Source organism: Solanum dulcamara, chromosome 7 (assembly GCF_947179165.1).
Source record: "Solanum dulcamara chromosome 7, daSolDulc1.2, whole genome shotgun sequence".
Taxonomy (NCBI): Eukaryota; Viridiplantae; Streptophyta; class Magnoliopsida; order Solanales; family Solanaceae; genus Solanum; species Solanum dulcamara.
Genome location: NC_077243.1, coordinates 37,919,423 through 37,991,511, shown reverse-complemented (window position 1 = coordinate 37,991,511; position 72,089 = coordinate 37,919,423). Strand labels below are relative to the sequence as shown.

At 34.6% G+C, this 72,089-nt stretch overlaps 2 protein-coding genes across 5 annotated transcripts; one reads left to right on the top strand and one right to left on the bottom strand.

Moving 5' to 3' along the window:
- The first annotated feature begins 41,838 nt into the window (after positions 1-41,838).
- Positions 41,839-43,801, top strand: LOC129895438 (ras-related protein RABH1e-like). Its single transcript, XM_055971159.1, has 6 exons — positions 41,839-42,115; positions 42,191-42,261; positions 42,469-42,557; positions 42,655-42,766; positions 43,065-43,155; positions 43,313-43,801. Exons 1-6 carry the CDS (start codon positions 41,999-42,001, stop codon positions 43,454-43,456), a joined length of 624 nt encoding a protein of 207 aa, XP_055827134.1. The 5' UTR covers positions 41,839-41,998; the 3' UTR covers positions 43,457-43,801.
- A 2,192-nt stretch (positions 43,802-45,993) lies between these two features.
- LOC129894113 (probable LRR receptor-like serine/threonine-protein kinase At5g10290) lies at positions 45,994-53,006 on the bottom strand. 4 transcript variants are annotated; one of them, XM_055969639.1, is made up of 12 exons: positions 52,917-53,006; positions 52,250-52,397; positions 51,934-52,066; positions 51,717-51,788; positions 50,757-50,900; positions 50,592-50,663; positions 50,361-50,426; positions 50,186-50,250; positions 48,831-48,974; positions 48,260-48,601; positions 46,910-47,304; positions 45,994-46,473 (listed from the first exon to the last, which is right to left on the bottom strand). In XM_055969639.1, the coding sequence occupies exons 2-12, from the start codon at positions 52,314-52,316 to the stop codon at positions 46,159-46,161; spliced, it is 1,815 nt and encodes a 604-aa protein (XP_055825614.1). In that variant the 5' UTR covers positions 52,317-52,397; positions 52,917-53,006; the 3' UTR covers positions 45,994-46,158. The 4 variants fall into 4 exon arrangements, with proteins under 4 accessions (XP_055825614.1, XP_055825616.1, XP_055825615.1 ...); XM_055969641.1 differs by having other exon boundaries at positions 52,985-53,000; XM_055969640.1 differs by lacking the exon at positions 52,917-53,006 and adding an exon at positions 52,729-52,865.
- Between the last annotated feature and the right edge of the window lie 19,083 nt (positions 53,007-72,089).

Sequence of the window (72,089 nt, the reverse complement as noted above, 5' to 3'; positions counted from 1 at the left end):
GTATATCATGGGACGACCCCACATGCTATGGTAGCCTCATCGGCTTATGTGCTATATTGCCTAAATAACAGGTGTGATAAGTAATGACCCCTCGGGGGACAGGTTGTGCCAATACATAACCATGCGATAGGGGTATACGTGAGTGTCCATCTTGGACACCCGTCGCAACCCACGGAGTTGGGCCGTGACAATATACCTGAATCACAATGCCTCATCATCCTTTTCACCTCCTCATGGTGAATGGATTACAATATCAATATCTCACATTCCTTGGCTCCTCCTCATGGTCAAGGGTTTTGTAAAAGTATTTCATTTTCTTTATCAAAAAGAATTTCCATATTTTCAACTTACCATGTTTTCATGATATAATAAATGAGGATGAATGCATCAAAACATGTATGTTATGGAGGAAATATTCAACTCAACATATAATATAAGGTTACAATTTGTCAAAACTTAACCTAAGCATAATTTACACCCTCGATAGATATGCCTGGAAGGAAATGTATTTTAAATAAATATTCACCCCTTTTTGAATCATTTCGGTACTTAAATTATGCTCAAAACCCCTAACTCAACTCCTTAGGCGGGCATCACAAGTCAAATAATATCCTCAAGCCTCTCTCACAGGAAACTCATGAATCACATACTCTCAAATCAAATAAGATAGCAAATACAGCCCCCACACGAGCTACACAACACAAATAAGCCCCCCCACGACATCAAAAGTAATTAAACTGTCCCAATCTACACAACAACCTCATCCGAAAGTCTAAAATATTAGATTAACTAATTACCCCAACGCAATCTCAAGAAGAATAGCCAAACCTACCTCAATGTGACACCCTAGAATATTTTTCGGGAAGATTCGAACATTTCTTCACGTGGGGGTAGACTCGGACTGGAGGACTTGTAATTCTACACATGAGTTAGGATTAATTCCTAAGTAATTGAAGTGGGTTAGATGTGTTTAGGGGTCATAAGGGATCTCTAACACCAAGTCGAGTCCAAAGAACTCCAATCGATTAAGTTTTCGGACGAGTTAGTATAAGGGTCAACTTCAAATGACCATATCTCATAGTATATAAAGAACTGGATGGCCCACGACATACCAAATTAAAGGGTCGTCGAGTCTTCTTTTCAACGCCACTAAGAATGTAATTTTTGGAGTTCAGAGTCAAAAGATATGATAGTCCTAAGATGAACTAGCACAGTAGAGATTTTCAGGCCTGGGTTGCAATTGCTGGAAAACTGGGCTTGGCGCCGCAGTGGCGTGATGCGCCACTATCGTTCTAGAAGCATGCCTCAATAGTTTGGGCTCTGGTGCAGCACGCCACTAAAAAGTGTGTAGGGTTTTTCAAGCCAATTTCCAGAACCCAGAAAATATTGGCCTTGGCGCTGTAAGGGCGCGACGCACCACTATCGCGCCAGAAACATGCCTCAGTAGTTTGGTGTCTAGCGTGGTGCGCCACTGCAAGGTGTGCAGGTTTTAGGCGTAATCAGCCTGGCGCTACAATGGCGCGATGCGCCACTATCGCGCCAGATGCATTTTTGCCTATTTTTCAGAACTTTTGAGAAGGGCAATTTGGGAACTTACCCAACTTATATATGTATCACCCTAGACTATTTTAAGATCATATTTTCATCCCCCACTCTCTCTCTAAAAAGCCCTAAAACTTTCCCTCTCTTCTTCTTCTTCTTCTTCTTCTTCTCCAAATCCTTCTCCAACAAAGATTGCCTTCAAGAGCTTCAAGAATTCAAGCCTTCCATTGAAGACCTAACATCAAGGTTTCTTCAAAGTCTTCAAACAAGGTATGTAAGGCTAACCTAAAATATGGATTGAGTTCTTCCATATGCCCATAGATGTGTTGGTTATGAGTTGTGAAAGAGTTGCACCTTCTAGAAAGGTTTTCTTGAAAGTTTTCCCTAAAACTATGGAATGTTTTTAGATACTAATGGTTGATTGATGATTTTAATGACTTGAATTACTAAATAGTTATTCTTCATATTATTAACTACAAATGTATCTTTGTATATAGATTTATAGGTATTGACGATATTCTTGAGTTGAGTTTTGTTGAGAGTATGGGTTCATGTTTCATTCACATGAACCCAAGATGAGATTTCTTGTCATAAATGTCTTGAGGTTGAGATGGATAGTTATGTGTATATATGTATTGATTGGAATGAAAATAATGAATTGGTTAGTCAAGAATGTCCGTTTGCTTCTATAAAATGAACATAGGACAAAAATAAGGATTTTGGAGTAGATGTTTAATGATTGATGTGATGATGATACTTAACAATAATGTAATGATAATGTTTGATGATGATATAAATGATAATATATGATGATGATGAGATGATGATCTTTTGATGACGATGTGAGTGATGACGTGAATGGTGCTTATTTAATATATGTAGAATGATTGATGAAGAGGTGTATTGATGAGGATGTTATGTGATGGAGCGGATTGGAGTCTAATGTGATTATGTGATATGTGGTTTGCATAATCTGACTTGATTGGAGTCTTATGAGTATTTTGAAAATAAAAGATCTTTTGAGAAGGAGTTTTAAATAAATGGTTTGTGAGCATTTTTGCATAAACTATTTATACACTATTTTTGAGTTTAAGAAATGATTATTTTTATCTATGATTTAAAAAGAGTTTAAGCATGAGTTGAGTTTGAGAAGTCTTTTAATTATTTTGAATACGAGTATTTTGATTATAAATGAGTTGAGCATTTTTACTTGTTAATATGTCTTATTGATCTCTTTAACCATGTGATTATGTTGCATAAGTCAATTTTCTTGAATGTGTTACTCCACTTGAGTTGTTGGGCTAAAAGCTATAGAGTTGTGATGAGTCTTGAGGAGATGTCATAAATGCTTATCTAAATGAGGCTTGATTGAGTTGATTTGAGGATTGAGGGCAGGTTTCAGGCAGAATTTCCCTAAATTCATGAGATGTTGTATAAGTTGGGTCTTCAGTACTTCTTTGAGGACCAAGTTGAGTATAATCTGACTCTTATACGTGAATTTTATTCAAATTAGAATACTAAGTAGTCTAGTAGCAATAAGATGGAAGTTAGGGGTAAGACTATATGTTTTACCACTCGAGATTTGAATGAATTTTTAGGGACTCCCTATTGTAACTATTCTGAGTATTTGGATATGAAAGAACAACCCTCGTATAGAGACATTCATCATACCTTGTGTGGTGTTAACTCTGCTACATATTGGGATAGGGCAATGGATAACAGAAGGCACTCTACGTTGTAATATGCATATCTCAATAGTGAGGCTCGGGTGTGGTTGAAAATAGTTTGTACAGTATTCTAGCCTAGTAAGCATATTTTTGATGTGATGCGGGATAGGGTTATTTTAGTATATCGCTTGATGAAGGGTTTGTAGGTGAATGTTTGGTTTGTGCTACGCTACAACATGATGAAGTTTTGAAATAACAAAAGGTGGTATTTTTACTATGGTAGTGTAATCACCCGACTATTGCGGTCAGAAGGGGTTAAGGAGGAGGTTCATGATTTGTGAACACCAAAGGTTTAATACTTGGTGTGTAATTTGATTAACGTGACCAAAACAAAGGCCTAATATACAGCTCACGGGCTAGTATTATCGACTGCTAACCAATAAGCGTGTGATGATAGTTGGATAGGATGTATGTTTGGTATGGTGGATTCGCAGTTGTAAATTGGTGGTCGTCCGGTAAAGGATGATAAGATGTAGGAATTAGTGGATCGTTATCCTCTCACGGATAGTGCTATGTACATGTGTCGAATGGGCCCAGCTTTTCAGGAGCCTTTGGATGATGATGAGCCCATGATTGATGAGATGGGCGGTGATTGTAAAGATAAAGAGCTAGATGATGCTGCTACCACTGCTCTTATGGTGGTGGATGACATTGCCACCAATAATGACGGAGATGATGACTGAGCAGTTCATGGAGTTCCTTCTTTCACTCTTGCAATATGAATTGAAATTTGCATTAGGGACAGTGCTTTGTTTAAGTGTGGGGTGGGAGTTGGAATTCTTATTGTATTTTTGTATAGATTTTGTTTTAGTCCAATTTTTTATTTTGGGTTCCTTGGTAGTTGTTTTCAGTTCTTTATCCAAGGATAGTCCCTTTTGAACCGTACAAAAAAATGTCAAAGGTCTAAGTTACTCTTAGTTGAGTGAAGTTTCTGTATGATAGATGGATGACAAACGTCTTAAGGGTATTCGTCATCACTGTGTCTGTTCATATAAAATGTTGACTAGGTTGCGCAACAAAATGAAAAGCAAGTTGCATGATGAAAAGCATGTAATGAAATGAAATGACTAGTTTAAGAAACCTAAGCTCTTGTATTCGACTCAAGTAATGCATGCTTAATAGTAAATTCATATGATTGTTTAGTTAGTAATCCTTAGTTAACATTCTTCAGTTGCACATGTGCCATGTGTGTGAGGATTTGTTGAATTCAGTGCGTACATATTGATAGCTAGAACTTGCCGTAGAGTTTAGGAAATAACGTAGGCATTTCTTTGATAACCTTATTTTTGTTTTCCCTTGTTTTGTGCCAAACCTGAATGCTTAATCCCTAATTAGCCCCTTTGAGCCTTGAAATTTTCTTTGGAAGCCTTATTATGTTGTAGCCTATCCCTATTTTTTTTTCTCTTTCTGGAGCCTATTAATTTGATCCAAAATCCTAAGCGCTTTGAAAAAGGAGAAATGTAGAACAAACGGATAAGAGAGTATGAAGTTGTATGAAGTGGGGTATTAGTTCTTGAAATAGACTTACATCCTATTTAAAAGAAAATTAAAAAATATAATTCAAAAAAATAAATATATATAATCGTAAATAAGAAAAGGAAGTTGATAAACAAAGGAAGAAAGAAGAAAAGAGAGGCCCTATCATAAAAATGGGTAAGTAGCCTAAAGTTAAGGGGTAACCAAGAAGAAGAGGTGAATCTAAATTGTTGTTTGAAGTTGAGATAAATGAGAAATGTAATGGATTAAAGCACTTGGAAAAGTTAGTCATTAGTTATAATCAAATAATAGCTTCTACCCGTCCTTCAGCCTACATTACAATCTACGAAGCCCTAGTGATCCTAAACTATCGCATTCTTGTATTAGTGGAGCAAAAACACTAAAGGCAAGCCTATTGCGAATCTTTTGTGGCATATGAAATCATTTGAGAGTGAGTGACTTTGTTTTTATACAACCACTAATATTAAAAATATTACTTAAGTGCTTGTGGATGATTCATTTGTGGTAAGAGGCACACGCTAAATTGAAAGGATGCATATGAGTCTGCGGTGTTATAGAGTCAGTCCTTGAGGTTAAGAGGTATTGAACTAGTCATGTAGGGGTATGAGATGTGAACATGCTTTGAATAGTGAGATTCTCATTGTGTAGCCAATTCAGATTACCTTATATACATGTTGTGTCAGTGTCTATGCATAATTTAGATCTTTATTAGAGGACGAACAAAAATATAAATCTGGGGTGGTGACCTTGACACATTTATGTACCCATGTGCCTTGTTTTGCCCATATTTAATAGTTTTTTTGAGAATAAATTAGAAACACAATTACATGTTTTAGACAGAATGAAGAATAAGTGTGCACTAAGGTGTTACACCCCGTACTTTGGTACATTGGAACTCTTCTTAAGCTTCTTAAGTTTTTGGGAAGGCTCTTAAGTTTTTTATAAGTCGTCATGTGAGTCGTATAATCTATAACTCTATCAAACAACTCTAAGGAGGGGAGAATGAGATACCCCAATAATAGGGAAGATTGGAAATAGGGTTATAAGAATCCGGAAGGAGTTGGAGACCAAGTAATGGGTCATAGGACTCGACTTACTTGCGTAAGCTACCAACTTGGATGTATTACATACTTGAGCTACTTGAGTACGCGTCGAGCTTAAGTAGCAAGGAATACATAGGCTCTTAAAATAAAATAAGATTGCGAACCCACGGAAGAGACGGAAAGAGGTGTAGCACCAACTAGAAAGCAAGCAGGTGATGCACCTACCTGGACTAAGTAGGTGATGCACCTACTCAGACCAAGTAGGTGACACACCTACTTAAAGTGGGCCCCATATTGCCATGTGGTAGCTTTGGATTGGATGAATGATTGAGGTGGTGCCCTAGGGGGATGCCACGTGTCACCCCTAGGGAGATGCCATGTGTCACCTTTAAAGAGGTGTATATATGTACTACATGTTGTACATATCTTATTTCAGCACTTAGAACAAAAGAAACAAAAAGAGAAACCCTAAGAGGTTAAGGGAGAGGGGCGACGGCTTTGGCCAAAGTGAAAGTTAAGCCCCGATTTCGTTCCATCAATTAATTATCTAAGATATTCCTCAACTAAGTGGAGGTTTTAATGACGTAAATTAACTATTTGGGGAAGCAAGATAGGGATGCAAACAGCCACCAAAGCTCAGCTGCGTAAAGGAGTTTCCGAAGTTAATTTTCAACAAGTTTAGGAAGCCATTTGTTAAGGTATGGCTTGGTTATATTCTCACACATTTTTAAGGGGTTTTACATGTTATGAGGGTTTTAATAATTTAAATTTAAGGTTTGTATCAGCACCGAGCGAACAACAAACAGCCACAACGTTTCAGCCGTGCTAGAAGAACTTCCGAGGGAAGTTTTGGCAAGCTTTGGCCAATTTTTGATAAGGTAAGGTTTTTCCTTTCAATTTAGAGTTTATGGTGTGGTTATGGAGTTTATTAAACATCTTATTTGTTTCTGGAAGTATAAAAATTATACATGGATGCTTGACGTTGGAAACAAACTAACTTAAGGTCGTTATAGTTAAACCGAAGTCGAGTAGTATATTGTGGTTGTTGTGCTGTGCTTGAAGGTGGTTTGATTGTTTGTTGAAGGGATGGAAAGTGTTCTAAAAGGGGTCTCGGTTCTTCTTGTTTCAGCCACACAACCCTCCGTTTTGTAGGGTTAAAGGTTTTACGAGATAGAGACTAAACACCCTATTTTGGTTCCTATTGGTAATTAGTGGTAGAATTACAAGCAGTAAAGTCGAAGGTCACTAACCTTAGAATTACTTTCATGTTAAATAGATTCAAGAGACGACGAGGCAAACATGTTAAGAGTAATCCCTAAGAGGTATGTAAAGTTAATGTTTCCTTTTTTTGGCATATTTTTGGCATAAGTATGTAAGGCTTATACTTCTTTTGGCATGTCTTCGGCATAAGTGTATTAAGCTTATTCTATTTCTTGGCATGTTTTGGGTGCAAGTATGTAAAACTAGTCTTTCATTTTGGCATGGTTTTTATGAAACAAGTATGTGACTTTTATATGATTCCAAGAAAGTTCCTATCCGTAAAGCCGCTAGGATGGCCAACTTCTTGATTTTTCAAAAGATATTTTGTTATGCCTTGATATGTGTATATGATTCCCAAAAGTTTTATTTTTATATAACCCATAGTAACTTTTAAAAGGTACTTGATATGACTCTTATCTTGATTTTTGAATGATAACTCATTTTAAGTACCCCATTGAGTCTCAAATATGATTTAAATTGCATCTAGTTTCTCACGACTCCACTTGTGGATGCCTCAATGCTTCTTTCACTGAGCCCGGGCTAGGATTTGTTATCATGCGTACTTCTCTGTATTGTTTGTTATGCCCCAACGTGAGGGGACAGGTACGACCTGTACATGGAATTTGTGGAGTTATGATGTGCTATCCACTAACCTCTCAAAGATTGGCTTTGTGTTCAAGTCAGCCTTTCCGAAAGGTCGATAGCACCAGAGATTATGGTTTGCTAGTGGCAAGATTTTGACAGATATTATGTAGCTGATGCGTCGAGGACCTTCGCAAGAAAGATATGATATGATCTGATATGACCATCTAATATGACATGATCTGTTATGGAGATATTCCCTACTATGGAGTTATGATGTGCTGTGGCGCCAGTGACGGGGCGGCAACCACGATTTGTTCACCGAGTCTCATAATGGGGCCGGATATGGCATATATTTTCTGCATATATTATCTGTGGTTATGAAAAGCATTTTGGTATTCTGGATACTTTGCTCATTTTTGCATATTTTTCTCTAGTAATGACTTTACTTATTATAGTCCATGCTTTACATATTTAGTACATTTTCAGTGACCCCCTTTCTTCGGAGGGCTGCGTTATATGCCCACAGGTACAAACGCTCGGTTTGTTGATTCGCTCGCCTAGGACATCCACCCTGTTGGTTGGCTGTGCTCTTTTGTCTGGAGCCCTATTTGGCACTAACTTTTCTGTTGTATATTTATACGTAATGGTTAAGGGTACGATGGGGACCTATCCCAGCATATGATTATACTATCATTTTGTAGAGGTCTGTAGACTTGTGTTGTGGGTTCTACATAGGTGTTTTGGGCTTGTGTTTAGTGACAGCCTTAATGGCCTTCGTGTGCTACATCTATTTTCGTGCGCTTCTAGCGATCTCTTTTGATTTTTACGTTTGTTTATTCTGCTAACATGCTCGATGGGGCTAAGGGTATGTATGGGTGCCCAAATCGGGCACCAGTCATGCCCTACAGAGTTGGGTCGTGATAGAAGTGGTATCAGAGCAGTTCGTCCTCAGAATGTCTACACACCGTGTCTAGTAGAATCTTGTTTATTATTGTGTTGTGTACCACATCTATAAATAGGAGGCTATAGGACATTTAGGATATTACCTTTCTTTCATATCTAAGATCGTGCGATAGAGCCGAGTCATAGGGAATGAAATTCCTCATACTAACCTATGGTTTCAGCAGAAGGACAACGTCGATAGAAAAAGGTGACTGACGATATTAGAAGTTACAAAGCACGCAGGTAAGCAAAGGCATGAAAGATATATGTTAGGTGAGGTATTGAAGTATGATTGACATGTAAAGTTAAAAATGAAAAGGAAAAGTAGACAGGGCAGGGTAATAGATGCAGTTTGAGTTGGGCAGATGAGGTAAGTCCATCATTTGTTTTTACTGTTATTGATATTGGGTGCCCTGTATGGATGCGGTATGATACGATATGAATATATATGTTGGCCCTGTGAGGCATTGTTGGCATTTTCTCATGCAGGTGTTGAGATAGTAAGAAATACAGAGGAAACTCTGCCCAAAAATTTCCTAGAAATAAAAGGAGATACAAGGTTGTAGTATGCCTTGTCCATAATAAGAATGAGATTTGACTAAACTATGAGTAAGGCTGGCCTTGAGAAATAAGTTAATGACTAAAGTGATGGTAATAGTAACGAGGAGGTCAATATGGGTATGGAAAATCTGGAAAAGACTGGTGAGACTAAGGGATGATTTAGAGATGACACCTAGATCTGGATAAAACAACATATTAAGGCACCGATTGAGTTGATACATCGGGATAAATGGTGATGAGCTAATTACTAATTGGGATGAATGGAATGTGGCTTTAAATGCACTGCTATATTAAGGATATTACTTGAGTACCAGTGTTCAAAACTGGAGTTAGTACTGTATATTGAGGATTCTAAGCACCTCATGATTGTATTAAGGTTTCGTACATGGGTAACCCAAAGTATAGGTGATGTAAAGGAAGATATGGAAATAGCGCAGTATACTAAATAGGTTGGAAAGGACTTATATGCATTTGGAAAGTTAGAAATAAACAAAAAATAACATGGATACACCCTAAAGGGGGGAAGTGGACAAGAGAAGTACAAGCATAAGAGAAAATCAACTGATGCTATCATATGTAAATGGGAACGCTTAAACTTCAAACGAGATCCCATAAGGGGTGGATGCGATCATATCAGCACTAACGCACCGAATCTCATCAGAACTCCAAAGTTAAGCATTCTTGGACGAGAGTAGTACTAGGATGGGTGACCCCTTGGGAAGTGAAAGAAGAAATGAAACACAAGTATCCATACCTATTCCCTGCATCCACAAGTAATCCTAACCTTTGAAACTTTGATATTGATTGCTCGATGAAAGTATATGTTATGGCAATAGGATAGAGGAACTCTCCATATAGTCGATATAAGATCCGGAGGAAGGTTTTGGTCCATATTCGAGGATGAATGTTCTAAAGAGGGGAAGGATGTTACACCCCATACTTTGGTACCTTGGAATGCTTTTTAAGCTTCTTAAGTTTCTGGGAAGGCTCTTAAGTTTCTTAGAAGTCGTCATGTAAGTCGAATAATCTATAACGCTATCAAACAACTCTAAAGAGGGGATAATGAGATACCCCAATAATAGGGAAGATTGGAAATAGGGTTATAAGAATCTGAAAGGAGTTGGAGGCCAAATAATGGGTCATAGGACTCGACTTACTTGCATAAGATACCAACTTGGATGTATTACATACTTGAGCTACTTGAGTATGCATCGAGCTTAAGTAGCAAGGAATACATAGGCTCTTAAAATGAGACGAGATTGCAAACCCACAGAAGAGACGGAAGAAGGTGTAGCGCCTACTCGGAAGCAAGAAGGTGATGCACCTACTTGGACTAAGTAGGTGATGCACCTACTTGTACTAAGTAGGTGACACACCTACTTAAGGTGGGCCCCACGCTGCCATGTGGAAGCTTTGGATTTGATGTATGATTGAGGTGGCGCCCTAGGGGGATGCCACGTTTCACCTCTTAAGGAGGTGTATATATGTACTACATGCTGTAAATATCTTATTTCAGCAATTAGAACAAAAGAAACAAAAGGAGAAACCCTAAGAGGTTAAGAGAGAGGGGCGACTGCTTAGGCCAAAGTGAAAGGTAAGCCCCGATTTCATTCCATCAATTCATTATCTAAGATATTCCTCGACTAAGTGGAGGTGTTAATAACGTAAATTAACTATTTGGGGCAGCAACATAGGGCTGCAAACAGCTACCAAAGCTCAGCCGCATAAAGGAGTTTCCGAAGTTAATTTTCAGTAAGTTTGGGAAGCCGTTTGTTAAGGTATGGCTTGGTTTTCTTCTCCCAAGTTTTGGTAAGGGTTTGGAAATGTTATGAGGGTTTTAATAATGTAAATTTAAGGTTTTTATCAGCACCAAGAGGACAACAACCATCCACAATATTTCAGCCGCGCTAGAAGAACTTCCGAGGGAAGTTTTGGCAAGCTTTGGCCAATTTTGGGTAAGGTAAGGGTTTTCCTTTCAATTTGGAGTTTATGGTGTGGTTACGGAGTGTATTAAACATCTTATAATGTGGCTGTAAGTATAAAAATTGCACAAGGATGCTTGACGTTTGAAACAAACTAAACTAAGGTAGTTATAGTTAAACCGAAGTCGAGTAGTGTGTTGTGGTTGTTGTTCTGTGTTTGCTGGTGGTTTGATTGTGTGTTTCAGGGATGGAAAGTTTTCAAAAATGGGTTTAGGTTCTGATGTTTGCATCCACACGACCCTCCATTTTGTAGGGTTAAAGGTTTTACGAGATAGATCCTAAACACCCTATTTTGGTATTGTAGTTTTAAGCGAGTTGTTTTGAGTTTGTGTTGTGTAATGTTGAAGTGGTTTACTTTTATATATGCTTCTGATTGTTTTTTTTAGTTGGATGCTAAGGTTTGGAGGTTAAAATAGAAGTTTGGATAGGGCAAGTTATAGGAGATATGCTGCCCGATTTCCGCTAACTTCGGAACTAGTAATGAACTAGTCTAAGGAAATGGATAAGGGATTGGATCCTATGGGTAATTGGTGGTAGAATTACAAGCTGGAAAGTCAAAGGTCACTAACCTTAGAATTACTTTCATGTTAAACAGGTTCAAGAGATGATGAGGCGAACGTGTTAAGAGTAATCCGTAAGAGGTATGTAAAGCTAACATTTCCTTCTTTTGGCATAAGTATGTAAGGCTTATACTTTCTTTTGGCATGTCTTCGGCATAATTGTATTAAGCTTATTCTATCTCTTGGCATGTTTTGGGCTCAAGTATGTAAAACTAATCTTCCTTTTTGGCATGGTTTTTATGAAACAAGTATATGACTTTTATATGATTCCAAGAAAGTTCCTATTTGTAAAGCCGCTAGGATGGCCAACTTCTTGATTTTTCAAAAGATATTTTGTTATGTCTTGATATGTGTATATGATTTCCAAAAGTTCTATTTTTATATAACCCATAGTAACTTTTAAAAGGTACTTGATATGACTCTTATCTTGATTTTTGAATGATAACTCATTTTAAGTACCCCATTGAGTCTCAAATATGATTTAAATTGCATCTAGTTTCTCATGACTCCACTTGTGGATGCCTCAATGCTTCTTTCACTGAGCTCGGTGTAGGATTTGCTATCATGCGTACTTTTCTACATTGTTTGTCGTGCCCCAATGTGAGGGGCAATAACGACCTGTACATGGGATTTGTAGAGTTATGATGTTCCATGTACACGTATGATATGATATGATCTGATATAACCATCTAATATGATATGATCTATTACGGAAATATTCCCTACTCTGGAGTTATGATGTGCTGTGGCGCTAGTGATGGGGACCACAATTTGTTCACCGAGTCCCATAATGGGGCCGGATATGGCATATGTTTTCTGTATACATTATCTGTGGTTATGAAAAGCATTTTGGTATTCTGGATACTTTGCTCATTTTTGCATATTCTACTCTGGTAATGACTTTACTTCTTATAGTCCATGCTTTACATATTTAGTACATTTTCTGTACTGACCCTCTTTCTTCTGGGGGCTGCGTTACATGACTGCAGGTACAGACACTCAGTTTGTTGATCCGCTCGCCTAGGACATCTACACTATTAATTGGCAGTGCTCTTTTGTCCGGAGCCCTATTTTGGCACTAACTTTTCTGTTGTATATTTATATGTAATGGTTAAGGGTACGACGGGGCCCTATCCCATCATATGATTATGCTATCATTTTGTAGAGGTCTATAGACTTGTGATGTAGGTTCTGTATATGTGTTTTGGTCTTGTGTTCAGTGACGGTCTTAACGGCCTTCGTGTGCTACATCTGTTTTTGTGCGCTCTCTTGCAATCTCTTTTGATTTTTACATTTGTTTATTCTGCTAACATACTCGGTGGATCTAAGGGTATGTATGGGTTTCCAAATCGGGAACCAGTCACAGCATACTGAGTTGGGTCATGATATATGGTGTGTGATAAGTGAATGTAGAACTTTTGAGAAAATCCAGTGCTCAGGAGAAAATAATGAAAAGGAGTACAAGCTGAATGGAAGGAGAAGATAGCACAAATTGGAAAATCTTTCCTAGCATGATGTACCAGGACATAAACTATAGAGGAGAATTTCTGACGCACTGCTGGAGTGACGCGCCAGAGGGTACACAATTGAATATCATTCCTGGCACACTATTGGAGCATCGCGCCTGGGGTGAAACTACTTAATCCAACTGATGGTGCAACCTTGGCACGCCACACCATGGAAGCCTCAAAATTTCAGAATTTTTATTTTAAATCTGATTCCAACTAGGAAAAGAGGGTTATTTTAAAAACCCTATAAATAAAATCCTAGGGCTTTTTAGAAGGACACACACCATTTTTAAAAAACAGCGAGACGATAAAACACGCATTATTTAAGGTTTCCTTTTTCTTCTCTTTTCTTTAGAAGATTAAAGTGTGTGAATCTAAATACTTTGTGTTTCCATTGAACATGAGTAGCTAAAAGCCCTTAATATGGGGTTGTAGATATGAAGTTATGACGTAATATAATTTGTTGTTTGGTCAATGATGGGTTGTTAATTCTAATTATTCCTGCATTTTTGTTTTGAATATTTTAATATTTGGTCAGCATTCGAATACATGGGTTGTCTATCTTTAATTCGTATGATAACAAGAGGATAGAACAAATAATGTAGGGAACATGTTAATTCTAGGAAAATAGCTTAATGCATTTTTATTGATTCATGCCTATCTCCGCTCAACGATGTGGTTAGGCTGTCAATAAGGATAGGCAATTAGAGGTCAGAAGATGATGATTGCATTAGCAACCCTATAAATCAGTAGTTAATTAACCCATCGGAGACCAAAAACAGAGAATATTATGCTTGACTTCATATTATGCTACAGCCCTGGGCTTTTTCGTAATCTGATTTTCCTACTTAACCAGTGCATCATTTTTAATAGTAGTAAATTTTGTTCTTATAGATAAAATTAGTGGTAAAATTGTCTTAATTTCATACAACACGCACAAGTGGTATGGATCATTAAAAAGTAACAAGTAGCCTTCATAAAGTCCTTGTGGGTTTGATATCCGGCTTGAAAGAGCCATTGTATTACTTGGAGGACCACGTACACTTGTGTGTTCATTTGGATGCAACACCAGTAGGCATCATAGGCCGATCGAGCTCGAAAAGAATAAATATATATATATATATATATATATATATATATAAGCACGATGATACTAATAACAATATAAAGTGAACCATAAACTACAACTATAGGTGCATTGGGATATGGGGAGAATATACAAGACCAAATAACCCAACAACAACAGATAATCACCATAATTTCCTCAACTCACAGAATACTGGAAGAGCATGCATATCTAACAAAGCAAAGATGTAACAATAATCCCAAATATATTATGGAGTGCACGGAATAACCCTTGAGCTCATTAATACCAAGGTAATAACCTAGAATATATATATCAATAGGCCACTCGAAATTCACACCTCGAGTTTATCAACGGTGAATATAGCCTTCTAGCCTAGAGTCAATAAAAGGCTCGCCCGGAATTATACCTCGAGCTCATCAAAAATAATAAGTGCCACAAACAATGGGATTACCAGAATTTTTCCAAATTCTTATATTTATTCATTTACCAAAATCCCGGTCCCTTCATTTATTCATCCATTTATATGATTTTAATCATCGGTGAAGAAACCAAGGCAAGTAGAATAACAATAATCATGTATCACTCAAAATTGGGGAAAACTCCTGCCAAGGATACCAATCTACTAACCTGGAATTCCAGCGTACCAAAAGCACGGCATAGGGCCTAACATTTCAATAACACAAGCAAACAAAACACAAATATAGCCCAAAATCATACCAAAAAGGGAAATTGAAACCAAACAAGTGGCATCTTAAGTTCAATTCCTCTAGAAGCAAGTTCTAAGGATGCTAAGAGATGCAAACAAATCAAGAAAGCACCTAAACTAAGGCTTTAACGGCTAAGGATCCAAAGTAGCACCAACGATGGCCATCGAATCCTAATTTACTCAAAAAGGCTACCAACACCTTGAACCAACCTAATCATGCAATACTACTCATAATATACCAAGTCTAAAGAGAAGAAACCATAGCCTACCTCAAGGCCGAAACCACACATGAACCACTAAACCAGAGTCTTTCCCTTCTAGGATGCCTCTGAATAATGCCACTCTATCAAATTATTTAAGAACACATCAAAACAAAGTCAACGATACCCATATTACCACAATTAAAAATAGAATCAAAATTGGGTCAAAATTCGACAATGGGACCTACGCACAAAATGAAAAACTAATTCCACCACAAGATCCAAAATATCTCAAGGAACTTGTGCCCCAAAAATGAGTACATTCCGAGCACAGAAAGGGCTTAAATTAGTCCCACCAAAATCAAGCCCTAACATGGTCAAAAATTGAAGAATTTAATGAAATTACACAAGACATACAAGGTTTCTAGGATGAGAAAAGGTTATGAAACATCTCCGCAAGAGTTTCCAACATAATGCAACAAGATTTACCAAAAATGGTCAAGAATTGTTCTCAAAGTTTGACTATCTATATAATGGAAATGAAGGAAAAATAGTTGAAAATGGGTCTTAAAGATCACTGGAACTCGGAAAATTACTCTTCGTGATCGCGAGACCCAAATCTGTGATCGCGACACTGGCCCAAAATACACTTTGTGATCACATAATTCACCCTACAATCATGATGACCAAATGAACCACCCCTTCACAATGGCGTCCCCTGGCTCGCGAACGTGAAGAGTAAAATAGATTGCACCAGAAGTTCAACAATGAATTGAATTTCCTCCGATGGGGGTCCAGAATATTTTCAAAACCTTGTCAATGTAAACAGACTATGCTACCCAACTGGAAATGGCGTTCCAAAATCAAAAAAATCAATGAAATGACCAACGGATGTCGTCTCATCAAAATATTGACCAAAGTCAACACTTTTAAAGAAAAACACAAAAGGCACCCAAACAGCCAAAAGCTCATTCTGAGCATATCAATCACTAAACAAAAGGTTTTTCTAGAAAAAACTCAGCATTCCAAATCTAACCATATTGACAGAATTTTCATCAGAGTGCGTTTACTAAAAATATTTACCGAAGTCAAACTTGGCCAAAATTGTAAATTTAAAATGAAAAATTGCACTAACTCAAAATGGAGACTCCAAAATTGAAACCAACCTTCGTTCTAGGCCAAAATGAATCTTTTGAAGCTAATGGAACCATCGAAATTCCCATACGACGACCGAATCTCCGAATGTCGACCAAAATTAACTCTTTTCACTTTAAACCTCTAAAAAGGGAAACACTCACATCAAGCTCACTCAACCACTTCGAGGAGCATGTCAACCATCCCAACATCACACAAGTACTATAAAAAATCTACAAGAAGGGGTAAAATAGTAAAAGTATGCAAAAGCATGAAAATGACCTTGGAAGTCATTACAAGATATTTAGAGTTTCTTGGATCTAGTTGATTATTATAGACAGTTTGTGGAAGGTTTTTCATCCATTGCTTCGTCTTTGACTACCTTGACTATAAAATAATGAAATTTCATTGGTCTGAGGCATGTGAAAAGTGTTTCTAAGAGTTGAAATACTGACTTACTTCACCCCTAATTTTAACTTTACCGAAAGGATTTGATAGGTTTGTTGTGTATTTTGATGCTTCAAGAATTGTTCTTGGTTGTGTGTTGATACAAAATGGTAAAGTGGTAGCCTATGCTTCCAGGCAACTTAAGGTACACGAGAAGAACTATCTGACTCATGACTTAGAGTTAGTGGTTATTTTGTTTGCTTTGAATATATGGAGACACTATCTCTATGGTGTCCATGTTAATTTATTTTTTGACCACAAGAGTTTTCAATATCTGTTCAAGCAAAAGGATCTGAATCTTCAACAAAGAAGGTGTCTTGAATTGTTGAAAGATTATGATATAAATATGTTATACCATCCGGAGAAAGGAAATGTGGTTGTTAGTAGGTTGTCCATGAATAATGTTGTCCACATTAAGGATGAAAAGAAGGAATTAGTTCATGATGTTCATAAACTAGCTCATTTGAGTTCGTATGATTGATTTCAAGGAAAGTGATGTGGTTTTTTAAAATGGTTTAGAATTGTCCCTTGTGTCGGATGTGAAGGCAAAGCAAGATAATGATTCAGTTTTGATTGAAATAAAGAAAGCGGTTGCCGAAAAAGCCATTAAGGCTCTCTCCTAAGAGGGAGATGGTGTAATTCGATATCAAGGTTGGTTATGTATTCTAAATATTGATGGTTATAATATTATCTGAAGCTCATAGTTATCGATATTTTATTTATTCGGGATCCACAAGATGTATCGTGATTTGAGGGAAGTGAATTAGTAGAATGACATGAAAAAAGATATTGTAAAATTTGTGGCTAAGTATCCTAATTGCCAACAGGTGAAGGTTAACCATCAAAAACTGGGAGGTTTAGCTCAAGACATCGAGATTTCTACCTAAAAGTAAAATGACTTAAATATGGACTTCATTACGGGTTTGCCTTGCACTCGTAGGCAACATGATTCTATTTGGATTATTGTGAACCGAATGAATAAGTTGGAACATTTTCTACCCGTTAAGACTTCAGATTCCATCGAGGATTATGCTAGAATTTACATTTGAGAATTGGTTAAACATCATGGGGTTCCGTTGTCTATTATTTTAGATCGAGGTACTCAGCTTATATCTTAGTTTTTGAGGTCTTTTCAAAAGGGTCTTGGTACTCAAGTTAAGCTTAGTACAACTTTTCACCCTCAGACTGATGGTCAAGCTGAGAGGACTATTCAGATGTTGAAGGATATGTTGAGGGCCTATGTAATTGACTTCAAAGGAAATGTTATAACTGTTGTGGATGATGGAATAGAAATCATTATTCAAGATATCCATGCTTGAGCTGTCAAGTATGCTAAAGTTGCAAAATGGCTGGATAATTTCAATTCCTACCTTTTACAAAAAGTATGCAGTGATATCTACTCATAATATTCATAGCATAATCATAGAGATATTTAGAGAACTTAGAGATATTTAGGGATTTTTTCTGATTTTGTTTCCTTAGATAGATTTACTTATACACCTACAAATAGCTTTTATTCTTGTAATAATACAACAAGGAAATTGATTTATTGGATCAGTATTTCACATGGTATTAGAGCGGGTTATCCTGCTTTGTACCTGAAGTTTAGCTTCTACCCCCAACCTAGGGAGTGAAGCTGTCGGAGACATTGCAGATCTTGAAGTGAGTGGATCTATCTTGGTTTGGTTTTTTCTATTACATCATCGGCTTGACATTTATAGATGACTTGTGGTGGTCCTCTATCATCTGACCATATTTTAGAGAAGAGAATCATTGAAATAGAATCTGTGAACTCTCTTTGGTTAGGTTTGATACTTTTCTATTTATTGCTATTTACTTTCATTCTAGTATACAGTAAGTTGAATGATTTCTAAACAATTTGTGAACTTGGTATAGTTTTGGAGGCTATCATTGGCTTTCTATTTAGGAAATTATTTTAGAGTGCAACTTTGAGTTTGATTGTCAACCTAATAATTTTGTCTACCCGTTAGCTACAGTTTGTCTTTCTTTTTGGGTATAGTATGACATTCAAATATAGCTTACTTAGGATGTTCTATTGGTTTCAACATCAATTTGTTCTAATACACTGAGCATTTTAGTTGGAAAAAATGACTGATAAGGGTGAGGTGTTGTTGCTTCTAGTTCATTTTCTAACAAAATGGTTTTGATTTCGGTTGAGGAGCTTGCTAAATTCTCTCAATATAAGAAATTATTGAAGGAATCCACTTTAGTCAATGCCTTTTCTAAGTCAGATAAAGCATGTCTTATCACCTTTTCAAATAAAGGGGTGATTGATTCAGGTGTCACCAATCATATGACAGGTAATCCTAATATCTTTTCTAGTTTTCCAAATACCCTCTCCAGTTAGAGTAGTTGACAATTCAACATGTAACAGTGTTAGATCTGGAATCATTAAACCTACCTCTTCTATTACCTTGTCATCTTTATTAGGTCTATCAAAATTGACCTTTGATCTGATTTCTCTTAGTAAAGTTACTAGAGACCTTCATTGTTATATCTTATTCTTTTCTAATCATTGTTTGTTTTGTAATCTTATGACAAATCAGGTTATTGGTAAAGGACATGTATCTGATGATCTCTATATCCTTGATGAATGAGAATCTCAATTTGTTGCCCGCTCAAGTTTCGTGTCTCCTTTTGAAGCATATTGTCTATTAGGACATCTTTCTCTACCTCTGTTGAAAAAGCTTTATCCTCAGTTTCAAAATATTTTCTCGCTAGAATATGAGTCATGTAAATTTGGAAAACACCATCGTATCTCAGTAGGTCCAAGATTTAATAAGCTAGTTGAATCTGCTTTTGAGTTAGTACACTCATATGTTTGGGGACCATGTCCTATTGTTTCTAAATCTGGGCATAAATATTTTGTCACTTTTATGGATGAGTTTTCTCAAATGACTTGGATTTACTTTATGAAGAATCAATCTGAAGTGTTTACTCACTTTACTGCCTTCTGCGCTGAAGTCAAAACTCAATTAATGCCTCAGTACAGATTCTAAAAAGTAATAATGCTAAAGAATATATGTTAGAATTATTTTAGTCTTACATGAGAAACCATAGTATTCTTCATCAGTCTTCATGTGTTGATACACCTTCTCAAAATGGTGTTGCTGAGAGAAACAATAGGCCTCTAGTTGACACATCTCAGGCACTTTTGTTCCAATTGAAAGTCCCTAAACAATTTTGGGCTAATGCAGTCTCTACAGCTTGTTTTCTGAGCAATCGCATGTCGTCAACTGTGTTGGCATATAATATGCCTTATAGTATTCCTTTTCCAAGCAAATCACTATTTTTGATGGAACCTAAGGTATTTTGAAGCACATGTTGTGTCCGATATGTTCGACCATCTGTTACCAAATTGGATCCAAAGGCCTTAAAATATATTTTCTTGGGCTATTCTAGACTTCATTAGGGTGTCGATGTTACTCTATTGAACTTGGAAAATACCTAGTGTCAACTAATTTGGTATTTCCAGAGGCTACACTACTATGCACCTCCCATTTTTATAAGTTAGGTAGAAGAAGATGAGTGGTTAGTCTATCAGGTTACTCATGATGTAACAGAACAATTAGATGATGTTGTTCTTCCATCTTCTAGTTCATTTATTGAAAATCAATCAACTATTATGGCTCCAGAATGTTCTTCATCAATTCCATCAACACCCCTAATTGTTCAAGTTTACTCGAGGAGGCAAAGTAATGATGATACTTGCCCTACATCAACTCCTTCATCTTCAGTTCCTTCTCTACTTGATTCTTCAGAAAATCTTGACCTTCCTATTGCTCTTTGGAAAGGTATATGTCCTTGTAAATCCACATTCTATTTCTAACCTTTTTTCTTATGACCACTTATCTCCTGCATCTAGTTGTTTGATAAGTTCTCTAGCTTCTATCTCTATTCCCAAAATAGTGAAAGAAGCCTTGACTAATCCTGGATGGCATGATGCAATTCTTGAAGAGATACATTATTTAAATTAAAATCATGTTTGGGATTTGGTGGATTTACCCAAGGGAAAGAAAGCAGTAGGATGCAAATGGGTCTACACAGTCAAAGTCAATCCTGATGGTTTTGTCGTAAGATTTAAGGCTAGACTTTTGGCTAAAGGTTATGCTCAAATTTATGGGGTAGATTATGCAGAAACTTTATCCCCCATAGATAAGCTCGCCTCTGTTCATTTGTTTATTTCCTTGCTACTTCTAAACATTGTCCTTTATATCAGTTGAATATTTAAAATGCTTTCATTCATAGCTATCTCCATAAAGAGGTGTATATGGAGAAACTGCCTGGGTTTATTGCTCGGGGGGGGTATGAAAAATTTATTCATTTGGAAAAATCTCTATATGGTATAAAGTAGAGTCCTCTCTCTTGGTTTAAAAAATTTAGAGATGTAGTTTAGGAATTTGGGTCAAAGAAAATTAATTGTGATCACTCAGCCTTTTATAGACAGTTTGTGACTGGTATTATTCTTCTAGTTGTCTATGTTGACGATATTGTTATTATAGGAGATAATTGTACTGGAATTTCTTCTCTCAAGCAGTTTTTACATGTTAGGTTTCATACCAAAGACCTGAACATTTGAAATACTTATTAGGTGTAGAAGTAGCTGGAAGTAAGAATGAGATTTTCTTATCTTAAAGAAAGTATGTACTTGACCTACTTGCACAAACTAGAAAGTTGGGAGCGAAACAGTGTGGTACACTTATGGTTCCTAATGTACATCTTACTAAGGATGATGCTAACCCTTTTGATGCGAAAAATACAGAAGGTTAGTTAGGAAATTGGACTACCTTACTGTGACTTATCCTAATATTGCCTATGCAACCAGTATTGTCAGTCAATTGATGTTTGTACCAACAGTTAAACATTGGACTGCCTTGGAACAAATTCTAAGTTATTTGAAAGGACCTCCTGGCCTTGGAATATTGCATAGAGATCACAAATATACTCGTGTTGAATGTTTTACAGATGCATATTAGGCTGGATTAAGAATTGATAGAAGATCGACTACTGGCTATTGCATCTTTGTTGGTGGAAATCTAGTATTTTAGAGGAGTAAGAAACAAAATGTTGTATCTCGGTCTAGTGCAGAGTCCGAGTATAGAGTTATGGCTTAGTCCATATGTGAAATACTATGGATACAACACCTTTTAGCTGAGGTTGGTTTGAATTCTTCATTTCGACCAAAACTTTGGTGTGATAATCAGGTTCCTCTACACATTGCCTCAAATCCAGTGTATCCTGAACGGATAAAATATATTGAGGTTGATTGTCACTTTATCCGTGAGAAGATTCAAGAGAACGTCATATCTACTGGCTATGTGAAGACATGAGAGCAATTGGGTGATATATTCATGAAGGTTTTGAATGGAACTCGGATAGAATATCTTTGTAACAAATTGGGCATGATTAATATCTATGCTCCACTTGAAGGGGGGCTACAAAATGTACATAGTTATATCTACTCATAATATTCTTAGCGTAATCATAGAGATATTTAGGGATCTTAGAGATATTTAGGGATCTTTTATGATTTTGTTTCCTTAGATAGATTTACTTGTACACCTATAAATATCTCTTATTCTTGTAATAATACAACAAGAAAATTAATCTATTGGCTCAGTATTTCACACTACAAAAGTTAGAGAATATGTAACTCAATCTAGATGATGGATATTGTGTGTTTAGTTGTTATTTGTTATGAACCTCAGTCAGATTATTTTTGGGATGATGATCCAACAAATTATTTTTATTCATGTTTTGTAAATGTTTATTTTTGGTAATAAAAATTGGTAGTTACCAAAAAAAATTGCCATTGAGAAAGAAACTGATTATGTTACAAAATCGGAAGGCTAACATAGCCTATTTATGTTTCTGCTTCAAAACAGCTAGGATAATCATGATTTCATCTCTTTTGTGGACAAGTTGAGATATTGATAGATTATGTTTCCAATATTGGCCTCTATATCTAGTAAAAAGAATGTAGATAATTTGATCTATTTTGTGTATCATATATGAGAAAAAATATAATTTTGGTAATCGTAGAATATGGGCTACCTTTAATGGTATTGTAGTATACTTGCTTTCTTCAATTCTTTTGCTATCCAATTTGTATTGGCACATGGTGTAATTAGTTAGTAGTATGTTGTGCACATGGTGTAATTAGTTAATTGGTTATAAGTGTAGGTCCCACACTAATTATTCCATTAAAAGTTATTAGCTTAGCTAAGTAGTATATGTTAACTAAGTAGCATAACAGTGTAAAGATAGAAAAGGACAACTACTACTTTACTCTTTCCTTTTTCTAATACACAGCAGAAAGAAAAATTCCCAAATTATCCTCAATCCTTCTTCAGCTTCTTCTTCTTCAGATTATTATTATTCTTCAACTTCTATTTCAATATGGTATCAGAGTGGGTTGCCGATTGAAGATTTGGAGCTCGTCAGAGAAGCTTACAGCCGTTATTGGAGCTCAGAACTGAAGAACATGGGTGACCTTTCACAATCGCAATCATCGAGTGAAAAAATAGACATAGAACATGGTCATCCCTTGTATGTGCACCTATCGGACACATCAGGATATGTTTTAGCACCGGTAAAACTCATCGGATCTAAAAATTATGGAGTATGGAGTCGAGCTATGAGGATCTCTCTTCTAGATAAGAAGAAGCTAGGGTTTGTAACTGGCACATACATAAAGGTATCATTCAAAGAATCACTTCATGAACAGTGGGAGACAGTGAATGTAATTGTACTCTCGTGGATCATGAATATAGTATCGGAGAACCTATTGAGTGGCATTGTGTATGCGTTAAATGCACATTTAGTTTGGGGGGATCTGAAGAAAAGCTTTGATAAGGTAAATCGAGTACGAATTTTTCAAGTACACACAACTATTGCAAATCTTAAATAGGGAACCAATCCAGTATCAATGTATTTCACCAAATTAAAGAAATTGTGGAGTGAATCTGATTTGATAGCTCATTCTCCGAATTGTGGTTGTCCAAAGTCTAGGGACTATATTGAGTATCTGCAAGAGCAGAGGTTAATGCAATTTTTGAGTGGTTTAAATGAATCTTATGATCAGGCTAAGCGGTAAATTCTAATAAAGTCTAATGCACCATCTATAAATCAGGCCTATGCCTTGATAGTACAAGATGAAAGTCAACAGGTAAATGTTGAAAATTCCAATCCCATAGCAATGCAAGTCAAAAGAAATGATAACTATAAGGGAGGCAGTTCAATGTATTGTGAGAATTGTCACATGCGAAACCATACGAAGAACGAGTGTTACAGACTTTTTGGATATCCTTTAGAAAAAGATAACAAAGCTAACAGAAAAATAGAAGGAGCTTATGATGGTTATAGGAAAGATAAAAACTATCGTGAAGGATGGAGGAAGGACAGATACAGAGAAAGGTACAAGAGGGATAACAAAGAAGGATGGAGAAAGAAAACACATCCTACAATGGCTAACAATACAGATTTTGCTCAAGGGAAATATGCAGGTAAGGTTGATAATGGGGGTCAGTATGCTGATGACAACAGAAGAGGTAATAGCAAGAGTAATCACCATGATTCAGAAAATTAGTACAAGCATCATGGCAATGACTCTGAAGAATATCAAGCCCATATGACAGATATTGTGACTTTTTTAATGTCCCAGCTAGAAAGGTGTGAATGGATATTTGATTCTGGTGCATCTCACCATGTTACTACAAATGACAAGATACTCAAGAACATTCATAGCCTGCAAACTAATAAAAGAGTAAGAATGCATTTTCCAAATAGAAGTACAGTGTCAATTACACATACAAGAAGTGCAGAATTATTTAAACAGGAGAGAATTACAAATGTGTTATTTGTGCCTGATTTTTAAATATAATTTATTATCAGTGTCACAATTAACCAAGGAACTATGCTACTTAGTCAACTTTTTTCTTGATCATTGTATCTTTTAGGATCTCTATAGTGGCAGGATGAAGGGGATTGGTAGGTTGCAAGGAGGACTATGCATTTTCCAAGGAGCAGCTGAAGACTCTGATGTACAAAGAGGAAATATGAGACAAGTTTACCTAGCAGATGATGATGAGAGGTGCAATTTATGGCATAGAATACTAGGCTACCCCTCTATATCCATAATGAACACTTTGGTAGAATTCAAAAATAAGATTGACAGAAATATGCATAATAATTGTAGAATTTGTCCCTTACCAAAACAGATCAGATTACAATTTCCTTTAAGTATTTCTAGAGCAGATCAGCCTTTTGAACTGGTTCACTTAGATTTGTGGGGTCCTTACAAAACTCCTACTTTTGATAAGAAGAGTTATTTCCTCACTATTATTGATGATCATACCAGATATACTTGGATCCATTTATTACAACTAAAGACTGAAGTAATTGTAGTTTTGAAGCAATTTCTTGCCCTTGTGAATACTCAATTTAATTGTAGAGTCAAGACTATTAGGTCTGACAATAGTACTAAATATTTTAACTCTCAAAGCTGTGAGTTATTACAGAGCCTAGGGATAATTCATCTAAGTAGTTGTCCTTATACAACGCAACAAAATGGGGTGGTTGAGAGAAAGCATAGGCAGATTTTGGAGATGGCAAGAGCTATTAAGTTTCAGGCTACCTTTCCAATAAAGTATTGGGGGTTTTGTGTTAAAACTACAGTGTATCTTATGAACAGGTTTCCATCAAGTGCCTTGAATGGATACACTCCTTATGAGTTGTTGTATCACAGCAAGGCCTCTCTTGATCATCTAAAGGTACCTGGTTACCTGTGATTTGTTACTAAATTGCCTAAATCAGACAAGTTTGCTTCTAGAGCCAAGGAAGTTGTATTCATGGGTTTTTTAGAGACCCAAAAAGGATATATTGTGCTTGATTTATCCACTAACAAATTTTCTGTTAGCAGGGATGTGGTGTTCAAAGAAGCTGAATTTCCTTTTAGTAACACTGCAGACTCAGATGGTAGCACATTTCTTCAACTGAGTCATGTTAATGCTTCATATAATCCTCCTGCTTCTGCTCCTGCTCACATTTACCGGTCTCCACCAGTAGTAGCAAGGGGGCACACTTTGCTAACAATGACAATGATGCTATTGCAGATATAGTAAAAGAAGTAATACAAATGGTTTAACCACCTAAGTTTGCTTCTAACCCAGCAGGACCTGATGAGGCTAAAAATGTTCCAAACTATGATGAGGCTGAACAAGTTCCATTGCAGGCTGAACAAGTTCCAGAACATGATGAGGCTGAACAAGTTCCATTGTAGGCTGGTGTTGCTCTTCCTGGTGTCACTAGCAATAGACCAATTAGGATAACCAAACAACCTGGATAGTTAAATGACTATGTTGTCAATACTAGTCATGATCACATCTATTCGATAAATAAGTACCTGTCATATACAAGAACATCAGAAAAGTATAAAATCTATTTAGCTAAGTTCTCTACCTTAGCTAAACCAAAAAACTTTAAGGAGGCTTCAAGGGATACAAAGTGGGTAGAAGCTATGCACCAGGAGATCAAAGCTCTAAAGGATAATCATACTTGGAAGATTGTTGACCTTCTAAATGGAAAAAATCTAGTTGGCTCAAAATGGGTATAAAAGATCAAGTATAAGGCAAATGGGGAAGTTGAAAGATTCAAGGCAAGGAGTCACGACCCAAACCCGCGGGCCGTGATGGGTGCCCAAAGTGGACACTCACGTGTACCCCTACTAACTATAAGAAAATCTGCCTCCTATTTGAGTTATAACGTACCAACGGACAGCATAAATCAACACAACGTATAAGCCGATGAGGCTATCATAACATGTTGGGTCATTCTATAATGAACATACGCACAAGCCGACAAGGCTTCCACGACTAAGGGAATGACCCAAAACATAAGATATATAGGCACAACTATACACACATACATATATAACCCACATACATGTCCATAGACCTCTAAGAGTAAGAACAGTAACATAAGGCGGGACAGGGCCCCCGCCGTACACGTGAACAAATAAATATATACATCAAAGGTTAGTACCAAAATCTAGGCACCAGCACAATGAAGCGCCTCTGAACTGCTGAGTGGGACTTTTAAGCTGGCGGATCCCCAAAGTGTGTATTTGTACCTACGGGCATGAAATGCAGCCGCCCCCCTTCTCCGGAAAGAGAGGGTCAGTATAATATGTGTACTGAGTATGTAAAGCATAAAATGCCAAAAGAAGTGCACAGTTGACATAGGCATGCAGGGACCAAGTATAACAACAAATAAATCACTGTAGCTGCATCTTGTAAAATGACGTTATATATCTCAGTGTCATATTCCGTACTCAGCCCATTGTGGGACTCGATGTTAGAAATGTATCATTATGTCATCATATACGTATATATACCATACCCGTACCTATATAGAACCAGGTCAATATTCATGTCATCTTACCATTGTATACATATATCATACCCGGCCCTTTATGGGACTCGGTCATACCCAGCCCTTTATGGGACTCGGTCATACCCGGCCCCTTATGGAACACATTCATACCTGGCCCTTTATAGTACTCGGTCATACCTGACCCTTTATGGTACTTGGTCATACCCGACACTTTATGGGACTCGGTCATACTCGGCCTTTTATGGGACTCAGTGAATACTTATATCATCTTATATTATACCCAACCCTTTATGGAACTGGTCATACCCGGCCCTCTTGTGAGAGACTCAGTGGAAGATATATTAAACATATGCACGAGAAGAGCAGTGAGTAACCATATGCAAGCTAAACCATTATCTGAGACTCCATGAAATAGCCAAGTGAACCGTCACTTGAAAATCCGGGTAGTAATTATCTTGGGTACCCTCTGAGGGTCATTAGAGATCATATTAAGTGAAGCCTCAGGCGTCATAGACGTGCATCAAGATAATGCTACACATCTTATGCAATCAGAGACATTCATTGCCCTAGACCCCTTAGGAATACGAGCTTGCGTATCCAGTTACTACCCAACATATGGAAGGCTCGAGGGTAGTAGTTCAACTACTTTAGGACCATTAATATTCAGAAGTGAGTACAAGACATGAGTTACACCCAGAACCTATAAATGAAATTACCTTTAACTCATATTGTATAACGCTTCACTTACATTAAGCCATTTCAAGAGAAGAAAGATATAGGTTTTACGTGTACTACCTTTCGTCATGTAGAAGACTTATAAGACAATAACTCAACTATCGCAGGAGTTCTAACATCAAGAAGTGAATAAGATTTACGAACCATACTCGAGGTTGTATGAATGCAATTATCCCTACAGTACATATACCAACCACTTATGACTAAGACATGCCAAGAGAAAAGAAGAGATAAGTTTTACATACTCTCTACTTCCCCTCATATAGTCGTCATACACATATGTTCCATAGAATGTATGGCCCAATCCTTAGATAGTAAATATATCCTACTTGGCCCATCAAGGGACTCAGTACCATAAATATTTCATCATAACATCATAACTGATGTCAAAGACATATCAAGAGAGAAGAAGGGTAGCTTTACATACTTATGCCAAAAACATACCAAGAGAAAGAAGGTAGCTTCACATACCTCTTATGGATTACTCTTAACCATGTTCAACTCGTCGTCTTTTAAACCTATTTAACATAAAATCAATACTAAGGTTAATAACCTTTCACTTTCCAATTTCCAACTCTACAACCAAGTATCCATAGGAATCATTTTCTTATCCATTTCCCTCGACTAGTTTATTACTAGTTCCGAAGTTATCAGAAATCGGGCAGTATCTCCCCTATAACTTGCCCTATCAAAACTTCCAATGACATCCTTAATTACCATAGACAACCAACAACATCAACCAGAAGCATATATACAAGTAAAATCACTCCAACATTACACAATATAAACTCCAACCAACTCGCTCAAAACTATGATACCAAAATAGAGTTTTTAACCTTTATTTCTTAAAACCTTTAACCATACGAAACGGAGGATCGTGTGTTTGAAACAAGAATAACCCACACCCTTATTAGAAAACTTTCCATCCATGAAATACATAATCAAACCAGTTGCAACCGCAGCACCACAAACAACACACTACTCGACTTTGATTTAACTCTAACAACTTCAATTTAGTTTGTTTTTAATGTCAAGCATACTTATACAATTTTTCCACTTCCAGCATCATTTAAGACATTTAATATACCCCATAACAACATCATAAACTCTAATTTAAATTGGAAAGTCTTACCTTATCAGAAACTCGCCAAAACTCGCCTCAGAAGCTCTTCTAGCGCGGCTGAAACTTCGTGGCTGTTTACCATCCTTTTGGGGATTATTAACACCATAAAATTACATTAATAACACCTTCATACCCTTTTGTTATACCCTATATAATTAATTTACAGAACTAAATCAGAGAACTTACCTTTTTCTCCTCCCAAAACTGTGGCTCTCTCCCTCTAGTCTAGAGTTTCTTTTCTCTCTTTTTTTTCTAGAATTTTTTGGAGATAAGAATGAGTTGTTTGGATAAGGATGATCATAAAACATATATATATAGGACATCTTAGGGGTGACACGTGTCAGCCCCTAAGTGGTGACACATGTCAAGCCCTCATAGGGCCAACGCACTTCTTCCTCCCACCATGGGCTGCCATGTGGCAGATGGAGGTCCACCCCCTTGCTTTAGCTGCTGCCATATGGCACTTCTAGTTGTTGCCATGTGGAACTCTCTCTTACTGCCACAGGTCACTTTCTTTTCCCCCTTATGGGTTTGTAATGTTGTCTTATTTTATGAACCTATGTAATTCTTGCTACGTAAGCTTGGTATGTACTCAAGTAGTTTAAGTATGTAAGATTTTTAAGTTGGTAGCTTACGTAAATAAGTTTAGTCCTATGACTCATTACTTAGCCTCCAACTTCTTCTAGATTCTTACGACCCTATTTCCAATCTTCTCTATTATAGGGTATCTCATTCTCCCTTCCTTAGAATTATTTGATAGCGTTGTAGATTATCCAGCTCACATGGTGCCTTCTAAGGAGCTTAAGAAGCTTTCAAGAAACTTAAGAAGCTTAAGAACCTTCCAAGGTATAAATGTATGGGGTATAACATTCTTTCCCCCTTTAGAACATTCGTCCTCGAATGTGAACCAAAAACCTTCCTCAAGATCTTATACAGATTACAGGGAAATTTCTTTCTATTTCAATATCTCATACTTTTTTCGCTTCCTTTACTTACTCTTAAGTTCTCTTCTATTCTACCATAGGAAAGATCTCTTACCCTCTCTCTTGTGCTACTTGTATGTCACAATATAAGTAGCCAATAACCCTGTTGCCAACATTTTAACCTTTAGTCAAGTATAGGCTTTCTATCCTTCAAAATATTCTTAATATCTTATGAGTTGTTTTATTCATACTTCATATCCATCACAATTTTCTTTCCTTTGTACTTTTATCTCAATCACACCATTACTCCTTTAGCTATAACTCATCATAATTTCTCCCTATTTATCAATTCAGCCAGTGCATTCATATATTCATCTATCCAGATCTACTAGTCTTCTCTAAAGCATTTCTTAGTATCACAAGTCTTTTCTAAGTCCTTTTCTACCATACCAGCATTGATCTCCTAGTTACTATTGTTGTCAAGTCAGCAATTAACTCATTCCTCGAGGTCAACCATACTTGTAGTTTAGTCAAATCTTATCATTAAGGTGGACATGACCTTTCAAGACATACTACAACCCCATCTCTCATTCTTTTTTTATTTTTAGGAAAATTTGGTCAGAGTTTCCTCTGTATTTCTTACTATCTCAAACATGCACGCAGAAAATACCATCAGTGCCTCATAGGGCCAATATGTATAAAGTTATATATATATGTATCATATCACATCATATCGCAGCCACACAGGACGCCTACAATTAACAGTATGAAAATGGACTTACCTCGTACGTCCACTAGAACTTCCCCTATTACACTTTCCTGTCTACTCTTCCTTTCACTTTATAACTTTACATTTCAGTTCTACTTCAATACCTTTCCCAACGAATATCTTTTATGCCTTTGCTTACTTACATGCCTTGTGACTTCCAAATTAGTCAGTCACTTCCTTCCATTACTGTCATCCTTCTGTTAACATCCAAGGTTAATATAAGGAGTTTTTCTATGACTCGGATCTATCATACGATCTTAGATATGAAAGAAAAGTAACATTCTAAATATCCTATAGTCTCCTGTTTATAGATGTGGTGCGCACCACACCAATAAAGAAGACTCTACTAGACACGGTCTATAGACACTCCAAGGAAGGATCGCTCTAATATACTTTTGTCACGACCCAACCCCTCGGGTCGTGACGAGTGCCTGAACTGGACACTCACGTGTAACCCTGCTAACTATAAGTAAACCTGCCTCCTGTTTGAGTTATAACATACCAACGGATAGCATAAAGCAACACAATGTATAAGCCGATGAGGCTATCGTAATATATAGGGCCGTTCCATAATGAACACGCGCGCGAGCCGACAAAACTGCCACGACAAAGGGAATGACCCAAAATATAAGACATATAGGCACAACTGTACACACGTACATATACAACCCGCATACATGTCCACAGACCTCTAAGAGTAAGAATAGTAACATAAGGCGTGATAGGGCCTCCGCTGTACCCGTGAACAAATAAATATATACATCAAGGGTTAGTACCAAAATCTAGGCTCCAACACAATGGAGCACCTCTGAATTGCTGAGTGGGATTTCTACGCTGGCGGATCCCCAAAGTGTGTAGTTGTACTTGCGGGCATGAAATGCAGCCCCTCTAGAAAAAGGAGGTCAGTACGATATATAACTAAGTATGTAAATCATAAAATGCTACAAGGAGCGCACAGTTGACATAGGGATGCAGGGAACAAGTATAACAATTAATAAATCACTATAGTTGCATCTTGTAAAATGACGTTATGTATCTCAGTGTCATATTCTATACCCAGCCCGTTGTGGGACTCGATGTTAGAAATGTATCATTATGTCATCATATGCGTATATATACCATACCCGGACTTGTATGGGACCCGGTCAATAATCATGTCATTTTACCATCGTATACATATATCATACCCGGCCCTTTATGGGACTCGATCATACCCGTCCCTTTATGGGACTTGATGAATACTTATATTATCTTATATCGTACCTGACCCTTTATGGGACTCAGTCGTACCCGGCCCTCTTGTGAGAGACTCAGTGAAAGATAGATTAACCATATGCACGAGCAGAGCAGTGAGTAACCATATACAAGCTAAATCATTCTCTGAGACTCCATGAAATAGCCAAGTGAACCGTCACTTGAAAATCCAGGTAGTAATTGTCTTGAGTACCCTATGAGGGTCATTAGGGATCATATTAAGTGGAACCTTAGGCGTCATAGATGTGCATCAAGATAATGCTACACGGCTTACGCAATCAGATACATTTATCACCCTAGAGTCCTTAGGAATACGAGCTTGCATATCCAGTTACTACCCAACATATGGAAGGCTCGAGGGTAGTAGTTCAACTGCTTTAGGACCTTTAACATTCAGAAGTGAGTACAAGCCATGAATTACACCCAGAACCTATAAATAAAATTACCTCTAACTCATATCGTATAATGCTTCACTTACATTAAGCCATTTCAAGAGAAGGAAGATATAGGCTTCACGTGTACTACCTTTCGTCATGTAGAAGACTTACAAGACAATAACTCAACTATCGCAGGAGTTCTAACATCAAGAAGTAAATAAGATTTATGAACCATACTCGGGGTTCTATGAATGGAATTATCCCCACAGTACATATACCAACCACTTATGACTAAGACATGCCAAAACAAAAGAAGAGATAAGCTTTACATACTCTCTACTTCCCCTCATATAGTCGTCATACATAAATGTGTCGTGGAACGTACGGCCCGATCCTTAGATAGTAAATATATCCTACTTGGCCCATCAAGGGACTCGGTACCATAAATATTTCATCATAACATCATAACTGATGTCAAAGACATATCAAGAGAGAATAAGGGTAGCTTTACATACTTATGCCAAAAACATGCCAAGAGAAAGAAGGTAGCTTCACATACCTCTTATGGATTACTCTTAACCACGTTCGCCTCATCGTCTTTTGAACCTATTTAACATAAAAGCAATACTAAGGTTAATAACCTTTCACTTTCCAATTTCCAACTCTACAACCAAGTATCCATAGGAATCGTTTCCTTATCCATTTCCCTTGACTAGTTTATTACTAGTTCTGAAGTTACTGGAAATTGGGCAGCATCTCTCCTATAACTTGCCCTATCCAAACTTCCAATTACATCCTTAATTACCACAGCCAACCAACAACAACAACTAGAAGCATATATACAAGTAAAATCACTCCAACATTATACAATATAAACTCCAACCAACTCGCTCAAAACTACGATACACAAATAGAGTTTTTAACCTTTGTTTCGTAAAACCTTTAACCATATGAAATTGAGGGTCCTATGTATAAAACCAGCAGAACCCACACCCTTATTAGAACACTTTCCATACCTGAAATACATAATCAAACCAGCTGCAACCAAAGCACCACAATCACAACACGCTACTCGACTTCGATTTAACTTTAACGACTTCAATTTAGTTTGTTTTTAACGTCAAGCATACTTATACAATTTTTCCACTTCCAGCCTCATTTAAGACATGTAATATACCCCATAACAATATCATAAACTCCAATTTAAATTGGAAAGTCTTACCTTATCAGAAACTCTCCAAAACTCGCCTCAGAAGCTCTTCTAGCGCGGCTGAAACTTCATGACTGTTTGCTATCCTTTTGGGGATGCTTAACATCATAAACTTACATTAATAACACCTTCATACCCTCTTGGTATACCCTATATAATTAATTCACAGAAAAAAATCAGAGAACTTACCTTTTTCTCCTCCCAAAACCGTGGCTCTCTCCCTCTAGTCTAGAGTTTCTTTTCTCTCTTTTTTTTCTAGAATTTTTTGGAGATAAGAATGAGTTGTTTGTATAAGGATGATCATAAAACATATATATATAGGACACCTTAGTGGTGACACATGTCAGACCCTAAGTGGTGACACGTGTCAAGCCCCCATAGGGCCAACACACCTCTTCCTCCCACCATGGGCTGCCATATGGCAGGTGGGGTTCACCCTCTTGCTTCAGCTTCTGCCACGTGGCACTTCCAGCTGCTGCCACATTACACTCTCTCTTTCTGCCATATGTCATTTTCTTTTCTCCTTCATGGGTTCGTAATCTCGTTTTATTTTACAAACCTATGTAATCCTTGCTACGTAAGCTTGGTATGTACTCAAGTAGTTTAAGTATGTAATATTTTTAAGTTGGTAGATTACGTATATATGTCGAGTCCTACGACTCATTACTTAGCCTTCAACTTCTTTCGGATTCTTACAACCCTATTTCCAATCTTCTCTATTATAGGGTATCTCATTCTCTCTTCCTTAGAATTATTTGATAGCGTTGTAGATTATCCGGCTCACATGGTACCTTCTAAAGAGCTTAAGAACCTTTCAAGAAACTTAAGAAGCTTAAGAACCTTCCAAGGTATAAATGTATGGGGTATAATACAAGGTTGGTGGCAAAAGGATATAGTCAAAAAGAAGGTCTTGATTATCATGAAACCTTTTCTCTAGTGTCTAAAATAATCACTGTGAGATCAATGATTACACTGGCAGCTACAACGGGATGGAAACTTCATCAAATGGATGTGTACAATGTATTCTTGCAAGGGGATCTTTATCAAGAAGTATATATGGAGTTACCAAAAGGGTTCAAGAGACAAGGGGAGACTAAGGTGTGCAGGTTATTAAAACCTTTGTATGGCTTGAAGCAAGCATCAAGACAGTGGAATATAAAATTGACTGATGCACTGATAGCTGTAGGATTCACACAAAGTCTTCACGATTACTAACTCTTTACAAAGAGATCAAGTAAAACCATTGTTATAATACTTGTGTATATAGATGATCTTCTTATTACTGGAGATAGAAGCAGTCTCATAGAGGAAGCCAAGAAGATTCTGCATCAAGATTTTAGAGTGAAAGACTTGGGGAACTCAAATATTTCCTTGGTATAGAGGTTTTGAGATCACAATATGGTATTATCCTTAATCAAAGGAAATACATATTGGAGCTTATATCAAAAATGGGCTTAGCAGGCATAAAGCCAACTGCCACACCACTAAAAGTTGGAAACAGACTGACTACTGTGGAATATGACAAAGCTGTTGGAATTAAAGATGATAAAGCTCTAGAAGAGGTTCAAGGTATCAAAGGCTGATAGGAAAGCTACTATATGTCACCATTACTAGACCAGACATTAGCTTTGCAGTCCAAACACTAAGCCAATTCATGCAAGAGCCTAAAGTTTCATATTAGGAAGCAGCTATTAGAGTAGTCAAGTACCTAAAGAATGCCCCAGGTCAGGGTCTTATTTTCAGATCACAACCTACATAGGAGATAACATGCTGGTGTGATTTAGACTGGTCAGCATGTCCTAGCACAAGAAGATCCATCACAGGTTATGCAGTAAAATTTGGAGAGTCACTAATCTCCTAGAAATCAAAGAAGCAGCAAATAGTATCCAAGAGCTCAGCTGAAGCTGAGTATAGAAGCATGGCTGCTATTGTAGTAGAAATTACTTGGTTGTTGGGCTTGTTCAATGAACTTGGAATGGAAATTCATCAACCAGTAACTGTTTGAAGTGATAGCTGGCAGCAAATCCAGTTTCTCATGAGAGAACAAAGCATATTGAAATTGATTGTCACTTTATAAGAGACAAGATAAAGGAAGAAACCATCAAAACTGAATTGGTGAAGATGAATAATCAGCAAGTAGACTTGATGATAAAGGGATTGAGCAGGCAACAACATATGTATTTGATGAACAAGTTAGGAGTGTTCGATGTTATGCACCCTCCAACTTGAGGGGGAGTATTGGCACATGGTGTAATTAGTTAGTAGTATGATGTGCACATAGTGTAATTAGTTAGTTGGTTATTAGTGTAGGTCCCACACTAATTATTCCATTAAAAGTTGTTAGCTTAGCTAAGTAGTATATGTTAACTAAGTAGCATAACAGTGTAAAGATAGAAGAGGACAACTACTACTTTACTCTTTCCGTTTTCTGATACACAGCAGAAAGAAAAATTCTCAAATTGCTCTCAATCCTTCTTCAGATATTCTTCTTCTTCAACTTCTATTTCAACAGTTTTTCATGAAAAAGACCTGATGTTTTTATCATCCTCTATCAAAATGTCAAGCCTGATAAATTTCTATATTAGTTATGTACTTTTATAATATTTTTGTTCTCTCTAGCTTGAACTTTTTTTTCTGATCAACAAAAGATAGTGGTATTATAGATTGCCAGCATTAAAATGCTAAGCAGTATGTACTAGCAATAATTTCATATTTTGTAATGTGCTAAAAAATCAAGAATAGCTTCTACATCACTAATTGATGACATGCTCCACCAAAAAGAAAGGACATACATCTATGTTTAACGTCAAATACAGATTCACTATTGCTCTAAAAAATCCTAGCGGCTCTTTCCTTCCAAATAGCTGAAGGGATCAAGTTCCAAATATTAGCAGAAGCTTTACTCCGATAATATTTTTGCCAGCAATGTAGAAGATCCAGAGTATACCTTGACATACTCCAACTGAGGTCTAAAATGTTGAAAAAGAGATTTAATAGCTGCATAGTGAATTTGCAATGGACAAAATCCATGGCTTGAACTTTTGCTTTGCCAAGTTCTTCTCTTGTTCTATAGTAACTTAACACCCTTCTTTGACCAACTACTCCCTTGCCTGAGTAAACATCATCTTCTATATGATCTTTCCATAGCTCCATTGTATTACTGCCCTTATCTTTACTTGGTCGGAGAAACCAACCTGCAAGTCTCTTGTCTCTGCAAATTCAAAATTCTATGAGCATGTCTAGAAGGTAGGTTCTAGCAGTTATGTTGTATGTTCATTTATATTATTTGATGACCCTTATCCTCTTTTTAGTGGCTTCTTATGCCTGCGTAAGCTTCTTGAATGTTTCAGTTGTTACTTTTATTGGTACTATAATTTCAATGAAAAATATTTATTTACACGTGTGAAGACATTAGCTTAAACATTTGTACTGTTCCTTTACTCTAGGAGCTTCAACTATGTTGTCCGGCCTTTTAATACATGATTTGATGTAAGAACTTATGGAAATGTATATGGTGTTCATGTTATAGGCACAGTTTGACAACAAGTTGTGTGGTCCATCTATTTAGGATCCCAATTTAGGCATGACTTTGATAGATATTTAGGTGGCTATGGTGTTTATATTTCTGAAGATAGAGGTCCGTCAATGTGTTGTTCTAGCGGAAAAAGAGTTGGAGTAACAACCTTGAGGATTAAATTTCAAATCTCTGTAGAAGTGTTGCTAGGTGAACTTTTTCCACCTGTCAAAACCTTGAAACCTAAAAACTCTTGGTATATTAGAGATATAGTAGAATATATTAGAGTTATGTTAGTGTTAAATAATATTTAAATACGGAGTATTGAAATATTATGGACTCAAACATAGTACTTATATATTGATGATTTCATACAATTGACCATAACTAGCTTTGGTTTGAGGTGCACCTGTTGTTGTCTTTTAAATCTTGAAGTCCAAAGTGGCTCAGTAATTGTACTAGTGAGAGGTAGCTTTGTATATAGACTATAGAGATCGAGCCAAGTCATTTGGTATCTTTGCTGATGGGAAATAGCAGGTATCCATTGGAGTTGAACAATTTGTGCATAAGTTGGCCCAGACTCCACATAAAAAAAAGACTATAAAGATTGAGTACAAGCTACTAATCTATTCATGTCACAATATTAGGAGTAGAAATTCAATAACATAATGATAAACATGTAATGAGAATTTTAAGATATTTGTGACTTTTGATATATACATTTCTAGGATTGTCACATATAAGCTCTAGTATATCCATGTGCTTCCTCATCCACATTTTTGAAGGAGAATGAGCTGGTTTCTGTAATTGTATCATATATAATACAATCACAATGTTAAGTCTCCATGAATATCATTGTGATTGTGCCTGGATGAAAAGTCATAGAACCTGTCAACTGAAAGTATCAGGTGAAGATGAGTTTTGTAGAAATATTAAGCTTACTTTTCTTAAATGTAGAAAAAGAAAAAAGTAGACAGGTGATGGATGAACTTTAAGGTAGGTCCAGTGGCTCTAAGAGGCCATCAATGCCATGTTTTAATTTTCCAAAAGCAAAGATTCAACTCTAACTTGAAAGTGGGTGGTGAAAACAGTTTTATCTCTTGCAATTTCTGATAGGTGAGAGAAATAATATAAAATCCCTTGCAGTTAGTTATTGCGCTTGTAGTATAGTATCACTATCAGTAAAAGAAGAAGTAATTAGTGGCATTGATCATGTCATATGCTTTTAAGTGCTTGTATTGAGAAGATGAACCCTCAAAGCAATGAATAATTTCCAGTCGTACCATCTGATACTATGACCATCTTTGATATCCACAGAGGAACTTGAATTTTATGGAGGCAGGGTCTATATAAATTGTTCTGTGCCCCGTAGTGCATAATATATACCGATGATTTCAGAATATTTTCTTGTCGGGAGAGCGCTTCTTTATTTCATTAGTTTTGCTGGTAAATTTTCTATAGAATTCTTCTAATATGTTGATTGAAACTGCAGAATCTCCCAACGACCTGAAGGTTTCAGGCCAGTGAGATAGTGTTCTTTCACATATTTGAAGGACTGAAAAAGCTTTATATTTCTATGAAAATTTGGTTAGTAAATGTGATATTAATGTTTGAACTCAAGTATAAATGGTTAGGGTTCTGTGGTTGGCTTCATAAATTTAAAAAACTCCATATTAGTGTGGCGGTACGCGCAGTCCCAACATGTGGTATTAGAGTAAGGTTCGAGTGTGTCGGAGTAGTGGACTACTGTTTGTGAGAAATTTTCGGTGTGACAACAAGACCAAAGATCTGCAGGTGTATCTTGTGTCGAAAGTCTTCATGTCAAGTGGTGGTCCAGGTGGCGTGTCCTGTTGGGTGATAATGGTGGTGCAAGATGATTTACCAGATCAGATGGTGTGACCTAGCGATTGGATATCTGCAATTGATGCCTTGTGTCGAAAGTCTTCTTGGCAAAAGTGGTGGTCAAGCGGCGTGTCCCACTGGTTGGTAGTGACGGTGCAAGATGGTTAGAAGATCAATGTATTATCACTGAAGTGGAGGTTACGAATTGTGTGATCTTGGTTTGAGGGGAGAATTGTTGGGTAACAAACCCATCCCACATCATATGGAGAAGAAGAAATGTATCAAGAAGAAGAAATGTATCAATATATAAGTGCTCACTCAACTCCATTAGTGTGAGCCATTTTGGGACGTGCCTAAAAACAAATTCGTGAGGGCTTGGCTCAAAGCGGACAATATCATACTAATGTGGAGTTAGGGTGGCGGTACGTGCAGTCCCAACACTAAACTGTTTACTGTCAATCAAATGTTAACATCAGTATGTAGATGGTTTGATTTCATTATAAGTTTTACCATCTTTTGCAAAATTAAATTGACCTAATTAATTAGTACGTACCATCTTTTTGGTGTGTATAGAGTAATTGAAAGCAAGTGTGTAAAAGAAATTGGTTCTACACTTGGCACCAATTTTTTCGCAGCATTACACTAAACTTTTCGATGATAGAAATAAACATTAAATAACCTAAAAGTCAAAATTACGGGTAATAGTATCACTTCGTACGATTTAAGTAAGTGTAAAATTATTAAAATTTTCATGTAAACAAGTTACGTACGTTGCTAATAAACATTGAAATATTTTTGTGGTGTTACTTCCTAGCTAGTCCTGGTATTATTAGGAAATATTGTCTAAAGAATCTTTGTATACTTGCATCGACAATCCATTATAATTATCTTTTTTTATTGAAAGAATAATGGAAATCTACTAAATTAAAAGCATGGATTTCTTCCATTTTCTTAATAAAAATTCACGAAATAGCTTATGATTACCATTATATTTAAAGTCAATAATATACTAACGGTTTTGATTGTAAAGTAGTTGACTTATAAAAGAATAATCAATAACCTCCGCTCATGTTTACTTATTTACTATACTAAAAATATATTTTCACTTTTATTTATCACTTTTAATTGAAGTTGATTAGCTTATGAAATATTAAGGAGAAATGAAGAAGATGATTGAGAGAGAAGGTGAGAATGTATTCAATAATCTTGTGTATTTACAAAGAGAGAAATATCCCTCTATATATAGAATTCTAATTTGATAGGATGAGCTGGACTTTTAACTAACTAATCCTAACAAACTATTAACTAACTAATAGAAGCTAACTTCCTAACAGACCGCTCAACTGTTTTGCATACATGGATTGGATAGTGTGTAGTTATAGTCACTGTTACACAGGTGGCCTATCTTCAATATTAACATATCAAAAGAAAAAAAAAAATCTTCATGTTTTACTCAATATTAATTACTTATTCCTTAAATTATTTTTCAAGTTTTAAGATTAAATATTAATTAATATAAATATTATGATAAAATAATTATATTAATTATTATTTCTTAAGAAACGTGAAAAATTAACAATTAAAAGTTCAGGAAGGGAGTGAATTATATGGACGGAAAAGCTCCAATAGCTAGCCCATTCGGAATTATTGCATTTTGTGAATAATTATAACTTTGTTCTTGACATGACGTTTGCTCCATTCATCCAATTCAAACAAATGAAATGGTAAGTTGTATGATAATAAGGAATCTTTTAAATATGAAATATGATCATTTGTTGTTAATTACTCAACAAATACGTCTTTGACAATTTCAGAAACTTCAAGATTACAAGCTAAAGGCAATTAAAGAAATACGTTTTCTCAATAAACTAACTTATTAAATTGTGCATGTATATAGTTGGTGACGGAGTCCGAATTTTTATTTAAAAAGTTCAAAATATGAAAGATAAATCCACTAAGTAGTCAAAGGGGGTTCAACATTCACTATATATATAAAAATTAATTCTAATCATATATAAATAATGTCATTTTCTACTAAAGAAAGTTCGAATGAACCCCTTGATCTTACCTACCTCCACCCCTAAATAAATAATTATATGAAGAACCCTCGTGTATCATAAAATGCGCCATGTGATCTTTGTCATGAGAGAGTAACAAGTAGTTAATAACTTCACAGAAATGGAATAGACATGTGTACTAATTTCTCATCTTCATTGTCATACCAAAAATATGGAGGGAGAAACTGGCAAACATACCTCTTTTTTGTTACTCTTTATGAGGGGTTGGAGAATTTTAAAATATGTTTTTTCTTATTTTAAGTTAGGTGTAGGAAGTTTGGGTCCACCTATAAAGGGTGCTTTAAGGTGGTAATTTAAGAGTCCGTTGATAGGCTTATTTTAAATATTTTTTAAGTTAAAATAGTTTATAATTTTTTTTATGGTGTTTGGGTAAAATGAAAAACGTGTTTTTAAACATTTATTTTAAGGCAAAATAACTTTAAAAAAAAAACTTAAAGTGAAAAGTTGAAATTTCCAACTTAAAAAAGCAACTTAAAAAATGTTTATCCAAATAGCTCTAAGTTTAATTTATAAGCACACAAATGATGTGTAATTATAGATGAACTAGACAAAGAAAGTACAATAGATATAGAGAATATAGCAATTCTATACGGTTCATTCTACTCTTCCACTTCCACTATGAGTAAGTTCTCTTTTATGGATTATTTATATAATTTAATGAGTTTTGGATTGATAATGATAGTAATCTTACATTATTCTAAAGTATAAATGATGAAATAAATAATTTTGAAATTTTTAACTCGAGAGAGTAAAATAATTTTATATTTAATGACGAGTGAGAAGGGGGAAAAGTGGAGCTTGGGCGTTTAAGTGGTGAGAGTGTGGTACTATTATATAGTCATAAATAGAGAATTGGAAGAGAGGCAAAGAGGTGTTTTGTGTTGCTTAATTTTCTCTCTTTCAGATCTTGAAATTGTAAAAAAAAAAAAAATTGAAGAAGAAGAAGAAAGGATAATAGATAAATTGAATTTTGGTTGCAATGTCGGTGGTATCGCCATTAGCAAAGTACAAGCTGGTGTTTTTGGGAGATCAATCTGTGGGCAAAACCAGCATCATTACTCGCTTTATGTACGATAAATTCGACACCACTTATCAGGTATCGAATCACTTGGGGATCGCAAACTCAGTTTCTTTTTTCGATGAACAGATTTATTGATTCCAAGTTGCGCAGGCTACCATTGGTATTGATTTTTTATCAAAGACAATGTACCTTGAAGATCGAACAGTTCGCCTGCAGCTCTGGTAACGCAACGCAACTAATATTCCAATTTTCCAAGTGAAAGACAAACTTGATTTACTTATAGCTACAAGGGTGAATTAATTAGTTTTCAAATGCACGTCTATGTTTTGGTTATGTGGAAAATAGACTTGGCCAAAAAGACAAGTTGAGTCAATTGTGAGTGTTGGACATTGAACAATGAATTAATTTCTAAAGCAAACCATATGCAGGGATACTGCTGGTCAAGAAAGATTTAGAAGCCTTATTCCAAGCTACATTAGAGATTCTTCTGTTGCTGTAATTGTATATGATGTTGCCAGTAAGTCATTTCTACCACACAATAGTTGATAACTAGTATGATTATTCATTTCTTTGTTTAAATACAAAGTTTTGGTGATAAATCATCATATCTGCAGATCGCCAATCATTTCTCAACACTTCAAAGTGGATCGAAGAAGTACGCACTGAACGAGGCAGTGATGTCGTTATTGTTCTTGTTGGGAACAAAACTGATCTTGTAGAAAAAAGGTATGTATTCTGTGTATGACTAAAATGTTTACAACCTATCAATTCCTTTTTTCATTTCTAGTAAAATGAGTTGCATATAGTTGAGATTTAAACCAGACCTAAAACTCTGTCAGAATCTTGCATTTATTTGCAAAACCGTAATATATGTTTTGTAAGAGAGTTATGGACATAATTTTGAAAGATTCACATTTGAAGAAAAAAGTTTCTGTAAGAGATTATAAATTGCATTTTAATTCTTGTAGACTATGATTTATTTGCTCCACCATTTCTCTTACGTAAATGATACTGATTTAAACAGGCAAGTTTCCACAGAAGAAGGAGATGCTAAATCTCTTGAATTTGGAGTAATGTATGTAGAAACCAGTGCTAAAGCTGGATTCAATATCAAGGTACAATTTTCTGCGATTTCCATTGAAATTATTTTACACCTTAGTCAAGTTATACTGAGTATCAAATATCCCGGTCACTAGATTTTGCTCAAAACGTTGGAATTGGCATAAGTACTCAAATAGCATGATACTAAGAATATGAAACTGAAAATTGCAGCCTCTGTTCCGAAAGATTGCTGCAGCCTTACCGGGGATGGAAACACTTTCATCCACAAAACAGGAAGATATGGTTGATGTTAATTTGAAGCCTACCACAAATACATTCCATACAGAGAAGCAAGGGGGAGGTTGTGCATGTTAGATTTGTACTTAAAAGAGGAAGAGGAAGACCGAGAAGTTGGAAACACACAAAGACACAGTTGCATCCAGTTATTAGGGTGCGGATTTCTTAGTTTGACATTTGTAACATGGATTTTCCTTCATGATGTACAATAATTTGTTAAGACTTCATCAAGGAGGTAGCTGATTACAGGCTTCTACGAAACTTCTTGTGTGTATATGTGATGGTTCCTAAGTAACTACTAGTTCAGAAACCATTTATTCCGGATCGATCTCCTTGTTGAATATATAATGAGATGCCATACGTATTTCACATTCATTTTAGTTTGTTGCACCACCTATTGTTTATTGATACACCAATTACTTACAGGGTGTTCTTTTTCATTGTCAAAGTTCCCATAACACCTGCATGTTATTTACAGACACTCATGATGTGCAGTTTTTTAATGTAACGACAAATCTTCGTAATCAATTCATACTAGGTTCCTCATGCATTATTTTGCTGCTGCTGCCATCATACAACAGTTTCATAGAACATCTCTTCTTCCTTTCCTTACCTATTTGGGCCGAAGGTGGGGGATTGGGGTGAAAGTGAAAGGTAAGCTCTTTTTTTATTTGATCTGGGTCAACTTGGCGTACTTCGATTAATTTCACGGGATATCTGTCATCTTACACCAACAATAGGTATCGAATAACTTTATCCACCAAGATTAGGATAGATGGAAAGAAATCAAAAAATATTGCAACGCAAAGATCTTGTTTATAATAAGTAAAGGTAAACCTTTTTTCAAGGGTGAGTTGGTTTGTTGAAAAAGAATTTGAATTTTGGGTTGTTTTTTTTTTTACGAAAACAAGTCTTACTCGAGTTTTCCACAAGTCGAGTTCGAGTATCCTCGCAATTTAGATATATTTACATACCAACATGATAGTAAAAGCCAAGTTTAATTAGTTAACAAGCAGTGCGACTGTGCTCAACATTGATTGCTTAAGAAATAATTTAGAGTAGCTTAGATTCGCTTTACAAACCTCAAATGTGCAATGGTGGCAGGAGAAAGGCTTATGTTATTACACAAGGTTATGTTGTGTTCGAAACATTCGGGGCGTCATACAAAAATTAATAATTACAAATTATGGCGATGATAAATCAGACAACAAAAAAAACTATAATAAAAGAAACATAACATTTTGATATGGTTTGACCAAAAGTATAAAAAATATTGAGAGATAATAAAGACTCCATAAACGACTATATTGTGGATGTTATTGTGCTCTCGTGGAAAAAGACTAATATTCAAGTTATAGAGGTCCAAATTTTTCCTCCAAAAAATATGGATATAAAAGATGTCTAGCTTCGATGTGTTCTTTGCTTAATTAAAGGGCATCCCCCTTCTACTCCGGTCGTCCGGGTGGTCAGGGTTCTTTTCCACCAAAAAATTATTTTTTAGTGAGAAAATGTTTTTGAATTAAAATACAATTACGTAGAATGCAAAAAAGATAGAAAATTTAGAACAAAATATCAATAGGTTAATTAGTGTAGTTGATCCATCTAAAATATTATTGTTTCACTTTAGCTATGGAGCGTTAATAAGACTTACATTAAAGTCGCTAAAAACAAATATGTAAATGAAATACTACAAGAAAAAAAATTCAGCTCAAAAAAACATTGTGAAACTTACAGTAGAGAATAACTAAAAAAAAATATAATTGAGGAAACTTCCTACTCCAAGATTATTAATTAGGATCGCAAGATACAACTAAAGAAAAGAAAGCTAGAAAAGGAAAAGGAAGATTTTGGAAAGAATAACTTGATCATGAAAAAAAGACTTCTTGAATTGGATTAATTTTAGATTCATTTAGATTGATTACAAATTACTAAAGTCACCCCTATTTTAGTTATGTAAGATGGTTCATTGGTTCTGGATACATCTACAAAAACAATCTAGATAACTTTGTATTCTAGCTATCTAAAAAAACTCTAGAACTATCTTTATATTTTAATACTTGTCAACATTTATAGTGTTTTCCAAATATACATCTTGCCTACGCACTAAAATTAATCAATAAACTCTGCATGCCGATTATACATCCAAAATGTTGTATTTTCACTATTCAATTTCTCCAAACATGGTGTTTTGACTTGGTTTTCCGGTGAGATTTAGTTGATTTTCCAGTCAGGAATATCTGTAAGTTAAAGAGTGACAAAAATAGTTTAGTTAGGAAAAATATGTAACCATTTGAGGAATCAAGTATTCTCACTCCTTGGAGTTAATGGAGTATGAAAATAATAACTAAAACTCACATAAATAAAGACTCCTCTGTCGATCTGCCTAGTTAGAACAAGGAGTTTTCCATTAAAAAAAAAGGAAAGAGAAAGAGAAAGCACATCTCAAGTGAGTGAATCATTATAGAATCAGATGTATTTTTCTCAAAAAGCAATACCTGTTGATTGGAAGTTTTAATTTGTACATGTAAGCTACAAGCCTAGAGAGAAAAGTGAACAAAAATGAAATGGAAAATACAATTTGAAACTCCAATATTGTCACTGCACAGAGCCAACCATACAAGAAAAAACAAGTACTCCACTAATAAATAAGAGAAGCAATACAAAGTTTAAAAAGATGTGGTATCAGCAACTCAAAATTAAAAAAAATGGATTGCTGGCCATTTAGCAACCAGGCATCTATATATCAGGAAACATTTATTTTCAAAATTATTACTCATTTGTCATCTTCCACCGGACAACTCAACGGCGTCCTGATTAAACATTGAATCTTCTCCCCAATCAAATCGTCTCTGAAGTCTCTCGTATTCTTGCATACGGTTGACTTCAACGTGCTGCCACTCTTCCCATCTCTCAGCAAGCCCTTCTCCTTCCAGCATCCTCACCACCTCCGACATTGCTGGACGGTCCTCCGGTGATGCCTGAGTGCACAGCAATGCCACCTGAATCATCATCTCCACTTCATCCAGCTCGTAGTTCTTATTCAGGTTCCGGTCTACAATTGCATCCAGTTTTTTATCCCTTTGCAGTTTTTTGACCTTCAACATGCTCTCCTTTTAGCAACTAATACTACATAAAGGTCCTATGAAGCTTAAAGCATAATCATATGAAGTTATAAGAGATGCTCAGGGTCCACATATCCACACTTTTGAAAGAAAAAAAATAGCATCAAATATATTTAGTGTCATATTTCTTGTGCCTAAAAGGCTCAATACTAAGACATATCTCATATTCAAAGCATTTGTACACTGGTGCCACGTGCGAAAAATAATGTTTGTTTGCACCATTTCAATTATAATAAAAAGATTGCAGCAATTTCACCAATAGGAGAAAGATAAACAAAAGTATGTCATCCAACAGAAAACATAGAGAGAAAAAAATATTGGTCAGTAGAGATAAGATATGAAAAGTTAAAGGCAATAATTTGATGCCCATTTGGAATTATATGAAGATCATTGAGTTATGTACACTCACATGGTCAAGCAACAAGACATCATCTTCTTCTTCTAGGCGTGAGAAGTCTATTGCACGTTGGCCAGTTACAATTTCCAAAAGCATGATTCCATAGCCAAAAACATCAGTTTTTTCTGATGATTTGCCAGTGGATAAGTATTCAGGAGCTATATGGCCCATTGTACCACGAACTTGAGTTGTCACATTGGTTTTCTTCACGTCAACTAGCTTTGCCAGGCCAAAATCACCAACTACAGCTTCAAAATCTTCATCTAGTAATACATTAGCTGCTTTAACATCACGGTGAATAATCTTTGGATTACAGTGCTCATGTAGGTATTCAAGTCCACGTGCAGTACCCAGTGCCACACGCTTCCTAGTTGGCCAATTCAAAACAGGCTCCCCAGGTTTAAGTTCTGCAAGTGATTAAAAACTTAATAAGACACCACTGAAAACTATTAACTCTAGCAGAGAACTGCTGAAATCTTAAGCTTCACTAACTACTTCATGTAACACCTTCCAGTTCATGCGAGGATTTCAAAAACCAACTCCTAAAGGGAAAATCAATCAATGATGCAAATCTTGTTTTCATAGGAAGACACAGCATACGAATCAATTTATGAGGTCACGTATCTCTTTCATATCATGGTCGATGAAACCAACTTAAATCAAATACAGCTTGACTTTAAAAAAAAATGAATACATCTATTAATGATTAATGAGGTACGATTTGACTATTGCTCTTGATTTGACCAAAGAAAATTGCAATCTCCAAAAATTCATATCAGAAAATACTTCTACAGCACCTATGTAGTAAACTGCTTAAATCTGCTCAGAACTTGTCTTTCCCTACCATATTCTGGGAGGAAAAAAGAAAGCATGCAAATTGTACTCGTGGTGATGCAACCCTAAGGCATTAAACTTCTAACACTTCAAAGTCGAAAGAATAAGATTCTTTTTTGAAAAGGAATTAAGATTCTGAAGTATGAGAACGCAAATTAAAGGGTAGATGCTTCTGCCAATTAAGCTACATACATTAGCTCTATAAGCATGCCCCTCAAACTTGATGCCATGTCCACATTCTTTTACTAGAATCAGCAGTTCTACAGTACTTTAATAGTCAATTTAGACCGTACAAGGACAAATGTACGCTTTCTTCACAGATGGAGAGGGAAAATGACACGTGATCATTTACAACCAAGCTGACAAAAACAAAATATGTGCCGCAGGAGATGTAAGACTAATGAAATGAAGGATCTATTGATTGACATAAAATAAATTAGATGAAACAAGCACACTAAGGGAAAATAGCATGCTCGGGATGTAAAAGAAAGTACAATGAATAAAAGCACTGCTGCGAAGAAACAATACGTCGTAGACGATAAGCAACACTTAGATTCTGCATATATGGGTATACTAGCAGGCGTTCAGTCGGTGTGGTGCAAAATCCTATAAGCCGTAAGAGATTCCTATGAACAGCCACACTTATCATCTCAACTTCTCGCTGAAATGCAGCATCTCCCCCAGGACTCTCATAATCAGTTAACCGTTTCACGGCAACTTTAATGCCATCATTGAGCACTCCTTTATAGACCTTGCCGAACCCCCCCTGTCCAAGAACATTCTTTTCACTGAAGTTATCAGTAGCAAGCTGCAATTCCCTCCATGAAAATCTCCTCAATTGACCAAATGGAATTCGTCGATCAACCTCACCTGAGTGCGCCAAATAGAACACAAAATATAATACCATAATATACTCAAAGGAATCACACCATCTTGAAGGTAAATGAAAAATAAGTACTGGCGTATAAAAAATGAGGTCACTAACTTAAGATGGAATTACAAGATACAACAATGCATGGACAGAATACCTTCTTCCCTTACCAAGAATAACAAGAACATTAAACTGATGAAATTACTGTCAAAAACATGTGACACAAACCTACAACATCAACAAAGACTTCATGTCTATAGCCTTTGTGCCGTCTCCTCCAAATCAACAACACAGATCCCCCAAGAAGGAGAAGTCCAAGAAATCCAACAGCAATACCAACTATGAGACCAGTCTTTGGTTTACTAGGAGAACCTGCAAGAAATTCAACTTTAGAATTTGGCTTGTCAAGAAAGTTCAACAAGGTGCACAAGTTAAATGACGCTATCCTCGCTAAAGGAATAGTAATACATTGGATAGGTAATCAACAGCTTTATCAACTTCAGAAACTTTCTGAGATGTCGCACCAAAAGGAGAGAGAATGAGAATGATGATTAAAGGGAGAGGAAGAGAAGAAAAGGGGAGGAGAGATATAATAAATGATCAACACTATTTACTTATCAAATGTTGTTCCAAGAAAAGCACTTATGGACTCTAATTATAGATTAGGGAACCCAGATAACTACAACTCTAAGAGATGTTAAAATTCTTTTTTCAATCATTACAACTCTTAGAATTATCAAAATTCTTTTTTTAAAAAAATCATCACAACTCTTAGAATTATTGAATTCTTTTTTTTAATCATTACAACTCCGAAAATTATTAAACTTCTCTCCAACTATAATATGATATTATTTCTAAAAAATATATCGAACCTCAAACTTTAACTAAAAGATGAAAAAAATAGATCAACAGTAAAGGTAGTAAATGATGCTATATTTTTCAGCTACATCATTCTCCCTCCGTTAAGAATGTTTTACACCTACGAGTGAGAGAGTGTGACAACTCTCCAAGATTAGTACTAATGGAAAGAAACTCATCCTTTTTAGTGCACGCAACACAATGAGGTGCTTGATTCTTCCATCCATTAAATAAAATACCAGTATAAACCACCAATTCAACACAACAAACATATCCCACAACCAATGGCAAGTATAACTCTAAATAATACTAAGAACTTTAATCTTGATCTGTGCCTTGTATACAAGGAGGAAATACCACCAAGAAAAGGGAGAAGGGACTAAGTAAGAATGGGAAGGGAAAGAAACAAGAAAACATAGATGATATATTAAGGAAATCAATAGAGTCCATTCATCAAGTGTCGTTCCAAACAAAGTACAGACTTATCCTATATATAGAATATGAAACACCAAACAAGCTAGACCTCTTGAAAATACTAAAGGTTTTTCTCTAACAAAAATAACTAAAAGATGATGCCTCCTTTCTAGCTAAAAGATAATAACAAATGAAATCAAGACAATGATAGTAAAATTCAAAATTTTCAGATACATCACTTTCATTCTTCCAGAATACAGAGAAGCATGAAGCATACACAGTTCAAAGTTCACATATTTGCTCGAACTTACCTCCACTATCAGATTCACAATGATGAGTGAGATTTAAGCCACAATTCAAATGATTCCCTGTAAAACTAGAATAACCAAATGAAGTTATACTAACATTAAAAATTAAGCATTAGTAGAGTAAGGCAAAAACTAAGCAGCCTTGAGCTACTGTCCAAAGTAAGAACTGTAATCGTACTTGTATTTTGGAAGTTGGAACAACTGTTCAGGAATTTGGCCAGTAAGACCGTTGGAACCAAGCTGACTGCAAAGCGGAATCACAGAATCAAGTCAAACATCGAATGATACAGGTAACAGGTTAAGGATCACTGAAGTCTGAGTTGACATCCAAAAAGATAAATGTATAATTCTCTTATTCAGAAAAATATTTTATATATGGAATAAAGAAAAGGCAAGATAAATAACTTACAGGCTCATCAAGTTGGGAAGATCCGGAAGCGACTGAGGGATAGTCCCCGTAAGATTGTTTCGACTCAAAAACCTGCTCAATGGAGTAACAGAGTTCACACCTACTCCAATCACCGAGTAAACTAAGTTCTATCCAGAAATGATTAAATGAAATAATATAACTTACAGAGACTGAAGCTTTTTAAGATTACCAAGCGAAGCTGGTATTTCTCCAAAAAAACGGTTATTTTCTAAATCCAACATTGTCAAGCTTGTTAAATTTCCTAACTCTTCGGGAATTCTACCAGTTATACCATTTCCTTGCAAGGACCTGCAGGGAGTGTATGAGACATAGTCAGCTAAGTTAGTAGCAGAAAACAAGAAATCGTCCCAAAAATTTTAGTCGGAGATCTAACAACTTTGAGCTCAACAACATATTCACCAATTTGATTATCATGAAGAGCTACATCAAAGAAAACTGTGCCCTTCCAAGTAGTTATGCATCCAAATTATTGATTTGAAAAATATGCAAGTCAAATACTAAAATAGGGCCCTTAGAAGTAGACAAAGTGCAAAGACCAATGTGACAAATTGACCACACGGGAAAAAAGATGAAGCCACCGATGGTGAGGATTAATCTTGTATAGTTCATGCTTCTAGTCTTCGTGACATGGCTTAGGTTACTCTTTGGCCAACAGAACCAGCAGTCAAAGTGTAGAGACACCATGCAGTTACCACAAGAAAAAAGACAGCCATCCGAACAGAGACTCCCATTTTCTAGATAGTTCATACAATTTCCATCTCTCTTAAAGCTGTTTGCCTTGGTGAAATGGCCAAATGTTTCTCCTTGTCCATGGATAACACCACAATATGTAGGTACTTTTGGCTTCATTTTTTCCCCTTCCAATAAGTGAAGCTACCTTGAAATTATTAATCATCATGTTCTCAACTTTTAGTTAAAACTGATGATTTGAAGGGATTTTTGTTCTTGTGCAATGCCATAACATCAGACTTATATATTCAGAAACAAAATTTAAATGTAAAACGTTTTAAAAGTAGCAATAACAGCATCTAGAAAATTATATGTGCTCAGAATTCAAGCCAGCGTTCAGTCAATAATAACTTAGCCCTAGTACTTTAAACGTACAGTGTATTCACATTCTTTAGAACACCTATTCTGGGAGTTAAAGTGCCCGAGAATCCCATACTTGATAATGACCTGCAAACAGAGATTCAGAGACTATCAAAATCACATCCAGGAAAGGAAGTTGACCAACCAAAGATTAACCTTTATAGAGTATATAAACTGTAACATTAGGTTATATGCACATAGTGATTCTAATGGGTTTAACAATAGAACTTACACCATAATGACATTGCCTTCATCATCACAAGTGATTTTGGACCAAGTGCAAGGACTAACTTGATTCTGGTTCCAATCAGCAAGTTGATCTTTTGAAGCATTTAATGAGTTCTTCAATGCGTACAGTGCATCTCCTAAATGGGCCAGATTATAAAGAATGGAATGTCACCCTACTTTTATTAGAAGAACAAAGACAACACTTCATCGGCAGAAGCAAAATGTAAACAAGAGTCACATCTGACTTTCTCTTAATCCATTGAATAGACAAATAAAAACAAAGTTGGTTTTGATGAAGTAAAACTGGAAGAATCTGGTACCTTGCCCATCAGGTAAGACAAATGAGTGGAGATATGCCAATATCACAATTGCAAAGAACAGTTCCATCTTTTGGATATTGAACCTTATGTCAAGTATCCTTGTTGCAATTTATCATTGTGACATAAGACACCATCTTCGAACATGTGTCTACAAAAAAAAAAAAAAACTATCAGGGAGAAAATAGCTGAATCTTCAAAAGACGCTAACCGAGAGATGACCATAACAACAACTATGCCTCTAAACAAGTGACCATATCAAATTGAAAAATAACATGTGCACATTTTTCGATCTTAATATAATTGTCAATCAACAAAACATTGGTCCTTTCTACAAATTCATCAAGTCTATCATTCGAAAGTGACTTGTTTAAAAAATCAAATGAAAGAAGATAGGGTATGGAACTAATGGGCAATCAGCCCTCTTCCTCACCAACTGCATTAAACATAGCAAATTAAATGGAGTAAATAAATTCACATACACACAGAGGTAAAGAAAAAATTTCAATCAGAAGGCAACTCAGTTCCTTTTCAATTCACCAAAATCAAGAAAATCTAATGACACACAAACTTGAACTTTTGATTGTTAATTCCAAGCTTCATAACATCATTTCTTAGTAATCCAAGACAAGTAGAAGGATAAAAAAAGAAGAATAAAATAGGAAAGTACTTTAGCTTTAAGGAAGAAGCAAAAACTTTAGGGCTTTGAAAATGTGAAAGGAAGAGCAGAATATGTACTTTGAATCCAGGCAAATCTTTTGCCTTTCCCCACTTTTTGACTAAACAAGAAAAAACCCATTTTCACATATAAGCTAATGATAAATTAGTATAATAAGAAAATTAATTTTATTAATAAGAATTAAAATACTAATATTTATTTATACAAGTGAAAATAACAGTGAATAATGACTATACAAATATATTTTGATGTAGGAAATACAAAATAATTAATTTAATTAATGTCAAATTTTTAAAGATTGTATTTATTTAGATTTTAAATTATTTTACATAAAACGACATATGATCCATATTTTGACACGATACACTTGAAAATAATATTCAAAAATTTATTAATTTCATGATATCTTCCTATTTGATCGATTTTAAATCAACTTCCAGTTTATTATAACCTAACTCATAATTAGGATCCAACTAAAATTAATATTTGCCCCGTCTGATTGTCCTTTTAAATTTCTTATTATTTTTATTAATATAAAATCTTCTATCAATTATCCAAATGTATTGTTCATTCCCTCTTTTTATTCTTTTTTTTAATTTCTTGTTCTTATTAAGATATTAGAGGCTCAAACTTAAAATGAACCTATATGTTCATATTCATTTAATTTGTATCATTATCATAGTGGGTGGGAATGAGGATATGAGAAAAAGTTATTTTCATTCTTCTACTTTGAATATTGGGTACACACAAAAGAAAAATACAGTATACATACATAGCTGCTTAATTAAATCATCTTCTATTGAGTTAATTATTTATATATGAATGTCATCGCTAATTTTTCTTCTTTTTTCTCCCTTGTTTTGTCATAAATTAAAAAAAAATGGTGGACAAGATTGAAGAAGAAAAAAAAGTGGCGTAGAGAGTAGAGGACTAACTTTTTTTTAATTTTAATTTATTATGGAATTTAAAATTAGGCCAATCATATGAGGTAATATATTAAGTAATTTTAAATTATTTTAACAGAAAAAAGGGCTTAAAATGCCATTAAACTGTGAGATTTGATATAATATTGTTCTTCATCTATTTTATGAGTGTAGCTCGTTAGAAATAAGAATATTTTTGAGCTAAAATATTAATATCAGAGATATTTGAGAGCTAAGAAATGAATAAAAAATAATTTTATATTAATTCAAATAGTTGAAAGACATTTATATATAATAGATGAAATGGAATAAAAGCAATAATTTGATTATTATTCAAAATTAAGAAAGGATTTTGATTTTTAAAAGTGAGGAAGCGAAAATGATTTTCACCCGCTCCTCTTTTCTGTCTCAACGGTCAAACTGGATGTGGACCCATTCGAGTTGCGTTTCTTTTTTGACCTCTCAAGTTGGAAAAATCCCAAAAATCATCTTTTAAAAAAAAAAGAAGAAGAAAAACATTCGAACTCCAATTTAATCATAGGTTTTAAAATTTGAGTTTTAAAATTATATTAGACATATATTTTACTTGAAAAATATTTAAAGTTTTGCTAGTGAAAGTCTAAAAATAGGTCTAAGCCATTTTCTTAGAAATTTAAAAATTTATGTTTTATGATCAAATAAATATTAATACGTAAAATTTAAAATCTGATTTAATATCTTGGCTAAATGCTAGCGATGATTTGTAAAAACTAATTGTCCATTGTCTGTTAAAGGAATAAATAAAGGGAAACTTATATAAATATACAATATTAAGAAAATATTTATCATTTATAGCAATAAAAAAATAATTTCACTGAACACTTATAATACATTTATAATACAGTTTTAATACATATTGCAGAGAACTATTTATAAAACATATATAATACAAGTTTTATAAATGGATAATACATTTATCACATATTTTAATAGACTTATAATACATTATGTTAGTTTCTTACTACACAAACATAATATATATTTTAAAACACTTATAATACATTTATATTGTATGCATAATTCACTTTTAATACAAGTGTAGATTTATCATAATATTGCTATATATTGCTATAAATGATAATAAATAAAAAATATCGCTAAAATCAGTAATTAATTTTTAAAAAGCACTCAATCAAGTAATTTTTTCATAAATAAATACCTTTGATACTCCTATTACTCAAGTTAGAATATAAGAAATTCAAAATAAAATAAAATAAAATTGAGAAAAAAGATGGTCGAATTATAACATTAAGATGTTGACTAACATTATACCAAATGAGGTTACACATTAATCTCTAGGGTGGTTAAGAAAAGACAATTCCAGCAACAATGAGAGAACAAATATGGGAAAAGAGTGAATACTGAAGAATTTTAGTAAGAAACTATGTTTTTATTTTATAAACATAAAAAATATCATACCGCTGATTATATTTTAAGACAAAGATTAACTTTAGAAAATAGCAGTTTGACCCACATTGCTAACGTAACAAGCATGTTAAGCATCGCCATTAAATGAGAAGATAAATCATTAGAAAAGTGCTGGCGTAACAAAATAAGAATTAATATAATTGTCATTATAAAATTGTACTATTTCCATTTTCTTTATTCCTATAAAATATATTATTTTTTTCGTTTTAAAATAAGTGTTAGTTCAATTAAAAAAATTAAAATTTATATATTTATCCTTTATTAATAGTGTTTAGTTCTCAAAAATTATCTAAATAACATACTAAATAATTTCTTCTTTATTATTTTTATGAAATTAAAGTGATACTGCTTATTTTAGGACAAACTGGTAGTAAACATTTTCCCCAACCAATGAGATTGTAGAAAGCATGTGCACCGTCGAAATAGCCAGCTCATTATTATATATGTCTTCTTATTATTTTTAAAATTAAAGAAGGCCAAAAAGCCCATATTATTAAAAAATAGATAATTTTATATAAATCTCATAGTGTTAAAGAGCTAATTACATTCTATCCCTACTCTTTTTCAAATTACAAAAATCCTTTAAAATTTAAGAATTTCGGATACATCACGCGACATCCCGATATATCGAGTCCCAATTTCTGATACATCACTCAACATCTCGATGCATCACGTTCCAATACATTATCTTTGTTGATACAAGACACATTTATCCCGATACATTGCTTAATGTCCCGATACATTATCTTTGTTGATACAATACGCACCTGTCCCAATACATCGCGTCCTGATATATCGTATAAGAGTGATGTATCCAAGAATAGGAGATAATAAGACTGTTTTCAAATAGTAAATTTTTTTAAAGAATATAGTAAAATAAATTATGTATTTAGATAATTTTTACTATAAAATATGTTCAACTCTCAAATGGGTTAGGAACAACCCAGCTAATTCAAGAGAAAGAACCAAAAAATTAAGAGTAAGTACATCAAATTCTACTGGACTTGACAACAAAATTTACTTACTTTAACACTTTATCTTTACATATAATTCTTTACCCCTAGTCTCATTTGAAGTAAATTTAATATCACCCTAATATTATAATACTAGTCTCACATTGACAAGTGCATTATACACGCGTCATGTCATCGATACATCAGTGCCACATTAGTGCAATGCCAATGCCACATTGAAAATTCTTTAAATTTTATTTTTTTAATTTTTTTTTATTTATTCACAATTTTTAGAAAGAAAAAATTTTAAAAAAATTGAGGATTAATCTAAGATTAAAAAAAAAAGAGATAATGCTTAAGGAACCCCCCCCCCCTCCCCAAACTATACCCAAAATTGAGTGGCTCGCCTAACTTAATTAAGATCCTATTAATACCCCCCCCCCCCCCCTAAAATATTTTAAAATTGAATAAAGACCCATAAATGATAATGTGGCATACACACTCTGTTGAAGGCAATTGAAGATTATAAAAATAATTTTAAAAGCAATTAACAAGTAAAAGTGTCATTTTTTAATTGGACACTACTTAATTTTTTATTTTTTTCAGTATTGGGTATTACTTAATTAATTAAGTCTAATTAATGATACTCCTTGTGGACAATAAAATTTGCGTCGAAAAAATAATAATCAGGACTAGAAAATATCGCAACAATCGCAGTATCTGATTTTTAAATATGAGCGTTACAATCTCTATGATTCCTCTAATTTGTCTTTCCGAATATAAATTCAAGGGCTTGTAAATTTGATATTGAATTTGGTTGAACTTGATGGATTTGATCTTGATTTGTACTTAAATTCAAAAGCTTTTGGGTTTGAACTTTAATCTTGTGGTCTTGATCTTGATTTGTGGACTTGATGAACTTGATCTTCACTCATTCTTGAACTTGATCTTGATCTTCACTTGTTCTTGAACTTGATCTTGACTTGTACTTGAATTCAAGAGCTTTTGGGCTTGTTCTTGAATTTGGTGGTCTTGATCTTGAGTTGTTCTTGAACTTGATGAACTTGACATTCACTCGTTCTTGAACTTGATCTTGATCTTCACTTGTTCTTGAAATTGATGATCTTGATCTTCACTTGTTCTTGAAATTGATGATCTTGATCTTCACTTGTTCTTGAACTTGATATTCAATTCTTGAACTTGTAGATTGTAAAAAAATCTGTGGCGTTTGATCCACGAGTTCTCTCTGGCTTCTTGTTAGAATCTGGTGTCTTTTCTGAATTATAAGGACCCCTATTTATAGTTGTGGAATAGAGGATTTATGATGAAAACAGATTTCCTTCGGCCAATCAGATTTAAGTGAAATGACATAATGAGCTTTAGCGAATGAGCTTGTCATTTTGACATATGGCATGATCCTATTGGCTTATTTCTTTGACTTGGTATGACACGTCACTTGACACGTGACATCAAAATTGACCTCTAGGATAAGATAATATTGGGATTAGCAAAGTGAGTTCATCATCTGTAGCCCAAATAAATGAATTTAGACTTTTAATTCATTAATTAAATGGAAAATTACCTATTTACACATATTATAATACCATATTTACTAATATTCCCTACCATATGAAAAAATATCAAAAAATCGTCTATTTTTAACTCTCTCCCCATCTCACAGATACATCATATTTTACTTCACTCAACTACCGTAAATTCACGCCTAATTTCAAGTTCCGCTTCGTCAGTTTTTGAATTTTGAATTTCTGTACATTTATTACTCAATTTCAAGATTCTAACTAAGGTATATTCAAGTTTTTCCTTATTTGGAATCTCACTTTTTTCTCACCTCCTTTGATTTCTTCTGCTTTCTTCTGTAAATTTTTGTATTTTTTTACTTATATTCTTCACTGATACATATGGAATCTGCTCCATCTTTTAGTGTTGGTCTCACATAGTTGAATAAAAATTAAGGAATTCTTATTTCATCGGGTTCTAATTTATCTTGGGAAGGTTACAAAGAGGTTAAATCCAAACATCGTAACTATCCGACAGTGATGGATAAGCTTCGTGAGAAATTGAAGTCAAAATCTCCAGTTCAACATGCACCCAAAGAAGCAGACAAGAAGATTGAAAGAGTTACAACACGCCCTAATCTCCCAAAGGTATGAGTTCATATAAGATGTTTTTTTAAAATATTATTTTTTCTGAAGATTCACTGCTTCTGATACATCTAGTTTATGTATCAGATTCTTATGTATCAAGCTTTAATGCTTCTGATACATTGTGTTTTTGTATCAGATTCTCATGTATCAAGCTTTATTGCTTCTGATACATCTAGTTTATGTATCAGATTCTTATGTATCAAGCTTTAATGCTTCTGATACATTGTGTTTTTGTATCGGATTCTCATGTATCAAGCTTTATTGCTTCTGATACATCTAGTTTATGTATCAGATTCTTATGTATCAAGATGTAATGCTTCTGATACATCTTGTTTATTATCAGATTCTCATGTATCAAGCTTTAATGCTTCTGATACATCCTGTTTATGTATCAACTTCAAATTGTATTTAATCATTTTCCATGTCAATGCAGGGAATGGAGTACGTCATCAAGAAGATCCATTCACGGTTCTTGAGATTCGGCACTGCATATACGGCTAATTTTATTGATGATTTCAAATCATCAATAGGTGAAGAAGCTATACAGTTATTTAAGCAAATCATATTTGGTCACTACCTAGATATGCCACAGTGTAATTTTTAAGGACAAATCATCAAATGCCTCTTACTTCTTGAGGTAGAGCAAAAAATAAAGAGGAATTGCACATTCGTCACGTGCAGGGTAACATACTCCGATTCACAATTAAGGAATTTGCTATTATTACTGGTTTGCAATGTACCGATAATATCAATGATTTTTCATACCCAGATGCACCAACAAGTAGATTGTTGTCTAGATATTTTCCTGATGCAAAAAATAGGGTAAACAAAGGACGTTCTGTTCAACATTTTCTAGTTAGAGAATGGGAAACAAATGAAGACGATGTTCAGATGGTCATTCTTTACTTTATCCACACTTTTGTTTTTTTCTCAACTAGGTGATTCACCTATTTCTGTTGATGATTTTAAGATGGTAGAGGATGGTAGGTATGAGCAATACCCATGGGGGAAAATAGCATTTTCCAAATTGATAAAAGGAATGAGGTAAGAGTTTTCAAATGCCAAACAAATGTATCGTTTGGACGGCATGCCATACGCTCTGAATGCATGGATATACGAATGTGCATCTCAGGTGCCTTCTGAAATTGCTGTAAGAGTGGGTAATCAAATTCTTAGAATTTTTAATTGGCGTGTTGTTGCCGTCAAGCCAAAATTTGAGACCTTCATGTCTACCATCTTCAGTGAATATATTTTTCATGAAATCATTTTCATAATTATAGCAAATGAATATACCATCTGCTGCTTATTAAATGTACTTAAAGATTATTCGTTTATGCACTGACTCATTATACATAATATTTAAGATACATTCTATATTCCTGACCTTGATACAATAGTATTTCTTGATTTGTTTTCTGATTAGCAACCAATCTTTTTGCAGTATCCATGCTTCAATATTGTGTCATCTCAATATGAAATGGAATTTATTGTCATTTCTGACAGTGAACATCATTCTGAAGCTGCTACATCAGATGCCAAGGTCAAATTTATAGAACCTCAAGAAGTCCCCGAATTTGAGGACTTTTCAACAAAACCACCCACAGAATTATTAAGAAGATCCAGTCATGTTGGTGATACATCTTCTCCACCTCCTCCCAAAAGAAGGAAGACTACCCCTGGTAAAGAACCAATTCAAGAAGAAATAGTTAACATGCATAAGAATGTCATACCACCAAATCCATCAGAAAAGCTTGTTTCTACTGATACAGAACCAGCGGCAAAGTCAGTAGTAAGCCTGCAAGTGCATTGATCAACCCAAAGGACATTACTAAAAATTCATAGTGGGCATACCTGGTCCTAAAAATTGTTTTGGGCACATCCTCATGTCTAATTTTCAATAGATGATACCCAGACCTGAGATCAATCTTTGAGAAGACTGAAGCACCTTGTAATTGGTCAAACATGTAATCAATACGAGGCAAAGGTTATTTATTTTTGATGGTAACTTTATTCAACTGTCAGTAGTCAATGCACATTTTCATACTACCATCTTTTTCTTGACAAAAAACACTAGAGCACCCCAAGCGAAAGCACTAGGATGAATGAACCCCTTATCAAGAAGCTCCTGAAATTTGAGTCTTAAGCTCTCTCAATTCTGCCGGAGCCATACGATAAGGAGGAATGGAAATTGGACGAGTACCCGCCTCTAAATCAATGTAGAAGTCTATGTCTCGGCTAGGAGGCATACCAGGCAAGTCTGAAGGGAAAACTTTTGGAAATTCACACACTACTGGAATAAACTCAACAGAAGGAGACTCTACCTCTACCTTCCGTATATGGACCAAATAGGCCAAACAACTCTGCCCCACTATTTTTCTAGCCTAGAGAAAGGATATGACCTTAGTTGGCTTAGGCTTGTACACCCCTTCCCACTCTAACCTTTCCCTCTCTGGGATCTCTAGAGCAACAATATTTGCATTGTAATTAAGTACAACAAAGTAGGGGGACAACCAAGTCATGCCTAAGATTACCTCAAAATCTGTCATGTCTAGGATCACTAAGTCAACCCAAATCTGGTATCCCATAAACACAATAAAACAAAAATAATACACATGTGTAACTATGAATGACTCTCCAACAGGGGTAGAAACATGAATAGGGGCATCCAATATATCCCACAATGCATCAAAATCCAAGGCATATCTTACAGACACATAGGAATAAGTGGAACCCGAATCAAATAAAACAGTATCCATCTAGTCACAAATAAGAATAGTACCTATGATAACTGTGTCAGATGCCTCTGCCTCGGTCTTGTGCTTGGGAATGCATAAAACTAAGCTCGGTCATCCTGATGGGACACCTTTCTGCCTGGCTAGACTGCTCTTTGACCTACACTACTACTGCCTCAGCCCCCACGGCCTTTCTGATTTCCTTCTCGCCCACTTTGTGGAAGTCCTCTGCCACTGCTTGGCCTTTCTCTGTAGTTGGAAAGTCACAAACTCCACTCCATGCTAAGATACTATGTCCAACTTATGTAGCCTCTCATAGCAATCAACAATAAACTCGTAGGCATCCTCATTTTCAATACCATGGAAAACTAGAGGTTTGAGCTTAAAAAGTTTGGTGAGCATGTTATGCTCAGTACCAGTCATCACAGGACCCATTAGTGGCCTGAAAAATACATCTGCACCTACCACTTCATCTGTTGGCCGAACTGCAGTAGTAATCGAACGGTCAACAAAAGTTGGTGCTGCGGGCATGGTGGGAATAGCGCCAGTGCCAGCTAGGCCACTCAGGAATGCCATGATCTTTTGGACAAGATTGGATCCAGAGGGGGGATACCAGCAGCCTCAGTTTGGGTACCCTCATCTTATTCTGCCTGCTTCTTTTCCTCTCCAGCTTCTACCTCTCCATCAAACTCATTTTGGGGAGCCGGAGGGGCCTCACCTTCCAACACCTCCTCAATAGGGACCACTACTCTGGCAGGTGTTGCCCTTCCTTTTCCCCTACCTCGACTACCTCTCTTGTCTCTTCCTCTGCCATGCTCTCAAATGGTTGGCTCTTTTTTGGGCTCAAGTAGAGCTATTGGACTGATACTGTTGTAACGTGTGTTAACCATCTGCTGACAAGGGAGTGAAAGCAATTAGATACCAATTTGGATCACCAGATATTAATTGGAATCAAGTTAAAGCACGAAGAAAGGAAGATAGTAAAACTTTTCCTAAATCTTGTAGCCTCTCAAAGAAAAGTATAGAAGTCTCTGTACCGTTAGGCAAGACTCTACTAGACTCATTTTAGCACGATGAGATCATGAACCTAGGCTCTCATACCAACTTTGTCACAACTCCAACTCGTCATGACTAGCAACAACTCTAACTCTCCAGTGGGAGAACCATTCTAACTGCCCAACAATAAAAATTGAAATATGTACACAAGCTTAGATATGAGGAAGAAGGATATAAACTAGAATAATGACTGAGTTCCCATAAACTCAGCATAAAAGATCAAATATCAAGAAGTGCGGAAACATCCTAGGAAACTGAAAGTCGTTTGTATCAAAACTCTAATAATGTCTGAAAAAGAAATGGAAACACTCCCAAAAAAAACATAATAATAAAATAGTGTCTAAAGTTTTTGTCTTGGAAAAGGGGACTAGAACATAGAAGATTCCATGGCAGCTTGAAACAAACAGCTCACCCTTGAACTCGAACAAGCTTAATCTTCTAACTAAGGTCTCTCCGCAGTCGACTGAATATGACATGTACTCAACAAAAAGGCATAGCAAGAGTAGTATCCGTATATAAAAACAACGGTGTACTGATAGGATCACGCGATTAGCCAATAAGAGGATCATAGACAAGTAAATTCAACACAATAGGCATATACATATACAGAATAAGTCAACAAAATCTCAATATCACAACTCAATGTCTTCCACATGCTATAATTTCACACAAGGGTCCTTTCAAGGGACCTACAAACAATCAACTTTGTGTCGGAACATGACACCCGATCCAAGTATGTGTTGGAACATAAAACCTAATCCAAGTATATATCGAAACGTGACACCCGATTCAAATACATGTCAAAATGTGATACCTCATCCAAATTATGTGTCAGAATGTGACACTCAATCCAAAGATATCACAATCACAAAAATATTCAATGTTTACAATATTTATACCTCCAAGAACAAGTTTATCACAACAATAGGCCAGCAAGTGATCATTTCACCATAATCTAGCATGTTTCCCTATTCATATAAACACATTTATATCATGAAGCAATTTAACAAGTATATGAAACACATACGGGAAACTAGACTATCACCTACCTCAAATTCAAGCTTTCACAACCTTACAATGCAAGAGCCTTCCCTTTTCGGGTTCGTTCTTCTCGTTCTTGGTCTACAAAAAATTTAATACATATCAAGGATCAATACAATGGCCTAACTCTCATGAAATATAACATAATTTCACTCCATAGGCCAAACCCATGATCCTACCCTTACCCTAGGGCTATTTCCCACCATAGATTTTCAGTTCAAACCCTCCCACAATGATTATCACCCATACTTCTAGTTCCTAGGAATCAAGTATGAATCTAGGGAGTAAAAACCTTACCTTAAGCGTGGAAATTCACGGACAATCAATGGAAATCGCCCTAGGTTGCCTTTTGGGTTTTTAGAAATTTATTGTTGCAGAAAAGACCATTTCTGGTCTTTCTCACGACTTAAGTCGCGACTGTCCCGCTCTGGCGGGACAGATCCCACTCTGGCGGAAATAATCCCTCTCTAGTGGGATATGCAAAAATAGTGAGCCCAGAATTTATGCTCTAAGCCCCCATGTCTCAACATAACCCTTCCAAAGATGCATTAAAATTATACCCTTCACACCAAATTCGATTCCGAAAATTTTACTCGCTCAAATGCGATTCAGTGAAGACGTAAATGCTCCTATCATCTTGGATATCATATTGTTCAATTAAATTATAGATTTGACCTTCCATCATTCACGTGATCACCCTAGACTTCACCTGACTCAGAATTCATCCAAGTTTGGCCTTGGCTCAAATTTTCTGAAGTTACTACCCGAAGTTTTCTGGCCCGAAATCCTTCTCCATTGGCCTATCCCTAACGACGGGAATATGTCTTTACACTTCAAGATTCATTCCTCCTTTTTTACATTCTTTACATTTAAATGTTATGTAACTATTTTCTTCATATTTTATTACGGCTTCTTCTATAACTTTGTCAACTTCATATCCTTCTTTTATTATTTCTATGTTCATCAATTCCGTCTCCTCATCATCTAATTCTATTTGACTAGTATAATTATAGTCTGTAAATCTTATTGATGTTTCTCTTTTTATATTAGTAGACGTTAGATGAGATTCAGGGGTGAATACTTTGGATTTATTAAATTTTTCTAAGTTCCATTCTAAACCTGCATATTCTTCTGGATTTATTTTTATTGGTTTTATTAGTTTTATACCTCTATTTCCCATTACTTCAACTACATCATTAACTTTAAGTTTAAACTTTGTATTACTAATTAAAACCATTTTTCCTAAAATCCTACGCACATTTATAAATTATTTCCATTATTCATGTCTTCATACCCTTTAGTCTGTATCCCTATTTTAATATTCTTTCCAAATTCTTTAAAATTTATCATGAAGTCTGGACTAATATAAAATATTTCTCCATTATTAGTCATGTCTACCTCTGTTGATCCTATTTTAGATTTCTTTAAATGTGACCATCTATCATCATATACTACAATTAATACCTTGGTTCCTAAATTTTTCTAGTTAATCCTTTAATTCCTATAACAATTAATCTCATATGCACTAATGTCATTCTTGTATTCATTATCTTTTTAAAAGATTCTGAATTTACTAAATTTAATGAAGCTATGTTGTCTCCTATAGCTGATAATTGTTCTTCTCTATAGTGTATGTATAAATGGTCATTATTAGAAAAATAATTTGAGTTATATAAAGTCTTAGGATCTAATAATTTTAACTGATTTTGTTGGAAAATTTGTAAATCCTTGTCTACATCTATTATCTGATTTAATTCTTGTTCTTGTTTTTTATTTGATTGTTGTCTTGATAATATTCTAGATATAAAGTTATTTCTCAGGTTATTCCCTATTCTATTATTCGAAAAACTTACTCTTAGTCTTTCTTCTTTGATGATTCTTCTAGAGCTACTTGAAAGAAAGTCCGTTTTTGTTGTCTTCTAGTTACCTTTGGTCTTTCTTTTTGAGAAGTTATTTCAACTCTTTTTAATTGAGTAATTAACTCGTATATTTTAATATCTTTTGGTACTTGCTTTTCAGTTTGCTTTTCTTTAATTAATTTATCTATTTTTATATTTAATTCTACCAATAATGCTATTATTGCATTATTTTATTTTAGTATGACTTTATCTGTTTGACTTGACGGAATATGTTTTGAAAATTCCTTCTAGCTCGGTGTGAAATTTTGATGTAAAATCTAATGCTTTTTTATAATTTACATCTTCGTCACTCATGAAAGTGAAATTTCTTCTAATCTTTGAATTATTCTTTTTAATTCACTTATATGTGTATTTATTCTTTGAAATGGTTTTAAGTAGTAATACAAAGTTTAAACTTAAATTTACTGATGTGGTTGAAGTAATGGGAAATAGAGGTATAAAACTAATATAACCAAAAAAAATAAATCCAGAAAAATATGCAGATTTAAAATGGAACTTAGAAAAATTTAATAAATCCAAAGTATTCCCCTGAATCACATCTAATGTATACTAATATAAAAGGAGAAGCATCAATAAGATTTACAAACTATAATTATACTAGTCAAAGAGAATTAGATGAATAGGAGATGGAATTGATGAACATAGAAATAATTTAAGAAGGATATGAAGTTGATAAAGCTATAGAAGAAGCCATAATAAAATATAAAGAAAATAGTTACATAACATTTAAATGTAAATGATGTATAAAAGGAGGAATGAATCTTTAAGATACAAAAAGACATTTTATTGCATGTAAAGATGGAACTGATAATTTAGTAGAACACAAGACACTGATTCTATATACACTTTTTTCGATAATGAAGACATAGACATAAATTCTATAGTAAGTCAAAAAGACCTGATGGAACATGAAGACATAGACATAAATTCTATAGTAAGTCAGAAAGAACTAATGGAACAAACTAGTTCCTCTTGTGCAAGCCCTTTCTAGAGAACAACCCCTACTTAGCCAGTAGAAACTGGTACTGGAAATATGCCTAGAAGGAAAATATATAGGTTAGATCCAAATACAGAAATAAAGATAGAAAACCTAAAACCAATGGGCAAAAGAATGCCGTTAGAAGAACCAATCAGATTTCAAGAGAGAGGAAATAAAAGAAAAATATTAAATATAGCTGCACATGATCCACAAATGTGGAATACAGTTATAGATTTGTGGAAAAGAATAGTAGTAGCAGATTACATAAAAACCTATAATGAAACAGAGATTGAGACAATGTATAAATACTTGAAAACTTTCCTAGGAGAATCCGCAAAAGCCGTATGGAAAGCATTTAAATCAGACTTTCCTCAGGAGTTCTAAGCCTTAATATGTTTGGGACCAAATCCTTATAATTTTATAAATAAAATACACAGTTTACTTACAGGATAAGACCCAAATAGTGGTTTGATAATATTACAAAAAAATGCTTTAATCAAGCTAGAACAATTAAGCATTTCAAATTGGTTTTATACAAAAAAAATTAAAAGACTTTTTCTACTATTGTACTATTAGTGGAAATACCTTTGATGAAGAATTAGGAAAGAAATTATTTAATAAATTACCAGGATCTTTAGGAAGAGAAATAGAAGATAGATGGTATAAAAGCGAAGGAGTAGTTCAGAATCCAACGGCTAAATGGTCTATTGGACTAAAAATACAACATGTAATGGAGGTATTAGAAGAAAAATATACAAATACAGAAAGAATAAAAATAAAATGAGATGAATTTCTGCAAAATCATGATATATACAACATAAAGTAAAGAATAGTGTAGACCAAAAAAATATAAAAGAAGATCTAATTATAACAAGCGTCCATATAATCTTAAAAAATATTACTTACGTAAATCATCAGCTAAGAAGTCATATTTAAATAAAGACAGACATGTTAGAAAATATAAAAATGATAGAAATTATAAGAATAAATTAGAATGTTTTACTTGTGGAAGTATAGAACACTTAGCAAACATATGTCCATAAAGAAATAATAGTAGAACTAGAAAATCTCAATTAATAGAAGATTTTCAAGAAACGTTACTAAATGTAGACGAATATATGTGGATAATGAAAGTATATATTCTATTATGATTATACAAGTAGAAAATAGAACTCAACCGGATTCATCTGATTTCGAAAGAGATTCTTTAATTAATGAAATGGGATTAGAAATAAATGAGTTTGACTTAGATAATTTACAAATTAGTACTATGATGAATATTACACAAGAATGTAATCATGACTTTGAAAGACATAAAGGAATATATAGTAATCAATATAGTATATGTAAATGGTACCCTAGCAAAATAAATAGAGCTAAATGTAAGAAATGGTATATGGAAGCTTGTATTAGTTGCATAGAAGACAAACTAAAAATTAAAGTTAGTAAAAAATAAAAAAATACACAAACAGGTAATCAAACTACTAATCTAAGATTACTAACATTAGAAATAAGGTTAAATGAATTAGAACAAAGATTAGCTCTATTAGAAACAGAAAAAGACAAGATAGAAAACGAAGAAGACACAACTACACAAGGAACAATACATCTAGAACAATTGTATCAAGAAACAGAATTAATGAACTTTGAAGGTCAAAGTCCTAATTTAATATGTAATATGGATAAAAAATTTGGTACAATAAAGATATTAGCAAGAATTAGAATAAAAGATATAGAAATAGAAACATTGGCTTTAGTAGATACTGGACGTTCAAGTTGCCTAATAAATAAAAAAATAGTACCACAAGATTTATTACAAATTTTGCCTAAACTAATTGCAACAATGCAAATGGATGGATCCCATAATATATATGAATACTATATAGATAAAGCAAAAGTTAGTTTTATAAATACATGTAGTAAGTTTTATAAACCAACATACACTATGCATAAGATATTAGTAAGAGACTTAAATATACAAACAAATTTAGTAATAGGATTACAATTTATGTTACAAAATAATGGAAGCTGTTTAATATCAAGATATGGAGTAATTTTCTTCAAAAAGACTACCCATACACGTGTACAAACCACTGAATTTAAAACAAAAGAAAGGTACGCTATAGACAATGAGATAACAGATACACCCTCATGCTGTGACGACTGTCCTAATGGCAATAGCTATTGTCAAAATAAAAATTTATATGAAGAAGAAGAAGTAAATTATGAGGAAGACAAAATATTAGAAAAAGAATATACATTAATAAATATAGAAATTGAATTTTATATTTTTCAAAATAGACATAATAGGAAAAGTGAAAAGTCTCAAAGATTTAGATAATATACTATAAACACTTGATGAAATGGAAATCATAGGAGAACAACTCTTAATACATTGGGGCGCTAATAAAATAATTTGTAAATTAGACATTATAAATCCATAATATACAATAAAGACAGCAGCTATAGAAGCAACTAATCAAGATATAGAAGAATTTAGTACACAGATTAAAGAATTATTAAAACTAGGAGTAATTAGAAAATCTACCTTTAAACATAGATCTGCTACCTTTATGGTAAGAAATCATAGTGAACAGGTTAGAGGAAAAGCTAGAATGGTAATAAATTATAAAGATTAAATGATAATACTAGAACAGATGCATATAAATTACCTGATAAAAATGAATTACTTAATATAATAGAAGGTAAAAAGTTATTTAATAAATTTGATTGCAAATCAGGATATTGGCAGGTTAAAATGCACCTAGATAGTATAAAATGGACAACATTCACTTGTTTTGAAGGACATTTTGAATGGTTGGCCATGCAATTTGGTTTAAAAGCAGCACCACCTATAATCCAAAGGAAAATGGACGTTATGTTTGGAGATTATAAGAACTTTGTTTTAGTATATGTAGATGATATTTTAGTATTTAGTAAAGATATGCAAGAACACTTAGGACATTTATAAAGAGTTTTTAGACTATTTATAAAATATAAAATAATAATTAGTATAAAGAAAATGAAATTATGTAAGACACATATTAATTTCTTAGGTGTAACTTTAGGTGACGGGAAAAAAAATACAACTACATATAGCTAAAAAGGTCTTAGACATGCCTGATAAATTAGATAATACTAAAGATCTACAAAATATTTTAGGATTAGTTAATTACGCTAGAAACTTCATTCAAGACTTTGGAAGAATAGCAGGACCCTTATACTCTAAAATAAGAAGTAAAGGCTAGAAATATTTTAATATTAAAGACATAAAATTAGTACAACAAATTAAGAAAAAAATTAAGAATATTCCAGACTTAAAAATACCATTAGAATCTGATTATTTAATTATAAAAACAGATAGAAGTTTTTTTAGGATGAGGAGCCGTCTAAAAAGCTAGACCAAACAAATATAGTAATAAGAATGAAGAAAAAATATGCGCCTACCAAAGCGGAAAATATATAAAAAAGGGAAATCTGAGTAGTATAGACGCAGAAGTATTAGCAATTATATATGGATTAAATAGTTTTAAATTATATATCTTAAAAAATAGAAATATTAGTAAGAACTGATTGTGAAGCTATAGTTAAATTTTATCAAAAAATAAATAATAAAGCTAGTAGCAAAAGACGATGGCTTAATTTTATGGATACAATATCTATATATAATAATATTGTATTTGAATATGTAAAAGGTAAAGAAAATAATTTAGCAGATCAATTAATTATATTAAAAATAAAAACTAACTAATATCTATTTCATTATGAAACTAACAGACATGATACTAACTGGTCAAAAAGACAAAGGCAAGGGAGTAGCCTCAGCAGCAGACTGACATGCCCAGATATTACTAGGTAATATAAAATTTAGACCACAGACATCAATACCTATGATGGAGAGAATAAATTTTAGGACACATAATTTAATTTCTTATCCTCATTCGAACTTATCTTTTCATGTATTACCAGAATGTACTATAAATAGACCTCAAAGATGCTTAGTAGATAATTTATGGATGACATATAATAAACAAGACAATAAATATTTCATAGCAGTATGTAATGCATTATGTCAATATTTTATAGACAAAAGTAGAGAGAATAAATTTAAATATTATGTAATCATACATGGAAAGACTAATGATGTTTTTTAGACATGGATAGAAATAGTAGATTTCATAAATGGGGTAAAAAATCCACTTTTCAAAGGTTTTAATAATTTTAATGAAGTTTTAGATTATGCTAGAGGGATTCTTGGTCCAAACTATTATATTTCACCAGCCCTTAGACAAAGTCCACATCATAACCCTCAATATAATATCCAAAAAAATACCGATAAAATAATTTCTTGTCACCATTGCTCTTCTATGACTGAGGCTTTCAAAATACTGAATGAAAAAAAGTGAAAACCAGAATACAAAAATTCTGTCTTTGCTCAAAGAGAATGCTAAATTAGTAGAACAATTGAAAGCACTTAAAGGAACAGTTATTCTTAAGAAGATCAATATAGGTACACAGAAATCAGAAGCAAATTTTTCATCTCAAGAAAAAATGGATGAGAAGGGTGTGCATTTCCCAATGAATGCAAAAAAAAATCCACTGTATCGGATAGAGATATAGCTAGTCCAGTTCAAGCGATAGTCGATAAAGATACATCAAAGCCGTTGATGGCTGTCAATTTACCAAAAAGTGAAGATGAAGGTTCTTCATCACGAAGACAATTACCCAGTTCTTTTACTTAGGGAGAAGTATTAAAAAAGAAACACATACTCTCCAAAAAGAAAAAAACTGAAAGTATTAAAAATATAATTAAACATACATTAGAACAATTTTAAAAAATAAAGAACATGATAAACATGTAATCTGTAAAGACAGTCCAAGTCCAAGTTTAGACAAATTAGTTTCAGATATAGACAGAGTTTTAAATGACAGTCCAGAAGGATCTAATAGATCCTGATCCCCAAGCACAGAGAAGAAGATAACTATGAATACCATTGTTGTCAAGATGCTCAAGAACCCAACGAAGATGATGATTTCGATATGAGTTTTGACTCCATTGCTTTACATAACCTAGATACATAATCATTCAAGTAATTTGAGAAGACATGAGACTATTCTAGCAATATGTAGATAAAGACAACTACGTAAAGAAGAAGAGATAAAGACAAAGAAATAAATCAACAATAATGAATAGAATGGACAAGTCATCATCAACCATAATGAATGATAGAAAAGTATGGACAAAGGAAAAGTCATCAAATGTGATGAATGAAAGCATGGAAAAAAGATAAGGTGAGAAGATAGGCAACGTAGATAAAACTACTACCACCTACCATGTAAATAAATCAAGTATGCCATGTGGGTATAACCACATTTGTCATGTGAGTGCTTACTTTATCACTGTCTTCCAAAAAAGGAAAAACTGATAAACACGCATCTATCCGTGTCTGTTAAAGTAAGAAAAGAAACTAATAATGAATGTGATGATTGGGCCCCAATACGTACCCGATCTGCATTATATGAAATCTTATCTTACTTTGTCGGCCAATTGTTTTGAAGGCCAAGTTTTTAGTTTTAAGTCCACTTGTTTTCCTTTACCTTATCTCTATATAAGATGTAATAAGTCAGTCGAAGAAACATAACTTAGAAGACGGACCAGAATTAGAAAGAAAACCAAGCTTTCTTTGATGTTTCCCCTTCCCTTGATGTTTTCAAGTCTTCTCCAAAAACCAATTACCCTATCTATGTAATAAAAGCTTTGTATAATATCTAAGTTTATTAAATAAATTTTCAAATTTGTGAAAGTTCTTCGGGGGTCCCCGAAAGGAAAACCTCTCTCCGTTTAATAATGTAAGTCTTTAATATTGTTATATTGCTTATCTCTCCCCTCCCCCCCCCCCCCCGAAAAAAAAATACTATATTTTTATAT

Bases quoted from the DNA above. Each gene is read 5' to 3' on its own strand.
- LOC129894113 (XM_055969639.1), bottom strand. From the start codon at position 52,316: ATGGAACTGTTCTTTGCAATTGTGATATTGGCATATCTCCACTCATTT. The intron at 52,067-52,249 runs GTACCAGATTCT...TGGCCCATTTAG, and splicing joins TGTCTTACCTGATGGGCAAG to GAGATGCACTGTACGCATTG. The intron at 50,251-50,360 runs GTACGATTACAG...TGGTTATTCTAG, and splicing joins TTCCAACTTCCAAAATACAA to TTTTACAGGGAATCATTTGA.
- LOC129895438 (XM_055971159.1), top strand. From the start codon at position 41,999: ATGTCGGTGGTATCGCCATTAGCAAAGTACAAGCTGGTGTTTTTGGGA. The intron at 42,262-42,468 runs GTAACGCAACGC...AACCATATGCAG, and splicing joins ACAGTTCGCCTGCAGCTCTG to GGATACTGCTGGTCAAGAAA. The intron at 43,156-43,312 runs GTACAATTTTCT...TGAAAATTGCAG, and splicing joins AAGCTGGATTCAATATCAAG to CCTCTGTTCCGAAAGATTGC.